We start from the raw sequence: 72,089 nt of genomic DNA on the forward strand, positions 1-72,089 counted from the left end.
GCCTGTGAGCAGAGGCGTGTGGAAAATCTACAGGATCTTTGAGCGATTTCCAAATCTGATGATCTGAGAGTCTCCTTTAACTTGTGAAAGTGATTCTGAGGCCAAAGAAACATCGGGCCTTCAGGAAATCAAAAGTTGAGGTGAGATTATAAACTTGAAGTTTCAGATTGAATTGTGTTCCCCCAAAATGTGTGCCAACTTGGCTAGGCCATAATTCCCACTATTGTGTGGTTGTCTACCTTTTTGTCACCTGATGTGATTTTCCTACATGTTGTAAATCCTGCCTCTGTGATGTCAACGAGGTAGGATTAAAGGCAGTTATGTTAATGAGAGAGAACTCAGTCTACAAAATTAGGTTGTGTCTTAAGTCAATCTCTTTTGAGATACAAAAGAGAGAAGAGAGCAGAGAGGTAGGGGGACCTTATACCACCAAGAAACCAGAAACAGGAGAATAGCATGTCCTTTGGACCCAGGGTGCCTATGCTGAGAAACTCCTTGACCAAAGGGAGATTGATGACAAGGGCCTTGCCCCAGAGCTGAGAGAAAGTCTTTCCCTGGAGCTGGCACCCTGAATTCAGACTTCTAGCCTCCTAGACTGTGAAAGAATAAATTTCTTGTTGTTAAAGCCATCCACTTGTGGTATTTCAGTTATAGCAGCCCTAGATGACTAAGATACTTGTCATCTAAAGAAGCACTAAAGAAGGCGTCACCAGGTAGAGACTCCCAACAGGTTTTCCAGGTTGATCTTCTGAGGAGCACAGTGGTGGAAAGGAAAGAAAAAAAGAAATAAGCGCTCACTGAGTGCTGCTCCTGTGACAAGTAATATTCAGAGACTTACATACTTTATAACATTTAATCCTCCACATAGCTTTTTTAAAATTGAGATTTAATTTATATCACAGTATTCACCCTCTTAAAATGTATAATTCATTGGTTTTAATGTATTTACGACACTGTGCGATCATCACAACTGTTTAATTCTAGAACATTTTTATTATCCAACAAAGGAAGCCCATATCTACTGGTGGTAGCTCCTTATTCCCTGTCCCCCTAGCCCTAGGCAACCACTAATCTACTTTCTGTTTCTATGGATTTGCCTATTTTGGACATTTCACATGCAAAATGTGACATTTTATGTCTGGCATCTTTTACTTTGCATGTTTTTAAGGTTCATTCATGTTGTAGCATGTTATTTGTACTTCATGCCTTTTTATAGCTAAATAATATTCCATTAAATGAAATATTGATCAGTTCAATCAAGTTCTTATTTATACCCATTCCAAAGAAAGGTGATCCACCTGAATGCGTAAATTATCCAATTATATCATCAATATCACACACAAATAAAATTTTGCTGAAGATCATTCAAAAGCATTTGTGGTGGTATACCCACAGGGAACTGCCAGAAATTCAAGCTGCATTCAGAGAAGGCCATGGAACCTGGGATATCATTGCTGATGTCAGATGGTTCTTGGCTGAAAGCAGATAATACCAGAAAGATGTTTAGCTGTGTTTTATTGACTGTGCAAAGGCATTCGACTGTGTGGATCATAACAAATTATGGATAACATTTTGAGGAATGGGAATTCCAGAACATTTAATTGTGCTCAAGAGGAAAGTGTACATAAATCAAGAAGCAGTTGTTGAAACAGAACAAGGGGATACTGCCTGGGTTAAAGTCAGGAAATGTGTGTCAGAGTTGTATCCTTTCACCATACTTATTCTATCTGTATGCTGAACAAATAATCCAAGAAGTATGTGGGAGAAAGTCTCGTCATCCTCATTTCTAAGGAGTTTTTGGCTGTACTTCTTCCAAGACGTCTGTCAATTTGTCATACTGTGGGGGCTTAGGTGTTTCTGTGATGTTGGGAACTATGCCACTGGAATTTCAAATACCAAAAGGGTCACCCATGGTGGATAGGTTTCAGCTGATCTTCCAGACTAAGACAGACTAGGAGGAAGGACCTGGCAGTCTACTTCTGAAAAAAATCAGCCAGTGAAAATCTTGCGAACAGCAGTGAAACATTGTCTAATGTAGTGCCAGAAGATGAGCCCCTCAGGTTTGAAGACGCTCAGAATACAACTGGGCAAGAGCTACCTCCTCAAAGTGGAGTTGACCTTAATGACGTGGTGAAGTGACACTTTCAGGACCTTCACTTGCTGATGTGGCACAACCCAAAATGAGAAGAAACAGCTGCAAACACCCATTAATAATAGGAATGTGAAATATATGAAGTATGAATCTAGGAAAGTTGAAATTCATCAGAAATGAAATGGGATGCACAGACATCAATATCCTAGGCATTAGTGAGCTGAAATGAAGCCATGGTGTTTTCAATCACCTCATATGCATGCGAAAGCTGTAAAACAAATAAAGAAGACCAAAAAAGAATTGATGCCTTTGAATTATGGTGCTGGCAAAGAATATTGACTATATCATGTACTGCCAGAAGAACAAACAAATCTTTCTTGGAAGAAGTACAGCCAGTATGCTCCTTAGAAGCAAGGATGACAGGTCATTGCCTCACATATTTTGGACCCGTTATCAGGAGGGACCAGTCCCTGGAAAATTACATCATGCTTGGTAAAGTAGAGGGTTAGCAAAAAAGAGAAAGACCCTCAACGAGATGGATTGACAACAGTCACAGCAACAATGGACTCAAGCTTAACAACAATTGTGAGGATGGTGCAGGACTGGGCAGTGTTTTGTTCTGTTGTACATAGGGTCACTATGAGTCAGAACCAACTTGATGGCAGCTAACAACAACAATATATATATGTATGTATGTCTGTGTGTGTGTGTTATACATATATATAAATATCTGGAAACACTGGAGGCATAGTGGTTAACAGCTACGGCTGCTAACCAAAAAGGTCAGCAGGTCGAATCCACCAGGCACTCCTTAGAAACTCTCTAGGGCAGTTCTACTCTATCCTATAGGGTCACTATGACTTGGAATGAACTCGACAGCAACGGGTTTTTGGTTTCATATAAATATACTTATATGGTCGCTATGAGTCGGAATCGACTCGACAGCACTGATTTGGTGTGTGTGTGTGTGTATATATATATATATTCTGGATATTGGACCCTTGTCAGATATTTGATTTGAAAATATTTCCTCCCATTCTGTGTGTTGTCTTTTCACTTTCTTGAAGCATAAAGCATTTTAGGTTTTATGAAGTTCAATATATATCTATTTTTTTTTTTTTTGGTGGTTGTTGCTTGTGTTTTTAAAGTCATGTCTAAGAAGTCATTGCCTAATCCAGATCCTAAAGACTTACATCTATATCTATTTTTTCTTCTAAGAATTTAGTAGTTTAAGCCCTTACATTTAGGCCCTTGAACGTTTTTGAGTTAATTTTTGTATATGGTGTGAGGTAGGGTCTAACTTCATTTTTTTGGATGTGGATATTCAGTTGTGTTGGCATCGTTTCTTATAAACACTATTCTTTATCTGTTGAATTGTCTTGGCACCCTTGCAAAAAATCAGTTGACCATAATGTATGGGCTTATTTCTGGACTTTCAATTCTATTTAGTTTATCTATAGGTCTATCCTCATACCAGTAACACACACTCTTGATTCCAACAGCTTTGTAGTTGTGAGAACTACAAACTTGGTTCCTTTCTCAAGTTTGTTTTGACTATTCTGGCTCCTTTACATTTTCATATAAATTTTAGGATTAGCTTATCAACTTCTACAAAAAATGGCATCTAGGATTTCAATAGGGATTGTGTTAGATTCCTAGAACCAGTAAATCTTCCAGTCTTTGCTTCCTGCTTATGCAGTGCCTTGATATTAGCCAGAAATGTGTCCTGAGCATGCATCCAACCCTGAGCATGCACACAGCCCTAGGCATGCTTGTGGCCTTCTGGATTCTGCATAGCTTTGTGTATTGTTGATAATCCCACTCAGTGATATGAAAACTGAGTACAAAGATGTTAAGTGACTTGTCTAAGATTTCTGTCAAGCAATGAAGAACATGAGATTCAAACCCAAAGCCATGATCTTTCTCTTCTAAGAAGCAAACCCCTTGCAACAGCCATAGGTACGATCCTGGCTTGAACTCAGCCTGATAGCCCTCCACACCAAGGTTGGGCTTGAAGGATGAGCTGGACAAGTGTCTGCAGGTAGAGCTGTAAGTCAAAGCTGATTCTAAGGAATCTTTCAAGAATGGAAGAAGGAGGGATTGTCCCATGTGTGATAAGCAGGACACAACATGTGTATTCTCATATCTGGAGGAGGGTTACCTTCAGGACCATCCCAGGTAACTGTAGCCTTTTTACCTGAAACTAATTCCAACTCATAGCAAGACTATAGGACAGAGTAGAACTGCCCCATATGGTATCCAAGAAGTGGCTGGTAGATTCAAACTGCCGACATTTTTGGCTAGCAGCCTGAGCTCTTAACCACTGTGCCACCAGGGTTTCCTAGGTATACAAAATTCCCCATGCAGGAGATGGGAGGGTAGAGGGGGTTAGAAGCTGGCAAAATGGCCATGAAAAGAGAGAGCAGAGGGAGGGAGCAGGCTGTCTCATTGGGCGGAGAGTAATTGGGAGTATGTAGTAACATGTATATAAGTTTTTATGTGAGATACTGATTTGATTTGTAAACTTTCACTTAAAGCACAATAAAAATCATTTAAAAAAAAATTCCGCATGCATCTGTCAGTTTGTCGTACTGTGGAGGCTTGTGTGTTGCTGTGATGCTGGAAGCTATGCCACCAGTATTCAGATACCATCAGGGTCACCCATGGGGGACAAGTTTCAGCTAAGCTTTCAGGCTAAGACTAGGAAGAAGGACCTGGCTGTCTACTTCCAAAAAGAATTAACCAGTGAAAACCTTATGAATTGCAGTGGAACACTGATACAGTGCCAGAAGATGAGCCCGGCAGGTCGGAAGGCATTCAAAAGACGACTGGGGAAGAGTGTCTCCTCAAAGTAAAGTCTACCTTAACAACGTGGATGACATCAAGCTTCTGGGACCTTCATCTGCTGATGTGGCACAACTCAAAATGAGAAGAAACAGCTGCAAACATCCGTTAATAATCAGAACATGAAATGTACCAAATATGAATCTAGGAAAATAGGAAATTGTCAAAAATGAAATGGAACGCATAAACATCACTATCCTAGGCATTAGTGAGCTGAAATGCATAGTGCTGGCCATTTTTTTTTTATTATAATTTTTATTGTGCTTTAAGTGAAAGTTTACAAATAAGTCAGTCTCTCACACAAAAATCCATATACACCTTGCTACACACTCCCAATTACTCTCCCCCTAATGAGACAGCACATTTTTTTCCTCATTATTCTAATAAATTAGAATAATGAGACAGCACGCTCTCTCCCTCCACTCTCTCTTTTCGTGTCCATTTCGCCAACTTCTAACCCCCTCCACCCTCTCATCTACCCTCCAGGCAGGAGATGCCAACATAGTCTCAAGTGTCCACCTGATCCAAGAAGCTCACTCCTCACCAGCATCCCTCTCCAACCCATTGTCCAGTACAATCCATGTCTGAAGAGTTGGCTTCGGGAATGGTTCCTGTCCTGAGCCAACAGAAGGCCTGGGAGCCATGACCACCGGGGTCCTTCTAGTCTCAGTCAGACCATTAAAAGAATTTGGTGTCTGCATCCCACTGCTCTCCTGATCCCTCAGGGATTCTCTGTTGTGTTCCCTGTCAGGGCAGTCATCGGTTGTAGCCGGGCACCATCTAGTTCTTCTGGTCTCAGGATAATGTAGTCTCTGGTTCATGTGCCCCTTTCTGTCTCTGGGGCTTGTAATCACCTTGTGTCCTTGGTGTTCTTCATTCTCCTTTGATCCAGATGGGTTGAGACCAATCGATGCATCTTAGATGGCTGCTTGCTAGTGTTTAAGACCCCAGACACCACTCTTCAAAGTGGGATGCAGAATGTTTTCTTGATAGATTTTATTATGCCTATTGACTTAGATGTTCCCTGAAACCATGGTCCCCAGACCCCTGCCCCTGCTACGCTGGCTTTTGAAGCATTCAGTTTATTCGGGAAACTTCTTTGCTTTTGGTTTAGTCCAATTGTGCTGACCTCCCCTGTGTTGTGTGCTGTCTTTCCCTTCACCTAAAGTAGTTCTTATCTACTATCTAATTAGTGAATGTCCCTCTCCCACCTTCCCTCCCTCCCCGCTCTTGTAACCACAAAAGAATGTTTTCTTCTCAGTTCAAACTATTCCTCAAGTTCTTATAATAGTGGTCTTATACAATATTTGTCCTTTTACAACTGATTAATTTCACTCAGCATAACGCTTTCCAGGTTCCTCCATGTTATGAAACGTTTCACAGATTCCTCACTGTTCTTTATCAATGCGTCGTATTCCATTGTGTGAATGTACCATAATTTGTTTATCCATTCATCTGTTGATGGGCACCTTGGTTGCTTCCATCTTTTTGCTATTGCGAACAGTGCTGCAATAAACATGGGTGTGCATATATCTGTTCGTGTAAAGGTTCTTCTTTCTCTAGGATATATTCCAAGGAGTGGGATTGCTGGATCGTGTGGTAGTTCTATTTCTAGCTTTTTAAGGAAACACCAAATCAATTTCCAAAGTGGTTGTACCATTTGACATTCCCACCAGCAGTGTAGAAGTGTTCCAATCTCTCCACAGCCTCTCCAGCATTTATTATTTTGTGTTTTTTTTTGGATTAATGCCAGCCTTGTTGGAGTGAGATGAAATCTCATTGTAGTTTTGATCTGCATTTCTCTAACGGCTAATGATCGTGAACATTTCCTCATATATCTGTTAGCTACCTGAATGTCTTCTTTAGTGAAGTGTCTATTCATATCTTTTGCCCATTTTTTAATTGAGTTGTCTTTTTGCAGTTGAGTTTTTGCAGTATCATGCAGATTTTAAAGATCAGGTGCTGATCAGAAATGTCATAGCTAAGAACTTTTTCCCAGTCTGTAGGTAGTCTTTTTACTCTTGGTGAAGTCTTTGGATGAGCATAGGTGTTTGATTTTTAGGAGCTCCCAGTTATCTAGTTTTTCTTCTACATTCTTTATAATGTTTTGTATGCTGTTTATGCCATGTATTAGGGCTCCTAACGTTGTCCCTATTTTTTCTTCCATGATCTTTATTGTTTTAGATTTTATATTAAGGTCTTTGATCCATTTTGAGTTGGTTTTTGTGCATGGCGTGAGGTATGGGTCTTGCTTCATTTTTTTGCATATGGATATCCAGTTATGCCAGTGCTGGCCATTTTGACTTAGACAATCATATGGTCTACTATGCCAGGAATGACAAACTGAAGAGTAATGACTTTGGTTCATTGTCGAAAAGAATGTTTCAAGATCTATCCTGAAGTATAATGCTGTCAATGATAGGATAATATCCATACACCTACAAAGGAAGACCAGTTAATACGACTATTATTCAAATTTACACACCAATCACTAAGGCCAAAGATGAAAAAGTTGAAGATTTTTACCAGCTTCTGCAGTCTGAAATTGATCGAACATTCAATCAGAATGCATTGATAGTTACTGGTGAATGAAATGCAAAAGTTGGAAACAAAGAATATCAGTAGTTGGAAAATATGGCTTGGTGACAGAAACGATGCCAGAGATTGCATGATAGAATTTTGCAAGACCAACGAATTCTTCATTGCAAATACCTTTTTTCACTAACATAAATGGCAACTACCATATGATCAAGAATCCATGATAATGAAGAAAGAAGTCCAAGCGTCATTGAAGGCATTGGCGAAAAACAAGGCTCCAAGAATTGACCGAATATCAATTGAGATGTTTCAACAAACGGATGCAGCACTGGAAGTGCTCACTGGTCTATGCCAAGAAATTTGGAAGGTAGCTACCTGGCCAACAGACTGGAGACATCCATATTTATGCCTATTCCCAAGAAAGGTGATCCAGCCAAATGCAGAACTTATCAAACAATATCATTAACATCACACACAAGCAAAATTTTGCTGAAGATCATTCAAAAGTGGCTACAGCAGTATATCAACAAGGAACTGACAGAAATTCAGGCCAGATTCAGAAGAGGACACAGAACCAAGGTATCACTGCAGATGTCAGATGGATCCTGGCTGAAAGCAGAGAATACCAGAAGGATGTTTACCTGTGTTTTATTGACTATGCAAAGGCATTCGACTGTGTGGATTATAACACATTATGAATAACATTTCAAAGAATGGAAATTTCAGAACACTTAATTGTGCTCATGAGGAACCCGTGCCTAGATCAAGAAGGAGTTGTTCAGACAGAACAAGGGGATAGTGCCTGGTGTAAAGTCAGGAAAGGTGTGTGTTAGGGTTGTATCCTTTTAACGTACCTATTCAATCTGTATGCTGAGCAAATTATCTGAGAACCTGAACCACACAAAGAAGAAGGGGGCGTCAGGATTGGAGGAAGTCTCATTAACATCATGCAGATGACACAACTTTGCCTAGTGAAAGTGAAGAGGACTTGAAGCACTTACTGTTGAAAATCAAAGACCACAGCCTTCAGTATGGATTACACTTCAATATAAAGAAAACAAAAATCATCACAACTGGACAAATAGCAACATGATGATAAACAGAGAAAAGATCGAAGTTCTCAAGGATTTCATTTTACTTGGATCCACAATCAACACCCATGGAAGCAGCAGTCAAGAAATAAAAGATACATTGCATTGGGCAAATCTGCTGCAAAGGATCTCTTTAAAACATTAAAAAGCAAAGATGTCACCTTGAAGACTAAGGTGAGCCTGATCCAAGGCATGGTATTTTCAGTCTTATCATACGCATGGGAAAGCTGGACAAAGAGTAAGGAAGACCAAAGAAGAATTGATGCCTTTGAATGGTGTTGTTGGCGAAGAATATTGAATATACCACGGACTGCCAAGGGGTTTGGGTGACAAAAGAAAGAACAAATCTGTCTTCGAAGAAGTACAACCAGAATGTTCCTTAAAGGCAAGGATGGGAGACTGCATCTTACATACTTTGGACATGTTGTCAGGAGGTATCAGTCCCGGGAAAAGGACATCATGCTTGGTAAAGTACAGGGTCAGTGGAAAAGGAAAAGAGGAAGATCTTCAAAGAGATGAACTGACACAATGGCTGCAACAATGGGCTCAAGCATAACAATGATTGTGAGCATGGCACAGGACCAGGCCCTGTTTTGTTCTGTTGTGCATAGGGTCGCTATGAGTCGGAGCCAACTCAACAGCACCTTACAACAACAGGTGTACAATATAAGTATTACAATTAGTCCCATTGCACAGATGAGAATACTGATGCTCAGAAAAATTAAAGCTTTTGCTAAAGGTCACTCAGCATATGAGTTGCTAAGCAAATGATCCCACAGTCTATGATCTTAACTCCTCAGATCAACTAACTGCTTTTCTTAAATTCCTTCTATGGATTCCTTGACTGAAGATCACCTTCAGTGACAGGAAACTCATCACCTTCCAAGGCTACTCATTCTTCTCAGGTTCCCCCAGCACAGCAAAACCAGTGTAGTCTTCAGAGTCCAATGGACATGGGTTTAGTTCTTGACTCCACCCAAGTCTCTGAGCTGTGTGACTTCACTCAAGTCTCTTTCCCTTTCTAAACCCTGGTTTCCTCGTCTGAAAAATGAAGAAAAGAATGTCTGCTTGATAAGATTGTTGTAGGATTGATGACACGAAGCAATTCAACATACTTGGTAGGAGTTCAGTAAATGGTAGCTAATATCAAAGTTCTTCTGCATAAGGATTTGGAGTCTGTGTCTCTGAAGTTTTCACCCATTGCTCCTAATTCTTCTCCTTCAGCATACTTTCCCAATACATACTTTGATATCATTACATGCAGCAATTACATTACCTCTGGTCTTCTTTTCTTTAGACTAAACTGTTCCAGCTCCTTAAAAAAACCTCAAACATATGGTTTTGACCCCTTTTACCATCCTATTATTTTCCCCTCTAAAAATTATCCTCTTATAGCATATGAAGGGTTTCAGGCTGTTCTGACCTGCAGAGAGAGAAAAGTGAGTCTCTTACCTCCTCATTCCAGAGCTTATACTTCTTGTAATGCAGCCCAAGGCCACATTCATTTTTCTGTTAGTTACGCCACATTGTGAGGCTAGCTTGGGCCTCACTTTTGTGCCTGGATTTGGTAGAGCCCAAGGTCAATATCTTTGCTATCCCTATTGAAATGCATCTTGTTGGAGTCCACACAATCTCTCAGTCTGTTGAGGCCCTGATTCTCATATCCATCTCAAAGCCTATAAATTGGCAAATATAATGAGAATAAATTTGATTACATCATCTAAGTTCTCCCCACCCCTTCACACCCTTCCACTCACTCATCCCAGATAAATGAGAACCTGAGGCTATTTCAACAAGAAACAAGACTGGCACCTGGGAGATGCTGACTTTGAGACCACAAACATTTATGGAACACTCACTATGTGATAGGCACTTGCAACGTCCGATGTCTTACGTGACTCTCACAACAGCCTTCTATGGAGCGTATCATAAACCTCTGACTCTAGAGCCCTTATTTGTTCCCTGTAGGGTGCTGTCCATGTTTTCTCTATTGTTGCTGGTATCTATGGCTACTTCCCAAACTTCAAAGTGCACAGGGTTCACCTGGAGGGTTTGTTAAAAATGAAAATCCATCCCCATTCCCCAAATTCTGATTCAGTGGGTCTGGGGTATGGCTTGAACATCTTTAAGAAGCACTAGGGGACTCTGGGAAACCCTGGTGGCATAGTGGTTAAAAGAGCTATGGCTGCTAACCAGAAGGTCAACAGTTCGAATCCACCAGGCACTCCTTGGAAACCATATCGGGCAGTTCTACTTTGTCCTATAGGGTTGCTGTCAGTTGGAATCGACTCGAGGGCAATGGGTTTTTTTGTTTTATTTTTAGGAGTCTCTGAGATTAGTGGTTCACTTAATCAACAGCTTGCCTTTGCCACCCTAGCTACTGAGTTCCAAAGGCCAGCTCTCAAGTACCACCCTATAGATCGGGACTACTTTGGCTCCCCTCCGTGCCAGGCCAGCACAGATAACAACAGTGCACAGTGAGCCTCTCCTGGAGGCAAGAGGGCACATCAGTCAAAGCCTCACTTGGCTACCTACTACTTCTAGGAGTTTCCATTGGATTTTCAGCCCAGAGTCTAATCACTGCCTCATTCAGCAACCTTTGAATTTCCATTTCAGAGCTGGCCAGAGGAAATGGGAAAGCCCAGTGGTGGATGTTGCAATGGCAGATTACTTAACACAGTTGGAGCACCCCCTACATCCTGAAATCCCTGCAATTGAAAGGAAACATTCCTGGGCTGCCTGCCATGCCTTGTTCTGAACCACAAGAGAGGAAACTCAGAAACTCCACACCCCACCAGGGACTCCACAGCCTACCAGGGCCAACAGTGACTGCTTCTCCAATGTTAGCATCTGAAGACATAGAAAGTAAATTACTTGCTTTACTGATCTCTGTAGCTTTCCTTATCTTCACCAGCTATCATGTAAGCCTTCAGGATATCCCTTTTAGTCAAAAAGTAAAAAGAGAAAACTGCCTCTTCCTTCCCTTCTGGATATGAGTAATCGTTGAATTTTGCTCATGGTTAATAGGGTTTCTGCAAAAAAAAGGATCTGAGATTTAATACGAAGTTCATGGGCCCTAGGACTGCTTGTTCTGGATGTTCTAAATGATTCAGAGAAACCAGACTCAAACAAGCATCTATGTGACTTTGAGCAAATTACTCAACCTCTCAGGGATCCGGTTCCTTTATCAGTGAAATTACGGTAACAATACTAATTTGTCTCATGGTTGCTAAGAGAACTGAACGGAAATGTACATGCAATACAATCAGCAAAGTGACTGGCATGTAATGGGCGCTTTATGCATGCTGTCAGCGTTCTCCACACTCTTGCTTCTGTAAGTGTAGTCCCCAAGAAGTATTGTTTTTACCTGAGAGCTCCTTAGAAATGCAGGATCCGAGGCCCTATCCCAGACCTATTCAATCAGAATCTGCATTTTAACAAGCTCCTTTTGTTAAAATGCAGGGGGTAAACTGGGATACATATTAAAGTTTGCAAAGCAATGATTAGTTCACTAGCCAGCGGGTTGGGAGTCTGGGAATGGGTACAACAACAGCTTTCTAGCTGATCTTTTTATCTCTTTACCCTGCTCACCAGCCCCACCAAACCATGCCAAATGCACATCCCATCTTCCTGCAGAATGATCTTACTTACAGAACTTTGGCCTCATCACTCTTCCATGCATTGATGGTTTCCTGTTGTCTAATGAATAAAGAGAGTCCCTGGGTGGCACAGATGGTTAAGGGCTGGACTACTAGCAGAAAGGTTGGCAATTTGAACTCTACTCAGAGTCACCTGAGAAAACGGGCCCACTGATCTGCTTCTGAAAGGTCACAGCCATGGAAACCCTATGGAACAGTTCCACTTTCCACACATGGGGTTGCCAAGAGTCGGAATCAACTTGGTGGCAACTAACAACCGCAGCAATGAATAAAGGACTAACTCCTTGGAATGTTATTCAAAGCTCTTCACAATCTTGCTCAAGCTTACTCTTTCATTCTTTTTCTACCCACAATCTACGCCTACAGATACTATGCTCTAGCCACAATGACTAATGTCTATAATTTCTCAAAGACAGTCTTCACTTTCAGGCCTGAGCTCCTAATTCCAGGAATGATCCTTACCCCACCAGACACTGTCTTCTCATCACCTTTTACAAGCTGCTTTCAAAACTCGATTTAGGCACCAAGGCTCAGCTCCACTGCTATTGGCAGAATATTTACAGATCAAGGGCTAGGTGTGGATGGCTCATGATGGACACACATCTCAGAGCCAAAGGCTTGGGCTCTTCCCTGGATTGCTAAAAACTAGCTGAATCACCTTGGGCAAGTCATCTAACTTTTTGGAACCTTGGAACTCCTATCAACGCCATCTGGGTAAAGGTGATAATAAAGGCGCCAATCTCAGAGAATTTTTATGGGAATTACTTAAATTTTTTTTTTTTTTTTACTGCATATAAAGTGCCCATCCCAGTGGCTAGCACATAGTAAATGTTCAATAAAACTTAGCCAAACCCACTGTAGTGAAAACACATAAAGGGAGGTGCCTGTGTCTGTTTTGTTCATCACCGTAAACCCAGTACCTGGCCCAATTTTTTTTTTTTTAATTAATTTTGTTGTTGTTGTTGAGAATGTACACAGCAAAAATACAGCAACTCAACAGTTTCTAAATGTACAATTCAGTGACATTGATTACATTCTTTGAGTTGTGCAACCATTATCATCCTCTTTTTTCAGTTGTTTCTCCCCTATTCACATAAACTCACTGCCCTCTAAGGGTCCTATCTAATCTTTTGAGTTGCTATTGTCAATTTGACCCCATATAGACAGTTCTTAAAAGATCATAATGCTCCAAATTTCTAGAAACACACTACCCACCTAAACTAACACAAACTGAGGGAGGAAAACTAAACATAACAAAAGAAGAGATTAAAGAGGTAATAAAAACTTCCAACAAAAATAAGCCCTGGCCCAGATGGCTTCACATGAGAATCCTACCAAACATTCAGAGAAGAGCTAACACCAATACTACTCAAGCTATTTGAGAGTATAGAAAATGATGAAATATTCCTGAACTCATTCTATGAAGCCAGCATAGCCCTGATACCAAAGCCAGGCAAAGAAAACTACAGACCAATATCCCTCATGAATATAGAGGCAAAAATTCTCAACAAAATTCTAGCCAATAGAATTCAACAGCATATCAAAAAAAAAAAAAAAAAATCCTGATCAAGTGGAGCTCATACCAGGTATGCAGGGATGGTTCAACATTAGGAAATCAATTTACGTAACTCACCACATAAATAAAACAAAAGAGTCACATGATCTTATCAATCAATGCGAAAAGGCATTTGACAAAGTCCAACACCCATTCCTGATAAAAACTCTCAGCAAAATAGAAGGGAAATTTCTCGACATAATAAAGGACATTTATACAAAGCCAACAGCCAACATCATTCTAAATGGAGAGAGACTAAAAGCATTCCTCCTGAGAATAGGAACCAGACAAGGATGGCCTTTATTACCACTCTTATTCAACATGCTGGAGGTGCTAGCCACAGCAATTAGGCTAGAAAAAGAAATAAAGGGCATCCAAATTGGTAAGGAAGAAGTAAAAGTACCCCATTTGCAGGTGATATGAACTTCTACACAGAAAACCCCAAAGAATCCACAAGAAAACTACTGAAACTAATAGATTTCAGCAAAGTATCAGGATACAAAATAAAAATACAAACATCGGTTGGATTCCTCTACACCAACAAAGAGAACTTGGAAGAGGAAATCACCAAATCAATACCATTTACAATAGCCCCCAAGACGATAAATTACTTAGAAATAAATCTAAATGGAGATGTAAAAAAACACATACAAAGAAGACTACCAGACACTACAGCAAGAAAACAAAAGAGACCTACATAAGTGGAAAAACATAGCTTGCTCATGGATAAGAAGACTCAACATTGTGAAAATATCAATTTTACCCAAATCCGTCTACAGATACAGTGCAATCCCGATCCAAATTCCAACAAGATTTTTTAATGCAATGAAGAAACAAATCAATACATCATATGAGAAGGGAAGAGGCCCCAGATAAGTAAAGCATTACTAAAAAAGAATAAAGTGAGGGGCCTCACACTACCTGATTTAGAACCTATTATACAACCATGGTAGTCAAAATGGCCTGGTGCTGGTATAACAACAGATACATAAACCAGGAACAGAATTGAGAATGCAGACATAACTCCATCCATCTTACAAGCAGCTGATATTTGACAAAGAGCCAAAGCCCATTAAATGAGAAAAAACAGTCTCTTTAGCAAATGGTGCTGGCATGGCATAGCTAGATGTCCATCTGTAAAAAAATGAGACAAGATCCATACCTTACACCATATACAAAAACTAACTCAAAGACCTAAATATAAAATCTAAAATGATAAAGATCATAGAGAAAAAAAAAAATAGGGACAAGGCTAGGGGTCCTAAGGCATGGCATAAACAGTATACAAACCATAACTAACAAGGCACAAACACCAGAAGAGAAACTAGATAACTGGGACCTTCTAAAAATTAAACACTTATGCTCATCAAAAGACTTCACCAAAAGAGTAAAAAGAGAACCTACAGACTGGGAAAAATTTTTGGCTACGACACATCTGACAAGGGTCTAATCTTTAAAATCTACAAATACTTCAACACCTCAATAGTAAAAAGACTAATAATGCAATTAAAACACGGGCAAAGATATGAACAAACACTTCACCAAAGAAGGCACTCAGGTGGCCAATAAACACATGCGAAAGTGCTCTTGATCATTAGCCATTTGAGAAATGCAAACCAAAACCACAATGAGATACCATCTCACCCTGATGATACTGGCACTAATTCAAAAACCAGAAAATAACAACTATTGGAGAGGTTGTGGGAGATCAGAACTCTTATGCACTGCTGGTTGGAACGGAAAATTGTACAACCACTTTGAAAAATGATATGGCACTTCCTTAAAAAGCTATAAAACAAATACCATATGATCCAGCAATCTTACTCCTGGGAATACACCCTGGAGAAATAAGAGCCGTCACATGAATAGTCATATACACACCCGTGTTCATTGCAGTATTATTCACTATAGCCAAAAGATGGAAACAAACTATCAACAGATGAATGGATAAACATATTATGATGTATACACACATTGGAATACTACCCAACGGTAAAGAACAACCATGAGTCTGCAAAACATCTTACCTCACAACATGGATAAATCTGGAGGGTACTACGCTGAGTGAAATAAGTTAGTCACAAAAGGATAAATATTGTATGAGACAACAATTACAAGAACTCAAGAAAAGATTTACACACAGTAAAAAAAATTCTTTGATGGTTACAAGGGTGGGGAGGTGGGGGAGGGGAAATCACTAACTAGATAGTAAATAAGTATCAACTTTGGTGAAGGAAAAGACAACACACAATGTAGAGGAAGTCAGCACAACTGGACCAAAGCAAAAGAATGGAAATTTCCTAGACACATCCAAATAATTTGAGGGACAGACTAGCTGGGTCTGGGAGCTGGGGACCATAGCCTCAGGGGACATCTACATCACAAAGAACACAAACAAAAGGTTCTACATCCCACTTTGGTGAGTAGAATCTGGGGTCTTAAAATCTTGTGAGTGGCCGTCTAAGATACAACTATTGGCATCATCCAGTCTAGATCAAAGGAGAATGAAGAAAACTAAAGACACAAGGAAAATATTAACCCAAAGGACTAAAGGACCACATGAACCAGAGACTCCACCAGCCTAAGCCCAGAAGAACTAGACGGTGCTGGGCTACCACCACTGACTGCTCTTACAGGTATCACACCAGGGAGTCCTGGACAGAAAGGGAGAAAATGTAGAACAGAATTCAGATTCATGAAAAAAGGCCAGACTTACTGGTCTGACTGAGACCAGAGGAACCCCTGAGATGATGGCCCCCAGACACTCTGCTAACTCCGAACTGAAACCACTCCTGAAGCCCACTTTTCAGACAAAGATTGGACAGGCCTATAAAGCAAAAATAACACACTTGAGAAGCGTACTTCTTAGTTCTATCAAATATACAAGACCAGATGACAACCCCTGTTCAAAAGCAAGACAAGAAGGCAGGGAGGGACAGAAAGTGGACAAATGGACACAAGGAACCTGAGGTAAAAAGGCGAAGCATGCTGTCACATGGTGGGGCTTGCAGCCAATGTCATAAAACAATGCGTATAAATTTTAGAAAAGATGAAGGAGATTGCGTGATACAATTTTGCAAGACCAAAGACTTCTTCATTGCAAATACCTTCTTTCACCAACATAAACAGTGATTATACACGTGGACCTCGACAGATGGAATACACAGGAGTCAAATTGACTACATCTGTGGAAAGAGACCATGGAAAAGCTCAGTATCATCGGTCAGAAAAAGGCCAGGGGCCAACTGTGGAAAAAAAACATCAATTGCTCATATGCAAGTTCAAATTGCAGCTGAAGAAAATTATAACAAGTCCAAAGAGCCAAAATACAGCCTTGAGCATATCCCACCTGAATTTAGAGGCCATCTCAAGAATAGATTTGATGTGTTGAACACTAATGACTGAAGACCAGATGAGTTGTGGAATGACATCAAGAACATCGTATGAGAAGAAAGCAAGAGCTCATTAAAAAGACGTGAAAGACCGAAACAACCAAAATGGATGTCAGAAGAGACTCTGAAACTTTCTATTGAACATAGAGTAGCTAAAGCAAAAGTAAGAAATGATGAAGTAAAATTGCTGAACAGAAGATTTCAAAGGGTGGCTTGAGAAAACTAAGTATTATAATGACACGTGCAAAGGCCTGGAGATAGAAAACCAAAAGGGAGGAACACACTTGGCATTTCTCAAGCTGAAAGAACTGAAGAAAATATCCAAGCCTCGAGTTGCAATATTGAAGGACTCTACGAGGAAAATATTGAAAGACGCAGGAAGCATCAAAAGACAATGAAAGGAATACACAGAGTCATTATACCAAAAAGAATTGGCCGATGTACAACCATTTCAGGAGGTGGCATATGATCAGGAACCAACGGTACTAAAGGAAGAGGTTCAAGCTGCACTGAAGGCATTGGCAAAAAACAAGGTTTCAGGAGGTGACGGAATACCAGTTGAGATGTTTCAACAAACAGAAGTAGCACTGGAAGCGCTCACTCGTCTTGCCAAAAAATTTGGAAGAGAGTTACCTGGCCAATTGACTGGAAGAGATCCATATTCATGCCCATTTTAAAGAAAAGTGATGCAATCAAATGCGGAAATTATCGAACAATGTCATCAATATCACGTGCAAGCAAAATTTTGCTGAAGATCGTTCAAAAATGGCTATAGCAGTATATTGACAGGGAACTGCCAGAAATTCAAGCCAGATTCAGAAGAGAACATGGAACCAGGGATATCATTGTTGATGTCAGATGGATCCTGGCAGAAAGCAGAGAATACCAGAAAGATGTTTACCTGTGTTTTATTGACAATGCAAAGGCATTTGACTGTGTGGATCATAATCAATTATGGATAACATTGCAAAGAATGGGAATTTCACAACACAGAATTGTGCTCATGAGAAATCTGTACATAGATCAAGAGGTAGTCCTTTGAAAAGAACAAGGGGATAGTGTGTGGTTTAAAGTCAGGAAAGGTGTGAGTCAGGGTTGTATCCTTTTACCATATTTATTCAACCTGTATGCTGAGGAAATTACCTGAGAAGCTAGACTATAAGAAGAAGAGCAGGGCATCAGGATTGGAGGAAGACTCATGAACAACCTGTGATATGCAGAGGGCACAATCTTGCTTGCTGAAAGTGAAGACTTGAAGCACTTATTGATGACGATCAAAGACCACAGCCTTCAGTAGGAATTACACCTCAACAAAAAGAAAACAGAAATCCTCACAACTGAACCAATAAGCAACATCATGGTAAACAGTGAAAAGATTGAAGTTATCAAGAATTTCATTTTACTTGTATCCACAATCAGCACCCATGGAAGAGGCAGTCAAGAAATCAAACGATAAATTACATTGGGCATATCTGCTGCACAAGACCTCTTTAAAGTGTTGAAAAGCAAAGATGTCATCTTGAAGACTAAGGTGGGCCTGACCCAAGCCATGGTATTTCCAAATGCCTCATATGCATGCCAAAGCTGGATGGTGAATGAAGGAAGACTGAAGAAGAATTGATGCATTTGAATTGTGGTGCTGGTGAAGAATATTGAATATACCGTAGACTGCCAAAAAACCAAACAAATCTGTCTTCAAAGAAATACAACCAGAATGCTTCTTAGAAGCAAGAATACATATCACGGACTTTGGACATGTTATCAGGAGGGATCCGTCCCTGGAGAAGGGCATCATGCTTGGTAAAATAGAGGGTCAGCAAAAACAAGGAAGACCCTCAACAAGAAGGACTGACACAGCAGCCGCAAAAATGTACTGAAGCATGATAACGACTGTGAGGATGGTGCAGGTCGGTGCAGTGTTTCGTTCTGGTGTACGTAGGGTCGCTATGAATCAGAACCAACTTGATGGCACCTAACGACAACAGAAATTCTTGGATGAGAAATTAACTTGAGCTGTAGACTTTACCTGAAGCACAATATAATTAAAAAAAAAAAAAAAGGAGTATAAATCTCAAGGCAGACATTTTTTTCTAGTTAAGCTAAACTGTTGTTTGGTTTTAAGAAGACGTCAGGGGATATTTTTGGTTTAAGGCTTAAAGATTATCTCAGGGCGATAGTTTAAGGGGTTCATCAGCTTCCAAGGCTCCAGAAAGTCTGGAGTCTGTGAGAATTTGAAATTCTATTCTGCATTTCCCCTCTTTTGATTAGGATTCTTCTGTAGAATCTTTGATCAAAATGCTCAGTAATGGTAGCCAGGCACCATCCAGTTCTTCTGGTCTCATGGCAAACGAGGCAGGTTGTTCATGGAGGCAATTAGCCACACATTCCATTTCTTCCTCTATTCCTGAATCTCCTTCTTCCTCTGTTGCTGTAGGTGAATAGAGACCAATTATTGTACCTTGCATGGCCACTTGCAAACTTTTAAGACCCCAGGTACTATGCAAGTAACTAGGAGGTAGAACAGAAGCACTAAACACGTTATTACCTGGCTAGTTTTTCATACATGTATATGCTCACTAAATACTTGCTAAGTAAATGAGTGACTAAAAAGTATTATGTAAACTGTAACCCCAAACCAAACCCATTGCCATACAGTGGATTCCGACTCATAGTGACTTTATAGGACAGGGTAGAACTGCCCTTCTAAGCAGTGGCTGGTGGATTAGAACTGCCAACCTTTTGGTTTGCAGCCAGGCTCATAACTATAATACCAGCAGCGCTCCATGTAAACTGTAAAGCTTTGTACAAATAAAAGGTTGCCCTTTTACTTGTTTGTTTGTGTTTTGTTTCATTTATCAAAATCAGGAATCTAGACTTATAGTCAAGAACTCTTACGACTGTAAAATAACTTGAAAAAGAGAGAGACAGACATAGAGAGAGAACTCATGACTATATTTTACTGACCTATTGTTACTTTCCAGACCCATGGGGATAGGCTATGACTTCCTTACACACAATTAAAAGCATTTGTAGAGAAACGTGTACACACACACACACACATATATATATGTATACCAAGTCTTTTCTTTCTTTTTTGGTTTGTTGTTGCTGTTTTCCTTCTCGTCATTTCAACATCTTTTCCAATCTGTTCTCAATCCTCTGTCACGGTAACAACCTGCACACCATAACTATTTAGAGCCACAGTCTTTTCTACAGTGTCTGGGATCACCGATTAGGCTGTGAAAGCTCCAAAACTCTGTCCATATCCAACTTCTGGGGGCCCATTCTGTCCTTGCTCATCCTCCAACCTCAAAAACGCGAAGAAAAGACATCTTCTAAGGAACAGTAAAAGAGGTCCCAACAGGATATGGACCCAGAACCTGAATGCAGGGTACAAGAGAGGGGTAGCTCCAGAAATGGGCTTTTAATTAGGAGGACAAAGAAAACAGAAGAGGCTTGTTAGGTCATGAACTTACACCCTCCCTTTATGATTACCATCGTCTATTCTTTTCCATCCACACTGGCCCACACTCTGCCTTCACTGAGCCTCTTTCAAATGCAGGGACTCTGGCTAAAGAGGTTGGAGGTGGCCTCAACAGCAGGGTATCCCAAACCTTAATGTGCGTATGAATCACCTGCATACCTTGTCAAGCAGTGGACTCTGACACAGTAGATCTGGGGTGGAGCCTGAAATTCTGCATTTCCAATAAACTCCCTGGTGACGCTAATGTTTCTGGTCTGTGGACCACAATTTGAGTGTTGTTATTATTGTTAGCTGCCTTTGAATCAGCCCAGTCTCATGGCGAACCCACGCACGACTGAACAAAATGACACCCCGTCCTGCGCCATCCCTATGACTGGTTGGGGATCAGACCGTTGTCACGTATAGAATTTTCATTAGCTGATTTTAGAAGCAGATCTCCAGGCTTTTCTTCCCACTTCTTATCTGGAAGCTCTGCTGAAATCTGTACTGCATCGTTGCAACTTTCAAGCCTCCACTGACAGATGGGTGGTAGCATGCATGAGGGGCACTGGCTGAGAATCAAACCTGAGTCTCCCACGTGGAAGGTGAGAATTCTGCCGCTGAACCATTCCTGGATCTTGGATTTCACCATTCTTCTGGAACCATAGAACCCAGTCCTCTACTAAATCCTTTTAACAAACACTTGTTGAGTACCTACTGTATGGCAGGCAGTGTGATAAGCACTTCAGACAGTTTATTTGATGTAAAGTATGCAAATCCCCATGATCTGGATAAGGAACCCAAGTCCAAGAGGGAGGGACAGAGCCTTATCAATGGCTGATCTGTCTGCTCCTTCAGTAAGGAATTGTCAGCTTGACCTGAAGCTGTGAAAGATAAGGCTGCAGACAAGCACCACCCTCCTGAAAACTTAGGGGAGGACACTAGTGGGCATTTCCCTTTTGCATTTTCCATTTCTACCAGCACAAGCCATTCTCCATGATGTGGAAGTGGGTTAGCACCCCCGTGCTATTACCCAAGAAACCCCAGTGGTACAGTGGTTAAGCGGCTGGCTGCTAACTGAAAGGTTGGCGGTTCAAACATACCAGCCACTCCATGGGAGAAAGATGTGGCCGTCTGCTTCTGTAAAGATTACAGCCTTGAAAACTCTATGGGGCAGTTCTACTCAGTCCTACATGGTTGCTATGAGTTGGAATTGACTCGATACCAATGAGTTTCGCTATTACCCACACAGGTTCCTATGAATCCGTATTTCTCAAAAATGGGCTTCAAGCCATCTCTGTCAGTTACACAGAGTGCTTGCTATAAATGCAAATCCCTGATTGTCTTCCCAGATTATGGCCAAGAACTTTTCACCAAGTTCCCTTTTCCTCCTGGGCCCATGGCTGGGCTACATTTGCCAGGCCCTTGCATGGGCCTTCTGACTACTTCTTGCCAATGGGAGGTGTATGGAAGTAGCATGAGTCACCTCTGGGCTGCAGCAGTTAAGAAAGGGCAGGTGTCCATCTCCGCATTCTCATCCCATCCCTCATTTGTGGATGGACACAGAGAGCCCAGTAAAGGACTCTATGGCCATAGGGAATGGCAGAGCCACTAGATCACAGAGCTTTGGTCTCCAAAAGACTGAGCAAACAGAGCACCCCACCTCACCAACCCATGTTGGATAGTAGCGTTAAAAACAAATCTTGATCTCCTTAAGCCACTGAAATCGTGCAATTTTTTGGTGCAAAGTCAGCCTTCCCTGACTAATACACAGATTAAACAAATCTTGGTAGGTGGAGCTCACAAATCTGCATTTTTAGTAAAGCCTTCAAGGAGCCCTGGTGGTGCACTCAGCTGCTAACTGAAAGGTTGGCAATTTGAACCCACCCAGTGGTTCTGCAGAAGAAAAGACCTGGTGATCTGCCTTTGTAAAGATTACAGCAAGAAAACCTTGTGGAGCCATTCTGCTGTGTCATAGGGGGTCACTATGAGTTCAAATCAACTCCTCGGCACCCAACAATAACAATGACGATAAAGCATTCAGGTAATTCTGAGAAACCAGAACTGTGTTTGGGCGGCCCAAAGAGTCGTGTAAAAGACAAATGGCAGTGATTTCTTTTCCATTCTGTGTTCATTTTCCAAAGTGCCCACCCTTTTCCACGTTCCTTCTGTGGCATGGATAAGGGAAGTCTAAGCACATCCTTTATAGACCTTCTGGTGATGCTGTCTTCTGTTGTAGACGGAAAATTTAGTTTCTGGAATGTGAGCTCAATCTCAGAGCACTTGAATAATCTGGTTAAAAATGAAAACCACGATGCCTGGATACACACAAGATAGTTTATCAAAATGGGAAAGCTGAAAGATGATTAATCATTACTTTCATATCTGTTATCTTTTATATCCCATCAGAACCAGGGAGTAACCCCTGGGGCAGTGTGGGGGGGGTTCAGGTCAAGTAAAAGCAAGTGGCAACGTGCCCATTTTAGGGAGTGGGAAAGTATGTGTGGGTCTGAAGTTTTATCAACTGCCACCAAATGCTTGAAAGCAGGTACCTGCCAGTCCAAAGAACTGGTCTCCAAGTGTCTCTGGTGTCTTTGCTCACTGTGAGATTCTAGCAGTACAACAGCATGGTAGCTCTCCTCAGCCCCAATGCACACACCTGTATAAACATACACATACTTATATACATACACACACACACACTTGCTCTTAAAACTCACCAAGGGTAGTTTCCTTCTCTCTGTTCTTGGCTGACGGGGTTACTAACTGAGTTGGGGACTGGAGGGGGGTTATTATTGAAAAGAAGTTAGTTTCCCTCATCTTTTTCATGGTGCCTGTAAGGGGCTCCACCTCTATTAACCATTCATTGTTTCTCTTAGCTAAGGTTGAATGGTCACTACAATGAGTCTGCCTTTCTCCAGAACTGTTTTAGAAACTTTGGCTGGTTCTGGCAGGGAGAGGACAAGGGTAGAGAAGTGATGGTTCATGTCCGGCCCTGATATTATAGTATCAAATAACTGGAACATGCCATGGGTTACAGTTTAGATGGGCTGTAAACGAAAGGAATTGGCCTTCTGCCCACTGTGAAGCCAAAGGAGGCTACATCCAAAGCCCTATTTCAACTCAAGAAGGACAACCCTTTCTCCCACCCACACAATCACCCATACTCTCAATTTACTGTTTCTGGAGAGTCAAGGGTGTCATGGTACCCTGAAGTCTTCCTGGTTCAAAAGAGCCAAATCCCAAGGTAACAACCCCTCTTTCATAGCAAAGGTGGTATCAAGTTTCTGAAAATTCAAAACTGGCGTTTTCATCCATTGGAAAATCTGTGTTCTGTGTGCTGGAGAAACAGTCATTGGACCATGTGTAGTGTTGAGGTATAATAGGCTGTTTGGGGGTCTGTTGCCCTCAACAGACACCTGAGCCCCTTAACAGCAGGAACTTTATTTTATTCATCACTGTAATACCAAGAGCATAATAAGGCCCTCAGTGAAAATACTGCTGAGTGAATGAATGGATGTCAAGTGCTCAATTTTTTCCACACAGTTCACGAGTCCCGACACAATCACAAAGGACTATCTCCAAGTTGCAAAGAGATAACATAACTAAACTACATGGGTACAGAGTGCCTAAACCTCCAACTTTTAGCTAAAAGCATGAATCATCGGTATAAAAAGAAGTTATTTCCCATAGAACCAGTGACTGGTTTGAGTTTAAATCTACCCTTGTGACCTGATTATTTTCAACAGCCTGAACCATGTGGAATTAAGTAAACCAACCAGACCTAGAAACTCAGAAGAAATGGAGAAGTGAATAAACAGATGTGTGCCTTGAGTTAAAGGCTGCTGAGATCTTGGAAATTGCATTACAAAATCAAAAAAGAAACAAACGTCTAGGGTTTTGATCGAAACCACATGTCTGAGGCTGGATGATGCTAATCAAAGCACAAGACAGAACACCATAAACTTAGTTCCCCAGCCTTGATCCCCAATGATGCTTAAATCCTTTCACTGTTCATGTCTTAGCCTCCAATACCGAATACGTTGCGAGACTGATTATCAGTGCTTTGTGGATTATCGATGCTTTCTGGCTTAAAGGCAATAGCTTTGTGGCTATTATTGAAATGGAATTGACAGTTGGGCTGTATAGAAAGTTTGGATTACAGGATCACAGTTTTTTTTTTTTTTGGAAGGAAGTGTGGTAGGATGAAGAGAACATGGGCTTTATATCCAAGCAGTCTCAGGATCTAACCTCAGACCCGTCACTTGTTAGTCCCATTGCCTCAGGCAAGCTATTTAACCTCTTCGAGTTTCAGCTTCCTCATCTATAAAATAGGAACAAGAGTTATACACCTAATATAGATATTGGAGCCCCACTGGCATAGTGGTTAAAAGAGCTGGGCTGCTAACCAAAAGGTTGACAGTTCAAATCCACCAGCCTCTCCTTGGAAACCCTATGGGGCAGCTCTACTCTGTCCTGTAGGGTCACTATGAGTCAGAATTGACTGGATAGCACCTAACAACAACATTATAGATACTGGAGTCCCTGGGTGGAACAAACGGTTAAGCGCTTGACTACTAACCAAAAGGTTGGTGGTTTGAACCCACCCAGAGGCACCTCAGAAGAAAGGCCCAACAATTGGCTTTTGAAATATTCATTAAAAAACCCTTTGCGGTTGAGTCAATTCCAACTCGTACCTATAGGACAGGGTAGAACTGCCCCATAGGATTACCAAAGCTGTAATGTTTACGGAAGCGAACCACCACATCTTTCTCCCACAGAGCGGCTGGTGGGCTAGAACCAGCAACCTTTCCATTAGCAGCTGAGCGCTTTAACCACTGCGCCAACAGGGCTCCTATTCTGAAAGGTCTTAGCCTTGAAAAGTCTGTGGAGCACAGTTCTATTCTGCGACACGTGGGGCCCCCATGAGTTGGAATTGATTCCACAGCAACTTTTTCTTTTAAATAGATTTTATAAGGATTAAATGAAATTTCCTACCTATACGTAATTCCTTCCATTAGTATGACTCATAAGTAAGTAAACTCAAGTTTCCTTCTCTTCTCTGCATCCAACACGCCCCACATCTCATTTCTTCTTTTTTCTCTTTGTCCCTTATATAATTTTTTCACTTCCTTTCCAGAGTCTATCACAGTCTAGATGCTGTATCTTGTAGACACTCATTAAATGAACATTGAATTGAAATGCACCCAATTAAATACAATGAAATCAAATACCTTTTTTGGTTAATTCCCTTTTATTGAAACTTTGGATCTGCTCTTTTGTGGTCCAGTTCATACAGTGTTTAGAAGCCCTGCTCAGCACCAGGCTCTCTGGGAAGCGTTGAGACTAGAGATGTCTACATCCCAGTTCTTACCTGGGAGATGACAGTTTGGGGAAAGGGCTTAGGGGAGGAGAGCAATATCCAAGCAGATCTTTTCCGTGTTTTCTATGCCATGACCTTTTTTCTTCTGAAATGGGCATACTCCCCTGGCATGCACCATCTATCTTTCTGTACTGACCACTGCAAATGGACAGGCCTCTCCCCTTCAGAACACACTTAAAACTTAGCGCTTCCCTAGTACTACATTTCACATCCTGTCCCAGGCGATTTCATTGTTGTTGTTGTTGTTGTCAGGTGCCGTAGAGTCGGTTCCAACTCATAGCAACCCCATGCACAATGGGACGAAACACTGCCCAATCCTGCACCATCCTCACAATTGTTGTTATGCTTGAGCCCATTGTTGCAGCCACTGTGTCAAACCACCTCATTGAGGGTCTTCCTCTTTTTCACTGACCCTCTACTTTACCAAGCATGATGTCCTTCTCCAGGGACTAATCCCTCCAGGCAACATGTCCAAAGTATGTGAGATGCAGTCTCACCATCCTTGCTTCCAAAGAGCATTCTGGTTGTACTTCTTCCAAGACAATTTTGTTCATTCTTTTGGCAGTCCATGTTATATTCAATATTCTTTGCCAACACCACAGTTCAGAGGCGTCAGTTCTTCTTCAGTCTTCCTTATTCATTGTCTAGTTTTCACATGCTTATGAGGCGACTGAAAACACCATGGCTTGGGAAAGTTGCACCTTAGTCCTCAAGGTGACATCTTTGCTTTTTTAACTAGATGATACTGGAATTTGTCTTATTCTTTCCCTTGTTCTCTCCTCCCCTCCCATCACACACACTCACACACACAAACATAAAGGTGACAATTTCCCTAAGACAGATCTTTGGGTCATGTGAACCAATATTCTACCACTGGACTTGACTCTCACCATCTGTGCAGCTTCGACCGAAAAAAAGTGAACCTTTATGAATAAGCTTCAGTTCTATGGTCTGCAAAATGGATTCAATGATGCCTACTTCACAGAGGTATTAGGAGGACTAAAAAGAAAAATAAATTACACATGTTTTTTTCCTCCCTTATTTATCTTGCATCTCCTAGCCAAGGAACCAAACCAAGCTCATTGCCATCGAGTCGATTCCAATTCACGCTGACCCTATAGGACAGGGTAGCACCGTCCCATAGGATTTCAAAGGCTGTAATCTTTACAGAAGCAGATTATCACATCTTTCTCCCATGGAGCAGCTGGTGGGTTCCAATAGCCCACTTTTCAGTTAGCAGCCAAGCACTTAACCACTGTGCCACCAGGGCTCCGCAAAAATATCGTTAGACTACATGAATAAAATAAAAAGTGTTACCCCAAGTAACTTTCCTTTGGGATCCTGGAGAGTTTCTCAGGCTTATCTTCTAATTCACCAATTTGGTTTTCTGCAGTATCCATTCTGTTATTTCCTGCCTCCAGTGTGTTCTTATTTTAAGGAATGGTGCATTTCATCGCAAAACAACTCTTCCTAATTCCAGATTGGTCACTTTTAATGACTACCTACTCTAGTTTCACAAATATAATGTCCTCTAAAATCTCAGAGAGAAAATGAAATAGAGATTTTCAAAATTTTCTCCTCTTTCTTGCAGAAATTCTATTTTCATTAGGAGAAGACATTCTGTGTAAGTTTTCAACTAGGTTTCCCTCTTCTGAATCACTGAATCTCTTCATAGAGCCTAAGACGGGGCTCCCCCGGGAAAGATCATGGGGACAAGTGTGACAGGACTTTGTTCCCCAGGCCAGTTCTCACAAAACTGTTCTTGGCTCGGTTCTCTGGAGGAAGAGATCAAGAAAAGCCAAGAGATAAAATGATGGAAGCCAGGGCCATACTTCCCACCTACTTATCACTGCCAGGCCAACTTCTACAGCAACAGCCACCCACAGAGCAAGGCATGCGCTCCCACAGCCCAGATGACTGACAGGACGGCAACAGCAACAACAACAACAGCTAACATTTGTGGATCCCTGTTCTAATGGCCTTATATGTATTACCTTACTTAATCCTCGCAACAACCCTACAAAGTAGGGATTATTATTATTCTCATTTTACAGATGTTGAAACAGAGGTACTAAAGGCTAAGTAACTTCACCAAGGTTACACAAAATCATAAGTAACACAGCTGGGAACGGGGTCCTAGCAGCCACACTTTGAATAGCTTCATTACGCTGTCTCTCAGACAGGGAAAAATGGGCACATACACACACTCACGCACAGTACAGCTGGTTTTTTGTTGGCATCAGGTTGGAAAGATGGATCACAACCAGCATCCCCATGCTAGAGCTGGCCACGTCTTCCCCTCGGCACTTATCACCGCACCTTCCAGCTTTACAGGGGAGGGGTCAGGTGCCAGGACAGAGCTACAAACAAAGCACCGTGCCCTAAGGCTCCTGCCCTTCCCAACCCGGACCTTGGGAAATGGGAAACCCTGCATAGAAAGAACTTCTCCCACCAGTGGAGGCATGGGCGTGCAGGGCCAGGCTTCAGCCCAGAGGGTTCCCATGCTCTGCAGTGGAGCTAAAAATCAGGCTTTAATGCACAATGTGCAGTGTTGTTCTAAGACTCAGACAAGATGATGCATTTAAAGGGCCTAGCACAGGGTCTGGATGGAAGTAGGTGCTCAATAAATACAAGCACCAGTGGCGATGGCTGTGGTCTGGCTGCTACTGCCGTAACTAACCGAAAGTAGAGCTGAATACGGAGTTGGAGGTATGTGGCCAGACGCTTCTTGAGCATCATGGGCTAGTTTTGGGGAGACATTCATTTTGCTCAGGTGCAAAGGCCCAATCTAAAGGTGACCTTGCAATCAGGCAGAGGCAGAGGTGGGATCCCAGGGCAGGGGCTGGAATGTCCCTGGGTGTTCCTTACCTGCTGCCCTCTACTCACCAATTACAGAGGAAGTTAATGGCCAAGCGTCTACCCACCAAACCCTGATGCCCCATGCATGCCCTTCTCACGTTCGTCTGCAGCTCCTATTTCCAAACAGCCTGATTCCCTTCATGTTTGGAGCCTCCAAGTGAAAGCCTGGAATTTCCTCCCAGACCCTGAGAACAGGAATTTCCCAGTCATGTTGATTGTTCCCAAATAAGCATGATAACCCCCAATAACAGGTCTGTATAATTATTTAAAAAATAAATAATAGCTCTGAGCCCAGAAGGCAAGTCACTCCTCAGGCATCTTTCTAGGTCAAATTCTGGGGCTGTCCAGTGGCCAGAGGTGAGCTCGACCAGCCAAGCCCTCTTCCTTCCAGCCTTGATATATCCAGGGTGTGAATCACTTGGAAAATCCCAGGGAATTCTCCCCACCCTGAGAGAGTAGAGATGCTCATTGCAGGCACTGCGTGGATGCTGGATGCATGTCAGCAGAAGAAGGAGGCCAAAGTGACTTCAGTGTCTGAGTACCACCTTCAGAGTTTTAGTTTCCATGTCCCTAAAAGGGTAGAATTGGTGACTTTACAGAAATATGGTGAGGATGACTGAGACGGTGTGCACAGACCAGGGAGCTGGGTGGATGCTCGTTGACTATGAACTAGAACCTTCTCAAAGGCAGCAGCCTGTCCTCATTCACACTCCCTCCATTCACAGAGAGCAGATCAGGTCATGTGGGCACTAGGCCGGAGAATAGGATTTGGAGTCAGAAGCTCCAGGTTCACATCCTGGCTCCACCTCTTCCCAGCTGTGCAATCTTCATCAATGATTAGCCTCTTTGAGCCTCTACTTACTCATCTGTTGACTGGGAATGATTATTACACCAGGAAGTTTAAAGGAGCTAATCCAGCCCTTGCCTCTGCACCTGGCAAATGGCCATATCAGTGGGGGCTGGCTTGTGCCCCTGCCCTACCCCAGACACTGGCTGCTTGCAACATCCTTCCATCAGCCCACCATCAGCATATCTCAGATCAGCATGTGGTGTTCCAGAAGCTTCCCTTCTGTTTTTTGAAATGGGCAGCAACTAGAAGGGCCCTGTCCTTATTAGAGGAAGTCTTCCAGGCCCCAGGCCTTTCCCCAGGCTCACGAGAGGACTTCTGCCCAGCCATCCAGAGGGCCTCTGACAAGCCTTCCCTTTTCCCAAGTCCTTCTAGGGAACGGAAGTCAAGTCCCCCTTCCTAAGTCCCCCAGCATCTGCCCAGCGCTGTAGAATAGGAAGTGAGCCAAATCTTTCTTGGGACTTCCCCAACACCCATTACACAACCTTAGCACTCCCCCAACATCCTGCCCTCAGTCCACTTTCCCCATAACTCTGCCTGGGATACTTACCCTTAGCTTCTGGCTCTACTTTTGCAAAACATGTCTGTCCTCAGTGGGACTTACTGCCAGGGCATCAGCTCTCCTTACCCCTGTGGTGTGTCAGCAGGTAGAATTCACTCTGCTAACTATCCCATGGTGCTAAGTGGGCAAGGCATGATACCTTCCTCACCCGCTGCTCTCCTACACCAGACGTGAAACAGCAATGAATCACTAGCAGAGAAAGGCATTTCCTTTTCAATTATCCTTTAATTCTTTGCATTCCACCAGTGGGAAAATCTCAGTACTTGCCAATCTCTCTCTATTTTTTTTAAAGAGGAAGTTCAGAGCTCAGTCCATTAAACAGAGAGCTGCGTCAAGCTGGAATTGTAAAACAATGTTTGTTTTTATTGTATTTATGACAAGCAATGCCTGTTCCTAACTTACAAAAAAACCAAACCAAAACAAAACCTGTTGCCTTCCAGTAAATTCCTACTCATGACCCATATGTTACAGAGTAGAACTGCTCCATAGGGTTTTTTGGCTGTGATCTTTACTGAAGCAGATTGCCAGGTCTTTATTCCGTGGAGCCACTGGGTGAATTCCAACCACCAACCTTCAGATTACTAGCCAAGTACAAACTGTTTGCACCACCTAGGGATCTTTCTAGTTTAACTTTCTAATTTGCAGCAGTTATAAAATGTTTCCTTTGAAAATAAATTTATCTCAAAAAAATGAGTCTTTTTTTAAAGAAAACAAGTATGTAAGAGAATGGTGTTATGAAGATTTGTCAAAAATCTCAAAAGTGGAATGCCCAAATTGGGAAAGTGCTTTAACTGGAAGACATGCCATTACAGTGAGGATTCTGGCTCCTTTGGGTCTTGATGTCCCCTCAAATCTCAGCTCCAAGAGTGTCATGTACCCATAGGATTAACTTCTTTTTTCTCTGTCCATTCATTCATTCTGCAAGTAGATATGTTTAAGAAAAAAAAAAGACTAAGGGATCAAAAATTGCTGGTCAGGGAGCCCCATCCAGCACCAAGCTGGAGCTCTGGGGGGTGAGTTGGTGAGACTTGCCAGGCAAAATCTCTGCAGTTACTGGTTGGCTGCTGAGGTCTGGACTCAATAGTCAGGTGAGTGAGGCCTGGGCTACCTGGAGGTAGATGCAGTCTGTGGGGGGCATCAGCCTTGGGATATGGTGACCAGTGGCTTCTGCTGCAAATGTGACCTGCCTGAGTCAGGATGATGGCACCTAGAATGGTCTGCACCCAGGTCAGGAATTGTCAGATATAGAAGCCAGCAGCCTTAGATTCTAATTTCAGTTAATTGTATGATTTTGCACAAGTTGCCTCACTCCTCACTGCCCTCCCCATACCCCAGTTTTCTCATTTGTAGGGCTGGGTCAACTCTCTTAGCTCATGGGACTAGTGGGAGAACCAAAAGTGAGCCTCACTGAGGTAGGAACCATGCCTGCTAAGTGAGTAATGTGTACACAGTATCTGTCCCATGGTAGCTACTGAATTAATGAATTAATATATCAAGTGCCCAGCAGAACTGTCTTACCTACTGTAGGTTCTTAAGAATGGTAGGTCTGATGATAACTGTCATTCCCTCTAATCTGAGCACCAGCACTTTTCTGCAAGGAGGATGAAGCCATGGCTTGTAACGGCAGAGAAAGAGGAAACTAGCTGAGAGGTTTAGTGGTTCTCTGTGGAGTCCAAGAAAGTTTGAAGTTAGAAGATGCTTGAATCCCAGTATCAGCAAGGCATCTGGGTGGGGAACAGCCTTCCATTTCTCTCAGTGCCACCTTTGTCAGTTTACCCCTAAGTGGGGAGACCAGAAAGACTATGGTCTGGAACCCTGACCATGCAGCAGAGAGAAAGAAACTCTGGCTACTAAAAGGGAAATGTCAAATGGCTTATTATTTATTCCTTGAAACCCAGCTAAAGCCTGATTTTACAGGGAAAGGCTACTGCACATGGACTTTTCCAGTCACAATGACTAACAGCTGATCCTACATTTTGTAACATCTGTGGCCTTTGAAGGGGCCCCTTTGTTCTTCAGGAAGCCAGACACATTCCTTCCTGTTGAGCCCTGTTCACCTGTGAGGATGGACCAGATTGGCTGCATTTTGCACCCTGCTTTGAACTCAAGAGAAATTCCTTTTGGAATTTCTCCCATGTTCACTCAACAGAATGTTTTTAAGCACCTTTTCGTGCCAGGCATTATCTATGTGGTAGGCTTCCAGAAAGCCACAGGGAAATGAGGAGAGACTAGCAAGAACAACAACTTCAGTAGAGTAGATTAATGCTTCCTTGGGATGAACACCGATGCTGTAGAAATGTAGCCAAAGGATATCTCTTCCAGTCTTGGCTTCCAGGAGGAGAAGACCTCTAAGCTGAGTTTTGCAGGATGAGTAGAAGTTGGCCTGGTAAAGGAGCCAGGTTAGATCCTCCAGGAAAATGAAGCAGTTTATGCAAAGGCCCAGAGTATGCTTTTGATGAAGGTAGAAGGGTAGGGGGCCCTGAAAAATAGCTTGGCCTTTCTGCAGCCAGGGTGCTTGGGGACAGAGAGGAGAGTTGAAGCTGGAGAGGAAGGCAGGGTTCAAGCTGTGATAGAGGCATGTCAACATGGGCATGGTGAAGAATTTGGAGCTTATCCTGAGGACAGAGGGGAGTCATTGAAGGGTTCAGATTGGCATTTCAGGCTCACTTGGCAGCAAGGGGAGGATGGAATTAGAGGGGTGAGATTGTAGACAAGGAGCCCAGCTGGCAGCCTTTTGGTATCCAGAGAAAGGGCTTTAAGAATCCAAAGGAGAGTAATCCCAATTAGGAAGGCTGGTGAGGAGGGGCTAGACTTGGAACGTAAGGTGGGTGGAAGAGTCCAGATGACTTACAGTTTTCTATTCAATCTGCTAAATCGAAACTCAGCTCCTTGAAGGCATGAACCATGCTTTAGTAATCCCAGTATCCCAAACACCTAGCACAATGCATTGCACAGAATAGATCATTGATAAAGCTTTGTAAAAGGATGGGTGGGAGAAGAATGAATGAATGAATGAATACAATCATCTGCAAAGTGTCAGTGCTGTCTAACCAACACTGTCACTTCTTGTCTAATCTTTACTGAAGGGAAGTGGAGGCCCTGAATGATGTGAGGCTGACAGAAGACTGCTCAGAATAGAAAGCCCCCTCCTTCTCCCAAGGGAGGTCCTTGCTGGGATCAGTAAAGAGAGAGAGCTTTGGGCAGGAAGTTGGGGCCTCTGCCTGGCCTTAGCCATCTGCTTGGAGAGCTTACTGGGGCACAGTTGGGGTTTTCTCCCATGGGGCAGGGGGCCTGGGCATGAGTTGCAGGGCAGAGGGGTGATAGAAGGTGTCCTGAATCTGTGGTCCAGTTCAGCCAGTTAATCCACGCATGGCCTAAACCTCAATTTCATCTTTTGAAAAATGACTGTGACTTCCCAACTTTGCTGTAATGATCTGTAGAGGGGAGGCTGTTGAAGGTTTAAAGAGGTAAATCTGTCACCATGCTTTGTACAACACAATGCTTTGTAGATAATTTTAATTATTGTGAGTTTTTGTATGAGAGTGATACAGTTGGAGGGGGGAAGCCCCAAATTAGAAACCTCAGATCTGTGATTTTCTAACTATGTGTCCCTGGCCAAGGTGTTTAACCTCTCTGAGCCTTAGTTCCTCAATTATAAAATAAGAAAATAGAGTACCCACTACAGCAAGCTGTTGTAGGGACCAAAATAATGAGAGAATATTTGCAAATGAGCTCGATCAGCTGTTAAGTGCAACATTTGTTTTAGGAATTGTAATTGTTGTTTTAATAATTATAATGAACAATAGATTATTATTCTTTGGGGACAGAGCATCTGGTGGCCTTACCAAGTTCTCCACCTTGTAAGCTCAGGCAGGTGCTCCCACACCTTTGGGACAGGCACTTGAACGACCAATGGTTAACATGCCCATGCTTCAGTTTCCCTCTTTAGAGTTTTTAATAGCTGAAATCATGTCTATGAAAGACTTTGCACCAGCATGTGGCCTAGCCAGGCAATTTCTTTAAGAGTGAAAGTTAAGACATAAGAGTAATTGCAAGAAATCTATCCAGAATCCATGCCCAGAGATTCTGCAAATCACTTACCATAGGCCCCTGATGCTCCAAGTACTTTGTGGTAAAGGAAAGATCCTGCCCCAACAAGGAATCAGAGACCTGAGTTCCAGGCCATGTTCTGGTCTCTAACGGGTTATGTGACCTTGAACAAGCCGCTGCTGTCTTCATGCTTCAGGATTCTAAGTCTGCAAAACAAAGCTTGGGTCCCATGATTTCTTTGGTGCCTTCCCATTCTCAACCTAGGAATGCAATGCTCATGGCAGCCAATCCTCTTACCTGGTGGGTGCACCCACTGACAGAAAGATGGTCTCTCAGCTTACAGCACGTGACTTTACAACTCTGTTAGGCTTGCAGATAAGGCCGCAAGCAAAGGATCAAGGGCCAGAGTGACAGTTGACTGTTGATTTCTCCAAGAGCTGATCTAAGAACTTAAGCACTTCCAGCAGGGTGGGAGACCTGTTCGTTTTGCAAGGTACAAATAATAGGGGTGAGGAAGAGGAGACTTCCTGATTTTCTCTTTCCTAGAAGCCCTAGAAAATAATATTCTCTGGAAAAGTCTGTGTCGTCCCCAAAATTGGGATGTCTGACATAAACGAAACTGCCAGTTTGGCTGATGACAAATCCCAAGGAGATGAAAATAAAACAAAAGAAAGAAAAACAGAGAACTGGGAAAATAACTGCAAGAAAAAATGCGCAACGGAAACTGGAGACCAAAAAGGGAACCAGAGTCTTGATGTTTGACCCAGAGCAGCAAAGATAAGAAGAATTATATTGCAAAACTCATCCGAGAAACCGGAATGAGGAGGATGAGGTTTTGGCTGAGATGTGCGGACTTTTGCGCACCACACTGGGTTTCAAATCTGGGTGTCCAGATCTGCTTCCTCACTAAGAAGCCTGGAAAAGCAGTGTTGTAGAGTTTAATTGGGATGGTCTTAGATTCAGAAGACTGGCATTCTAATCCTTGCTCTGCCACCTTCTTGCACTACGACCTTGGGCAAGTCATTTGGCTTCTCTGTAAACTGACACATTAGTCCCTGTCCTGCCCATCTTATAGGATTGTTACGGGGATGAAGTGAAATGATGCCAAATGCTTTGTCCATGGGCGTAAAGCCTAAAATCTGATCCAATGGGGAAACTCCAGAATTGGAATATTTCCTTCCCTTGAAGCTGCCTCAGAAATAAGCGAATCATGAAACAATCAAATCTCTGAATTATAAAGAACTTCAAAGATTTATCCTTTCCCTTCTGTCAATAGCCAGCCACTCAGCCAAGGTCATGCAGTGACTCAGTGGGAGAGGCGAGTCTAATTGGTGGATGCCAAGTGTGCCTTAGATTCAGTCAAAACACAGTGGCTATTTTCAGTTGTTGGCCCTTTTACTTAGCTGAGATCTAACCATCCCCAAACTCTCAATTCATTCATTCAGCAAACATGTGTCTAGTACAGAGTTCATGCCCCAAAAGAGGATAGGCACTTAATTATTGCTTGTTATATTAATAAATAAATGAGTGGTGGTTGAATGAATGAATGAACGCAAAGCCCTCCCCTAGGTGCTGGGATAGATTTAAAGGTGAATATGAATAGGCAGATCCTGCCTAGCTTAACTTGTAGCGTGGTGGAGACAGACACATAAATAACCTTTAACATCCAAGGTGTAGTCAAGTGCTGTAGTGAAGGAAAGTGTAATATGTTAAGGGAACACAAAAGTTGTGTGTCTAAGGGAGTCTAGAAAGACTTCTTGGAGAAAGCCCAGCTCCCTTTTCAGGAAAAGGAAACAATGTGTGCAAGGGCCATGTTTTGGGGAAAATGAGGAAATTGGTACACAACATAGGGCATCAAAATGAGTGATTGGTAAGATGTGGCATAAAAGGTATGCTGGGCCCAGGTTGGGCTTCTTCACGGCCACACTAAGGAGTTGGGTTCCCTTAAGTAGATATGGAGAACTATTGATACATTTTAAGCAAATTGGATTGGTGGTTTTGGATAGATAAATCTGCCATCGGTGCAAAGGATGGACTAGATTATAGAGCTTCTCTTGGCAGGAAATGACATCAAACTGTTGTAATAGTCAGGGTTCTCCAGAGAAAGAGAACCAATAGGATATAGAGATAGACAAGCAGATAGGTAGACAGACAGACGGACGGGCGGGCGGGTGGACGGACGGACAGGTAGATAGGCAGGCAGGCAGGCAGGCAGATAGATAGGTAAAACAAGCTAGAGTTAGGTAGGTAGACAGACAGATAGATTAGATAGATAGAATGAGCTAGAGGTAGGTAGGTAGGTAGGTAGGTAGACAGATAGGTAGAGCAAGCTACAGCTGGGTAGGTAGATAGGCAGGCAGGCAGATAGAAACAGAGCAAAAAAGGCAATAAAAATAACATAGAAAGAGGAGACAGAGATAATGCCAGGAGAGAACATAGCTCTAAACACGAAAGTGGGGAAAGCTTCTGAAAGAGGAAATAGTAAACAGTGTTAAACTGGCAATGATTTCAAGTTGGATCAGAGCTATGAAGAACTCTTTATTACGCGATGCAGGTGCCACTGATGACATCCACTACAAGAATGTCGGTTCAGTTATGGATGTGGAAGGTAAATGGCAATAGGTTAAGGAATTAATTGTAGGTAAGAAAGTAGAGACCAAAAGTAGAGAGGAATTATTCAATAATTTTTCCCATGAACAGAAAGAGTAAGAAGGGAGTAGCTTGAAGGAAGATTGTTTAACAATGAAGAAGAATTGAGCATGTTGACTGCAAGAAGGGAAGGGTGGGAAGAGGGAGATAGAAAAGACACAGAACTGATGGAGAGAGCCAGGTTCTGGAGAAGGCTGCAGGAAATGGGACCAAGGGTACAGACTGAGCAGTGACCCTCAACAAGAGGGACTGGCTCTTTAGAGGTGGAAGGGAAGAGATGTAATAACGTGTGAAGATGGAATTACGTTTCATATGGGCATGAGGGTGGGCATTGAGGGGATTCATATCTCATAGTCTCTGCTTTTACTGGGAATTATGCTGTCTCCTGAGAGTGCTGAAGACCAACACTGGAGTAAGAGATGGAAGGCGAAAGGTGAAGGTCTGGGGTGCCACTGTGGAGTATGGCAGAAAGAAATAACTGGAGATTGCAAACAGCACATAGAGGTTTTGCTGGATCCAGGAACTTTGCGTCTGTAGAAAGAAATAACTGGAGATTGCAAACAGCACATAGAGGTTTTGCCGGATCCAGGAACTTTGCGTCTGTATAAACTCTAGTCATCAAGGATAGTGAGGTCTTCCAGCAGAGCCAGACATCCTGGGAGTGGTTAGGAATACAAGGGAGGATCAGATGATGTAGGCTTGGGCACTGGAAGGTTAAAAAAAACAGTTGCCCTCGAGTTAATTCTGACTCATGGCAACCCCATGTGAGTCAGAGTAGAACTGAGCTCCATAGGGTTTTCGACGGCTGATTTTTCAGAACTAGATTGCTAGACCTTTCTTCCAAACCACCTCAAGATGGACTCGAACCTCCAACATTTCAGTTAGCAGCCAAGTGCTTTAACTGTTTGCCCCATCCAGGGACTCCTGCTGGCAGGTGGGGAGACAGAATTACAGAGATGAGAGGATTTGGGCAGGAGTGTGACCAACATCGGGCTGGGCTGGGAAGGCAAAGAAACCAGGTGGGGGTAGAGGGCCCTGGAGGAGCTGACCCAGTCAATACGGAGGAGCTGAAGGGGAAGGAAGTGGAAGGCTGTGGTCGAAGAAATGAATTTCAAAGTTGCATATATGAAATGGAGAAGTTCGTGGACATGACAAAGTCCAAAGAGTGGCCATGAGCAAGGGCTTAGATGGAGTGGTGATGAATTCATTTGAAGAGAAACCCAGAGGAAGTAAAAGAACTTCCCTATTGGTTAATTTACACTGCTAATCTTTTCCTTCTCTTAGACTTCCACCTCCTTACCAAGTCTGCCATTTATAGAGGGAACACAGAGCATCATGAGAGGTGAAGGTTAGGATGAAGGGAAAGGAAAATAACCGAGAGAATGAAAAGATCGGGTTCCAAAGAAGAAACACTTCAATATTAGCCTAGCGGAGAGTAAAGAAGACTGGCTTAGAGTGAGAATATCTGGATCTAAATCCCAGCGGTAGCACAATGGTTCCATGGTTGGCTGCTAATTGAAAGGTTCCTGGTTCGAACCCACCAGCTCTTCCGCAGGAGAAAAGGTCTGAAGATCTGCTCCCATAAAGATTACAGCCTAGGAAACTGTATGGGGCAGTCCTACTCTGTCCTATAGGGTCACAATGGGTTGGAATCAACTTGATGGCACATAACGACAACAACCTCTGCTTCCAAGCTCCTTTGTTCTTGGGCAAGTCAAGTTCTAAACTTCAAATTTTACCCCCTGTAAGATGGGGATAATAATACCACTCTCACCTACTGTTGTTAGATTCACATGATATTAATTGCTTGTAAAGCACACATAAGGAATTATAATTGTGGCCCACAATTTTAAAATCTGCCCCTCACTAACTCCACAGAAGTTCTGGAAGGCATCCAGTAAATACTGAAAATTAATGTTTATTATCATCATGAAATCAGAATTGTTTAGTGACTAGGCTTATGCCATAATTTTAGAATAAAATACATCCCAATTATATTGAAAGCAAGGAGAAGAAAGTGGGCAGGTGGTGTGTTGGAGCAGTGAACTATCCACAGTAAAGGAACGTGTGTGTGTGAATGATATAGTCCTTTTTGCCATGTTGTTATTGTTACGTGCCCTCCACTTGGCTCTGATTCATAGCTACCCCATGCACCACAGAACTAAACACTGCCCAGTCCTGCGTCATTCTTATAGTCGTTGCTATGTTTGAGCTTAACGTTGCAGCCACTGTGTCAATCCATCTCGTTAACTGTCTGCTACCAAGCATGACTAGCATAACTGTCTGCTGCCAAGCATGACTGTCTGCTTCCAAACATGACTTCTCCAGGGACTAGTCCCTCCTGATAACATGTCCAAGGTATGTGAGATGAAGTCTCACCATCCTTGCTTCTAAGGAACATTCTGGCTGTACTTTTTCCAAGACAGATTTGTGCTTTCTTCTGGCAGTCCATGGAATATTCAATATTCTTCACCAACACTGTAATTGAAATGCATCGATTCTTCTTTGATCTTCTTTATTCACATTGTCCAGCTTTCTCATGCATATTAGGCCATTGAAAATATCACGGCTTATGTCAGAGGCAGTTTAGTCCTCAAAGTGACATCTTTGCTTTTTAACACTTTTAAACTTTTAAACACTTTTGCAGCAGATTTGCCCAATGCAATACGTCCTTTGATTTCTTGACTGCTGCTTCCATGTTTCCATGTTGGTTGTGGATCCAAGTAAAATGAAACCCTTGGCAATTTCAATCTTTTCTTCATTTATCATGATGTTGCTTATTGGTCCAGTAGTGAGGATTTTTGTTTTCTTTCTGTTGATGTGTAATCCATGCCGAAGGCTATAGTCTTTGTTCTTCCTCAGTAAGTGCTTCAAGTCCTCTTCACTTGCAGAAAGCAAGGTTGTATGATCTGCACATCTCAGGTTGTTAATGAGTCTTCCTCCAGTCCTGATGCCCTGTTCTTCTTTGTCCAGTTTCTCAGATTATTTTGCTCAGCATACAGATTGAATAAGTGTGGTGAAAGGATACAATCCTGATGCACACCTTTTCTGACTTTAAACCACGCAGTATCCCCTTGTTCTGTTCGGGTGACTGCCTCTTGGTCTATGTGCAGGTTCCACATGAGCACAAATAAGTGTTCTGGAATTCCCATTCTTTTCAATGTTATCCATAATTTGTTATGATCCACGCAGTCAAATGCCTTTGCATAGTCAGTAAAACACATGTAAATATATTTCTGATATTCTCTGCTTTCAGCCAAGATCCATCTGACATTAGCAATAATATGTCCTCTTCTACATACGGCTTGAACTTTTGGCAATTCCCTGTCAATGTACTGCTGCATCCATTTTTTAATGACCTTCAGCAAAATTTTACTTGCAATATTAACGATGTTTTTCAATAATTTTCACATTCTGTTGGATCATCTTTCTTTGGAATGGGCACAAATATGGATCTTTTCCAGTCATTTGGCCAGGTAGCTGCCTTCCAAATTTCTTGGCATAGACGAGTGAGCACCTCCAGCATTGCATCTGTTTGTTGAAACATCTCAATTAGTATTCCATCAATTCTTGGAGCCTTGTGTTTTTGCCAACGCCTTCAGTGCAGCTTGGACTTCTTCCTTCAGTACCATTGGTTCTTGATCATACTGCTACCTCCTGAAATAGTTGAACATCAAACAATTCTTTCTGGTACAATGATTACTGTATTCCTTCCATCTTCTTTTGATGCTTCCTGCATCATTCAATTTTTTGCCCATAGAATCCTTCAATATTGCAACTCAAGGCTTGATTTTTTTCTTCAGTTCTTTCATCTTGAGAGGTGCCCAGCATGTCTTCCCTTTTAGTTTTCTAACTCCAGATCTTTGCACATTTCATTATAATACTTTACTTTGTCTTCTCAAGCCACCCTCTGAAATATTCTGTCCAGCTCTTTTACTTCATTATTTCTTCTGTTTGCTTTAGCTAGTTCAGTAGCAAGTTTCAGAGTCTGTTCTGACATCCACTTCAGTCTTTTTTTCTTTCCTGTCTCTTTAATGACCTTTTGCTGTCTTCATGTGGGATGTCCTTGATGTCATCCCACAACTTGTCTGGTGTTTGGTCATTAGTGTTCAATGTGTTAAATCTATTTTTGAGATGGTCTCCAAATTCAGGTGGGATATGTTTAAGGTTATGCTTTGGCTCTTGTGGACTCATTCTCCGGCTTCAACTTGAACTTTCTGGTGAGCAACTGATGGTCTGCTCTGCTGTTGGCCCCTGGCCTTGTTATGACTGCTGATATTGATCTTCTCCCTCACCTCATTCCACAGATGTAGTCAGTTTGACTCCTGTGTATTCCATCAAGCAAGGTCCACATGTATAGTTGCCGTTTATGTTGTTGAAAAAAGATATTTCAAAAAAAAAAAAAAGGTCATTGGTCTAGTGAAATTCTATCATCCAATCTCCAACATCATTTCTAGTACCAAGGCCATATTTGCCAACTACTGTTCCTTCTTCTTTATTTCCAACTTTCACATTCTAATCACCAGTAATTATCAATGCATTTTTTTTTTGGTTTATTATTATTAGTTTTTTTTTTTATTGTACTTTAGGCTGAAGGTTTACAGAACAAACTAGCTTCTCATTAAACAGTTAGTACACATATTGTTGTATAACATTGGTTAACAACCCCAAGACGTGTCAACACTCTCCCTTCTTGACCTTGGGTTCCCTACTATCAGCTTTCCTGTCCCCTCCTGCCTTCTAGTCTTTGCCCCTGGGCTGGTGTGGCTCTTTAGTCTCATTTTGTATAATGAGCCTGTCTAATCTTTGGATGAAGGGTGAACCTCAGGAGTGACTCCATTACTGAGCTAAAAGGGTGTCCAGGGCCATACTCTCAGGGTTTCTCCAGTATCTATCAGGCCAGTAAATATGGCCTTTTTTTGTGAGTTAGAATTTTGTTCTACATTTTTCTCCAGCTCTGTCTGGGACCCTCTATTGTGATTCCTGTCAGAGCATTCAGTGGTGGTAGTCAGGCACCATCTAGTTGTACTGGATTTAGTCTGGTGGAAGCCATCAGTGCATTTTGATTGCATGTTTGATAAGTTTTAAATTTCAGAAGTTGGTAAAAATTTTCAGTTTCTTTATCTTTGGCATTAGTGGTTGGTGCGTAAATTTGAATAATAGTCATATTAACTAGTCTTCCTTGTAGACATATGGATATTAACCTATCACTGACAGTGTTGTACTTCAGGATAGATCTTGAAATGTTCTTTCTGACAATGATGGTGATGCTATTCCTCTTCAATTTGTCATTCCTGGCATAGTAGACCATATGATTGTCTGATTCAAAATGGCCAATACCACTCCATTTCAGCTCACTAATCCCTAGGATATCAATCCTTAAGCATTCCATTTTTTATAACTTTCAATTTTCCTAGATCCATACTTTGTGCATTCTACATTCTAATTATTAATGGATGTTTGCAGCTGTTTCTTCTGATTTTGAGTTGTGCTACATCAGCAAATGAAGGTCCCGAAAGTTTTCCTCCATCCATGTCATTAAGGTTGACTTTACTTTGAGGGAACTGCTCTTCCACAGTTGTATTTTGAGTGCCTTCCAACCTGAGGGGCTCATCTTCTGGCACTATATCAGACAATGTTCTGTTGCTATTCATAAGGTTTTTACTGGCCAATCTTTTTAGAAGTAAATCTCCAGGTCCCTCTTCCTAGTCTGTCTTAGTCTAGAAGCTCAGCTGAAACCTGTCCACCATGTGTGGCCCCACTGGTGTTTGAAATGCTGGTGGCATAATTTCCAGCATCACAGCAACATGCAAGCCACCACAGTGCAACAAACTGACAGACGAGCGGTCTGTCATATCAGGGTACAAATGGTTTGTATCTCTTTTATTTTGTTCAATGAGTCACTAGAACTCCAATTTGTCCATATTAGGAGGAAATCTAGTAGTTCACTCCTAAATTCTCTCCACTCAACTTCTTTACAGTGCCTAAGTATGTTGGGAAGCTATCCAGATATGTCCTGCTGTTCAATTTCAAGCAAAGTGAGGACTGGACAATCTGACCCACCCATCAGTGGCTGGGGGGTCTTGGCTGCTGTTGCTCTGACACTGCCCCTAGAGGTAACTGTGGATAGCAGGCCCCATACCATTCAATTATTCCTGTCCCTTGCTCTAATGGTGTCCCCTCCAGCCACAGGCATGGCAGCACCCCTCTCCTGGGCTCCCAAGTCTGTAGTGTCTTCAGTTCACACCCACGGATTTGGCCATTACTCTCCAAGCATGACTACTGAATCAATATGGCAAGGCCAGGAAGTCTTGCAGTCTCGGTTCTTACTGTGTTGAAACCAGCCCTCACCCACTGATTTCTCAATCATAGCATTGAACTCGGGCCACCAATCCAGGGGGAACCTCCTCAGTTTCTCAGAGAGTGTCTAATCATTCTAGACTCAAAAGAACAGGACCTCAGTTCTTCTCCTCTTAGGAGGCCTCTTGTCCTTCAACAAATGTGTCCATTTCCTCTCTTGCCTCCAGCTCTGCATTGCAACGGGTGTTAGGAGGGGTTATTTCTCTTTTTTGGCCACCAAAGATCCTTTTTCATCTTTCCTCCAGGACAATGAATGCCTGCTTGTCATGACTACCTACCTGTACTGCCTCAGTAAGCTTCTTCAAACAAAAAAAGGTGTTTCCCCTACACAAAAAAATAGCTGGCAGATTTTTTGCTAGGAAATGTTAAGATCTGTGTCTCCAGACACTTACACACAACACACGCTCACACACACAGAGCTTGTCTGCATTAATTTAGGAGTAGGAAGACCTGCATCTCAGCACCAACACTAACGCTGTCTATAATCCTGGGCAACTTCATTTTCCCCATTTTAAATTAAGCAGAGCAGGTATTTTCAAACCTAGGATTTCTATGGCACCTTCCAGCTCTGATTTTTTCCATAATTCATTCATCATCAAATATTTATTGAGCACCTACTGCTAGGCACAGGAGTCCCTGGGTGATGGAAACAGTTAACACACTTGGCTCTTAACTGAAAAGTTGGAGATTTGAGTCTACCCAGAGGCACCTTGGAAGATCTAATTCTGAAAAAATAGATCACCTGGTGATTTCGCTCTGAAAAAGCAGCCATTGAAAACCCTATGGAACATATTCTACACTGACATGTATGGAGTTGCCATGAGTTGGGGTCGACTCCATGGCACCTGGTACTGGTAGTGGTAGGTGCTAATGCTAGGGATGCAGGAGTAAATGAGACAGACACAAGTTCTGCCCTCACAGGTGTCTAACACCTGTATGCCTGTTGTTCCCATCCCATTACAAACAGCACCAAGAACAATATGCATGTGAATTTTCCTCTCACTACCCTGGCTGTATTTTTGAGCAATAAGTAAGTGGCAGAGTTGAATTTTTTAGCAGTGCTCTGTTTTTAAGCCCTTGCATTTAAGTCAGAAGAGATGTGTGTGCTTTGCAAAATCGTTTCCCCACCTCTGCTCTCACTAGACAAACACCTTCTGCATTGTCTCTCAGGCTCTCTTTCCAAACTTTAATTTACGGTAAAGGCAGGAGAATCTTTTGAATGGGGCAATGATTTGCAACCTGGGGCTCCCCTGGGTAGTCAACTGAAACTATTAACAAAGGAGATTTATTTGGCAGCTGATGTTTCCCTTTCCTCAGCACGCAACATTGTGCAATGGGGAGGGAGAAACAGATCATTCTCAAAGAAGAAGCCATGTGGCCCCTGACAGTCACTCCCTCTGTTAGTGGCTCCCCGGTCCCACTGTCCCCCCATCCCTGCCACTATCTTTTCCCCAATAGGAGAAGTAAGGAACTCAGGAGACCAAAAGTCTTGTTCCTCTACTAATTTGCTTGTCTGATATTACGCCATCCTACCGTTCAAATATCTGAGGGGAGAGGTTTGAGACTTTTGTATGGTTAATAATTGATTCAGACAGTATTTATTGAAAATCTACTATATGAAAGGCATCACAGCGGATGCTGGGATCTAGCATGAGCAAAGGCCTTGAGATGGATGAAGTATGGAAATTTCTAGAAGCAGAAGGAGAGGCTGGGGGTAATATGAAGGAATGAAGCAAACGAAGGCCTGGCTGTGCAGATCTTATAGGCCTCCTACAGAATGTGAACTTCTGGGTAGAGCTGACTGCCGTATAAGGAGCTGAGGCCTGAATTTGATCCTGGTGCTACCGTCTTGGATCCTTGTTTTTTTGTCAGCCCCCCAAGGCCCCCTCTGTCCACAGACAGAAGGGAGAACAGGGATGAAAAAAGCTTAGGGAATCTAAACCTCAACTGTGAGCATATAATAAAGATGCCTAATAAATTTGTATAACAGGAAATAAGAGTGGAGGCTTGAGTTTGGCATCAGGAGTATACGAATATGCTGCCTGGGGCTGGTTGCATGCCCCAAGACTATGGTTCACCCACCCTTAGAGTGACACAGCTCTTTATACATTGCTTACAAAGCACCTTTGGTTAATTCATGCAAGCCTCATGACAATGTTAGAAACAGCTGTGTTACTAATCACCTTTTGCAGAAGAGGCCCAGAGAAGTCAAAAGACTTCCTCAAGGCCACACAGCCAGATAGCGGAAGAGCCAGCCCTAGTGTTGAACTATTCCAGGTTGTCTCATCTTTCTCCCCCTTCTTCTTGTACTCTTTCCCTCTCGCCATCTTTCTTTTTCTCTTTTCTGCCTATGCCTTATTTCTATTAGCATTCTCCAGCCCAGCCAGTGCTTTCCTTACTTCATATATCCTACACTTAATCTTGTTAGCTGCCATCCAATCAAATTCAACTCATAGCAGCCTGTGTGACAAAGTAGAACTGCCCCATAGGTAGGGTTCGCTAGGCTGTAATCTCTAAGAGAGCAGATTGCCAGGCCTCTTTCTCCTGGGAGCCACTGGGTACATTCAAGCCACTAGCATTTCAGTTAGTGCCAAGCACTGAACTGGTGTTGTGCCACCAGGGCTCCTTCCTTTCAACCCATACCCCATCAAATCGCCAGAGACTCGGTGCTCGTCCAATAGTTTTAAGAGATTCTCAAAAAGTAATTCATGCTCCAGTTTACTATTTCCCATATATCACCTCATTTTTCTCCATAAGTAGTCATTCCTTCAACAAATGTGTACCAAGCACTTTAGCTTAGAGGTCCCCAACCAGAAACTTGCAATCTGTGTCAGGGGACTTAGAGAGAGAGAGATACACATAGATTGTGATTCAGCAGGCTTGGGGTAGGGAGGGCCCAGATCTATTTCTGGAAGGTCCAATGGTACTCAACTATTGGGGGACCATGGACGCCTTGGCTAATTTGATGAAAGCTCCAAGTCCTCTGTCTAGAAAAATGTACATCACATAAATGTGAAAGCAACTCCAGGTGGTTCTAGAAGCCTACCCAAGAGCCACAGAATAGAGCCCTATGGATACAAAATGAGTTGCTCACTGACCAGCAATTTCCGCTCTGAGCTCTTTTAAGGTTGTCCTAACAGAGCTGTGGGGCAGTGATGGCTCAGTGACAGAAGTTCCCGCCTTTCATGTGGGAGACCTGGGTTCGATTCCCAGTCAATGCACCTCAGACACTGCGACCACCTGTCTGTCAGTAGAGGTTTGTGAGTTGCTATGATCCTGAAAAGGTATTAGGGGAGCTTCCAGACTAAGATGGACTAGGGAGAAAGGCCTGGTGATCTACTTCCAAAAATCAGAAAATGAAAACGGTATGGAGCGCGACGGTTCTATTTGGAACTGACCATGGGGATGGAGCATGATCTGACAGGGTTTCATTCTCTTCCATTGTGCGTGGGGTCACCATGAGTAAGGGGCTGACTCGGCTGCAGTGAACAATAGAGCTGCAGACCAGCATCACCAACATCACCTGAGAGCTGCTTAGAAATGCAGGGCTTCAGGCCCCACCCCAGACCTACTGTATCAGAATCTATGATGCATAAGTCATTCAAGTTTGCAGTTCCTATAAGTTTGCTCCAAAATGTGCCCCCTCCCCACAACTCAATAAAGCCCAATTCATAAGTTCATCATACATGTACCACCAAGAAGCCTTCCCTGAGCCTCTTAGCTGGGGCTCTCGTCACTCTACATCCTTCTGGTTAGTACGTTTACTTCTGTATATTACTTGAGTTTCCCTGGGATGACCTCGCACAGGTGTTCATAAAGGATGCAATAAAAAGCTGTCAAAACAATGTTTCTGCCTCCATTCCACCTCCTCTTCATGGTCTCTATTTCTCAAAGATGTCTTCCCCAGTTCAGCACGTCCACAGGGATACCTCAAACGCAGCACTGGTCCTCTTGACCACCTTATCACACTGCTCTGGTCCCAAATCAAGAAGTGGCCTTCGCACATCTGCTGCCACCTCCACCCTCTTGTGCTGCCCTCCATTAGAGCCTTCAAGCAATGCTTTAGAGTGTCTCACAGTGATAATAGCTTACTTGGTTCGGCAGTCCCCTCACCTGAGAGCTCAGGTACTGTTCCATGAGGGCTGGTCCAAAGGCTAGTCTAATGACAAGCCCCCTACTGGGCTCAGATACCACCCTGCATGGTCTTCTCTCTTTCCACAGGCTATTTTCACCACCTCCCCTAGAAATATCCTTGGTTCTTTCACGCAAATAGACCTGGGACAGGTCCACCCCACCAGACCAGAGGAAACATCTACATGCTGGAATCATGGGGTGAGCACTACTCAGTTTTATTCATAAACCAAGGCCTGTTTCCCATGAATATTCATTTTATCAGCTGTTCTAGGAAGCAAACATGGTGCCTGGTTCACTTCTTCCTTCCCTCATAGTCCCCGTACATGGTGATCTGCACCGAACAGATACTAAATGTATGAATATTAGGATAAGGAAAAAGTGTACTATATGCGAAATGGTATATCACTGAGAGCCGAGAAATAAACAAACCTGCACAAACTCTGCCACTGGTTTTCTATGTCACCTCAGATCTGTCACTGTCTCTTTCTTGGCCTCAGTCTCCCCATCAGTGAAATGGGTAGCTGATCTCAAAGGTCCCATTGATTTCTGACATTCTGTGAAAGGATAAAGCATGGATTTCCAGTCCTTTAAAGGGAAGTGATTGCAGAGTTGGGGGCCTGGGAAAATGGAACCTGGATCGCCTGGAGCCAATCACTGGCTTGGAAGAGAGTAGAAGGGAGAAGCTGGAGGATAGGCCTGGAAGAGGTGTCTAGAAAAGACCTGGCAGGTGCAAAGTCTGCTGTATGTCTCACTCAAAGGCACAAGCAGGAGGGGCCCTGCTACCAAATGGAGAGGGAAGACGAGAGAACTGCAGGAGCTGCCAAAGGGCAAGTAACTCAGGAGTGAGAGTAGGCTGGGAGGAGAAGCTGGGACCTGGCTTCTGATCTTTCGAGGAAGTTCACTCTCACTTCCTCTTTCCTTCACCCCTGATATTGAGTAGGAGTCTGTAGCCATGACAAATGCCCATGCTGAGGATCGTGGTGCTGGGGTCAGCCCACTGGGTGGAAGGAAGAGAGGGTTATTCACCACGATGAACTTTTTTCTACCAACTCACCTCATCTGCGAGTTGGTGGAGAAGGGGTCCCGGGGGACTGGGGATTCTGGGGAGCACCAAAATCTTGACCCTCATCCCCCCTCCCTGGGCCTCTCCCTTGTAGCCCCCAGACAGGCGCTCAGTACAGGCCTTGTGCTGAGTGTTCCCAGCACAGCCCCACATGAGGCTTCTGGCTCCAAGCCCAGCATCTGGAATGTAGGCTCCCGCCAAATTCATTCTCCTTCTCATGATCTGGGAACTTCCAAAACTGCCTCAGAGTGGGAATTTCCACTCTTTCCTCCCACCCTGTGTCTGACTCGCTAGCTGGGAGAGCAGCTCTCCTTGACAGGGCAGAGTGGGAGGGAGACCATACCACCTTGTAGAGGACTTTCTTTTCTGATTCATATCCTCTCACCTTTGATGTGTTTAGTGTCTGACACTTGCAGTGGCCAAGCCATTTTCTAAAAATGATGCTCTCTCTCTGCTGGCATAGTGGCTATGGCTGCTAACCAAAGGGTTGGCAGTTCAAATCCACCAGGCGCTCCTTGGAAACTCTATGGGGCAGTTCTACTCTGTACTATAGGGTCGCTATGAGTCGGAATTGACTCGATGGCGATAGGTGCTCTGAGGTAGAGACACGTGTTCAAACCCTCAGAAAAGGTGGGAAGTTTTTCCATGTGACCATGGGTCAGTTCATCTCCCTGTCAGGAATATGGTTTCCTCGTATAATAAAGAGGAATTTGCAATACACGATCTCAGTAGGTTCTTTGGTTCAAGGATTCCAGGATTCTGAGTGATGATAACATGATGGAACCAAAAGAGAGTTTAAAGGTCTTGGCACTGTTAAGCTGGAGAAAACCCAAGGAATGACTAGATGGCCAATCTTTGGGAATTGTCTTTGCCTGGAACTGGAGAGGGGGAACAATAGAACTAAAACCTGGAGGATTCCACAGTGAAATGGGACTCACTTCTCCAAGTGCATAGAAAAGGGCACACGAGTAGATTAGAGAGAGTTTTCTAATCATATGAGAGAGAGCTTCTTGAAGGTCAATGTGAGATAGTCTAGGAAGAAATGACTTCAAGAAGTTGCACAGTCCCCATTCCTGGAAAGTTTTTATTCATTCAGTACGAATGGATTGTGCCATGTGCAAAGCAGTGAACCAAACACAGAAGGGTTTTGTATTAATAGAATAAATGAGAAAAAAATATCATATCAATAAAACCAAAAACCAAACCAAACCCGGTGCCATCGAGTCAATTCCGACTCATAGCAACCCTATAGGACAGAGTCAAACTGCCCCATAGAGTTTCCAAGGAGCACCTGGTGGATTCAAACTGCTGACCCTTTGGTTAGCAGCCATAGTACTTAACCACTATGCCACCAGAGTTTCCATCGTATCACTAGATAAAGAGAAAACATCCAGCAAAATTCAACATTCATCTACAATAAAATCTCTCAGCAAACTGGAAATGAAGGGGCACTTCTTTAACATAATAAAGAATGTCTTTATCCCTATTTTGCTCTTAAACAGAAAGTCCCTGGGTGGTGCAAATTGTTAAGGGCTCGACAACCAGCTGAGAAGTTGGCAGTTTGAACCCAGCCAGAGGGGCCTTGGAGGACAGGCTTGGAGAACTGTTTCCGAAAGGTCACAGTCTTGAAAGCCCTAGGGAGCAGTTCTACTCCATACGCATGGGGTCACCACAAGTTGGCATTGACTCAACAGCAACTAACAACAACAACATTAAATAGTGAAATATTAAATTGCTAAATTCAGGCAGAATAAAATTAAGACCCTGAGAGAGATACAAGCAAAGTGGTGTACATGTTGGTTTGTTCTCTCTCCATAGTACTTTTCATAATCCTACCCAAGAGTCTGCAACAGCCTCTCCATAGATTCTCTGCTCTTGGGGTTTCTAGAAAACCAATATCCACCATGAAACATTAAGTCAGGTGCCTGGGATCAGGGATTCTGGAGTCAGAGTGTCTTGGGTAAATTATCAGACCTACGTGCTGTACCTGTGAGATTCTGGACAAGTTATTTAATATCAGTTTCAACCTAAGGAAAATTGGGTGACACTTGATAATGTCAGCTAATACTTTCCTGGAGCGTTATTGACCACCTACTATAAACCAGACACAGTCATGTGTTTAATATAAATCCATTGCTCATTACAAATATAATGATTGTCAAGTGTTTTATTCCAAGAAGGTCCAGGTATTTCATAGACATTGGCTCAGTGACCCTTTAAGAAAGAAAAGTCACCAGGTTCTTCCATTCCCATTTGGACAAGTGTAAATCAAGACCCAGCAGGATAAGGCAGCACAACGTGCGAGAAGATTCACTGGGCTGAGAGTCAAGAGACCTGGATTCTAGGCTCACCTCAGCCACTAATGTGCCTCAAGGAATCTGTTAATATATTTATAAAAGAAAAGAGTTAACTGCAGTGAATTCTAAGGTGTTCTAGTTCTTATTACTACAATTCTGTGGTTTTGAAGAAATCTAAGGCAGAGCTGCGTAATGAAACCAGCCATTTTAATCTCCAAAATACCATTCCTGTGCTCAGTCATCCTCCTTGGGGATCAAGAACAAAACCGGGAAAGAAGCTTCCATTGCAGGGGTCACACTTCGTGCATACTGCTGCCTGCTGTGTTAACCACAGTTTCCAGACTCAGGATGACTTAACCCCCAGGAGTGTTTATCGACTCCCCTTTAGGGGTCTGCTAGTTTGGAGGATGCTTAGGAGAGAAAGAGGACCCAGATGTATGACCAGGCAGCTAGTTGGGGGAATTGTGCAAGTTTTATCCCAGAAGCATATCATAGTGGTGACCAGCACAGACTTTGGTGCTAAACTGCTTGGATTCTGTTCAACCACTTACTGGAAGGCCTTTGGCAGGTTACTTAGCCCCTCTGTGCCTCAGTTGCCTCATCTATAAAATGGGAATAAACAATGCCTATCACATAGGGCTGGGGAATTTAAGCACTTATTAATTGTAAAGTGCTTAGAATATTCTTGGCACAGAGTAAGCACCGTAAGAGTATTACATGAAAATGTCTTTTGCCTTACTATATGACCTATATGGCTTTTTCCAAGTCTTATGCCCAATGACTCTTAAGATTCAGCTCTATGACTACAACATCCTATAGTTCTGCCTCAATTGTGCCACCATCCTTGCATTTTAGAAAACGCACGGATTTCAGATGCCCTTTGGGACCCTATCTAAGGCCCCTTCCCGGCTTGCAGGCCTTTTGGACTATTGCCAGACAGCAGACCCGAGGACAAGCCCTGAGATCCTTTCATCTCCCTTTTAACTTCTGTGTCCTTGCGTCCTTCCTTTTATGCAGAGTTTTCACTTCAGAGAAAGTAGAATCCCTAAGAAAAGCCCCCCGGGATCCTATCTGTGGTCAGCCTGGGCATAAGTTCACCCCGTCCTCCCCTACTTCTTTCAGTCTCCACAGCAGATAGGAAAAATACCCATGACTTCCTTCTCCTACTTCTCGGAAACCTCCCTGGTGTGCTACACTTACTTGCTCAGCAGATTTCCGATTCCACGTTGTGATTCACTGAGGATGATGCTGCTCTAAGCCAGGCCCTCTCTCCATGCTCCACCCTCTTGGCCTTCAATAAAAGGCAGGCAGAGCAGCCAGAGGAACAGAGAGGCTGAGAACAATCCAACTGTTCCCAAAACTGACGCTGAATTCACCTCCTCAGCCTCCAACATGAAGGTCTCCGTAGCACTCGTCTGCCTACTCGTCGCAGCAGCTACCTTCATCTGCCAGGTGTTTTCTCAGCCAGGTAAGGCCACCCCTCTTTCCCTTTGAAGCACATCACCCCATTCTGGGTTACCATGGGCCATCAGAGCACAAGGGGTACCCAGAGTCTCACTTTAACATCTGCTTTTTCAGGATAGGGAAACTCAGAGGAGGTCAGGAAGTGAGGTTGATCACACAGCTGCTCATACACAGAGCCTATCTAGAATTCCAGCTGTGGAGTCTATATCTAGTTCTAGAAGCAGATCCTTCGTGCAGTTACTGCCCCAGCACCTTCCCAGAAGGGCAGAGGGGAGAAGAAGAAACCCAGGATCTGGACTGAGCTTCACTCAATACAGCTTCCAGAGAGTGGCTTTGCAGAGGCAATGGGTATCAGGGAAACTCACCACCAGGTGTAGGATTGCTCAGAGCCTAGAGGGGGACACATAGCTGGGGCCCCTGGGCTCATCTTCTCTGGCCCTGATAATTTGGATTATTAGCCCTTCCTATCAAAACTTTCAAGAGTTGTCTAGTTTTAATAGCCTTTGTATCTCTTCCCATTATTCTTTAGCAACATTGTATACCCATTTTATAGCACAGAAAACAGAGTCAATGTGTCAAAGATAACATTCTAATACTGGGGTGTTGGCAGAGTATTGAAATTTAATGGGCTCTACCTCTACTCTTTTTTTTTTTTTTTTTTTTTTACCTCTACTCTGGTACCTCTGGGTGGCACAGATGGCTAAGCGCTCAATTGCTAGCCAAAAAATTGGCAGTTTAAACCCACCCAGAGGTGGCTTGAAAGAAAGGCCTGGCAATCTGCTTCTGAAAGGCCACAGCCTTGAAAACCCTATGAAGTACAATTCTACTCTGCACACATGGGGTCTCCATGAGTTGTAATTGACTGGAAAGTAATCGACAGTAAAAACAATCTCTACTCTTGCTTTTCCTTTACCTTCTCTTCACTACTCTTTTCTGCTCTCGGGTCAGAATAATGTAGCCCATCCTAAAATGCGTTTTCCTTGTGGCTTTATTTCCAGATGCAGTTAATTCCCCAGTCACCTGTTGCTACACATTCGTCGATAAGAAGATTGTTGTTCAGAGGCTGGCGAGCTATAGAAAAGTCACCAACGCCAAGTGTCCCAAAGAAGCTGTGATGTGAGTTGGCCCAAAGTTCCTCCTCAGGGAGCAAGGGACAATCCTCAAAAACTTAGAGTCAGAGTGTTACACCATCTAATCCAATGTCCAAAGATTCCCAAGGGAAAAACTGAGGCCAAGAAGGGAAAAATGACTCCCAGTCAACGTCACTCCCCAGCTGATGTGTTTATTCAGACCATCCCATTTTCTTTAGCTCGAAGTCAGGATTGTTTCACCTGGGACACCCATTGCAGCAACTTCTCCAGGTCCCCTCCTCCTCTAGTTCCCATGGCAACCCCTTGGGGTAGGATGGGCTGCCCTTTTAGGCTGAAATCACAAAAGAACTGCATCTAACCCTGGCCTCTCTCCTCCACAGATTCAAGACCAAACTGGCCAAGGAGCTCTGTGCTGACCCCAAGCAGAAGTGGGTCCGGGATTCCACTGCATACCTGGACAAGAAAACTCAGATGTCAAAGCCCAAAACCCATAATTCCGCAGCTCACTCCACAACCCAAGAATCCACAATTTATTCCACAACACGAGAATCTACAACTTACCCTACAACCGGAGAATCTGCAGCTAATTTATTTTCCTCTAGCTTTTCCTAGATGCCCTCTGTTATTATTTTATTATAACCCCATAGAATATGAACTTTGTTTATTGATATGAAATATGATGCCTTAAGTAATTCTTATCTTATTTAAATTATTGGTATTTTAACTTTATCTTCTTTACATTGTTTTCCCTCCGTGAACCCTGATTCCATTCCCGGAGTGTTGTGAGGGTCCTTGCAAGGATCATTTGCACAAAGACTTTTTGTTTTAAATTCCAAGGCATTGTAAAAATATTATTGTGGAAATGAATGTTATTGTATAAGTATCAAAACAAATATATATTTTTGTACAAAACCTGATTTTTAGTGTTTTCTTTAAGGAAATTAAAAAGCTGGGAGTGAAAAGTGGATGATGAGGGGAGAGCACAGTTTCAGAAGATGGGGCTCATGCTTTGGAAGACTGAGAATGTGAATTGGCCCTTGTCTTTTCCACTGGGGTGGGCTCATGTAAGTGTGTGGGAGAGCTAGGCAGGACCCAATTATCCATCCTACCCCCATGGCTGCAGTCCTCAACATCAGCTGCCCAGATCCCAGTAACCTTAGTTACTTGTTCAGCAACAGCTCCACCCCTGTTCCTTTTCTCACGCCTCCAGCCCCCGCCCACAATCTCTTCCATAATCTATTGCCTCTGCCTTCTAACGCAATTACCTTCCTGCAGTCTCTCCCCAGCCAATGAATCTTCCAACCTGGACTAACGCAGACACTGCAAGCATTGGGAAAGCAGGGAGAGGTTTAATGACCATTAATCGGATTGTAGATTAAGGTTTCATAAAGAGAATGAGACTTAAACATGTCCTTGAATAGGTGTGAGTTTTTTCTGTTAAAATTACAGAACCATTATTAAAAATATGAACCAAGGGGAGCCTAGTTTCCCACTTGTTATGGATTGAATTGTGTCCCCCCAAAATATGTGTCAACTTGGCTAGGCCATGATTCCCAGTATTGAGTGGTTGTCCACCATTTTGTGATCTGATATGATTATCCTATATGTTGTAAATCCTAACCTCTATGATGTTAATGAGGCAAGATTAGAGGCAGTAATGTTAATGAGGCAGGACTCAATCTACAGGATTAGTTTGTATCTTTTTTTAATTTATTTTATTGTGCTTTAGGTGAAAGTTTACAGAGCAAATTAGTTTCTCATTAAAGATTTAGTATGCATATTGTTTTGTGACTGCCAACCCTGCGATGTGTCAACACTTCCCTTCTCAACCTTGGGTTTCCGATTTCCATTCCTCCAGCTTTCCTGTCCCCTCCTGCCTTCTCATCCTTGCCCCTAGGCTGGTGTGCCCAATTAGTCTCAGGACCGGGCAGTGTTTCGTTCTGTTGTGTATAGGGTTGCTCTGAATTAGAAATGACTCGACAGCACCTAACAACAGCACATAGTTGAACTACTTATATTATTGTTTGTTTTATAGGCCAGTCTAATCTTTGGCCAAAGGGTAAACATCAGGTGTGACCTCAGTACTGAGTTAAAAGGATGTCCAGGTCCCATACTCTTGGGGTTTCTCCAGTCTTTGTTGGACCAGTAAATCTGGTCTTTTTTGTGTGCGTTTGAATTTTGTTCTACGCTTTTCTCCAGCTCAGCCTGGGACCTTCTACTGTGGTCCCTGTCAGAGCAGTCGGTGTAGCTAGGCACCACCTAGTTGTGCTAGACTCACTCTGGTGGGAGCTGTGGTAGTTGTAGGCCATTAGTCTTTTGGACAAATCTTTTCCTTATGTCTTTGGTTTTATTCATTCTCCCTTGCTCTAGACAGAGTGGGACCAGTAGACATATCTTAGATGGCTACTCACAGGCTTTTGAGATCCAGACACTACTCACCTGTCATGTATTGAATTGTGCCCCCCAATTCAACTTGGTTAGGCCGTGATTCCCAGTATTGTGTGGTTGTCCTCCATTTTGTGATTGTAATTTTATGTTAAGATGATTAGGGTGGGATTGTAACACTACCCTTACTCAGGTCATTTCCCTGAGCCAATGTAAAGGGAGTTCCCCTGGGGTGTGGCCTGCACCACTTTTTCTCTCCCAAGAGATAAAAGAAAAGGGAAGCAAGTAGAGAGTTGGGGACCCCATACCACCAAGAAAGCAGCACCAGGAGCAGAGCGTATCCTTTGGACTCAGGGTCCCTGCACCTGAGAAGCTCCTCGACCAGGGGAAGACTGGGACAAAGACCTTCCTCCAGAACTGACAGAGAGAGAAAGCCTTGCCCTGGAGCTGACACCCTGAATCTGGACTTGTAACCTACCAGACCGAGAGAAAATAAATTTCTCTTTGTTAAAGTGACCCACCTGTGGTATTTCTGTTAAAGCAGGACTAGATAGCCAAGACAGAATTTGGTACCAAGACAGTGGGGTGCTGCTCTAACAGATACCTAAAATGTGGAAGCTGTTTTGAAACTGAATGGATGGAGTTGCGACAGCAGCAGAGGACCAGTGCAACGCAGAACCTGCTGTGGCAGAGAAGCGGCACCAGCAGAGAACCAGAAGCAGCAGTACCAGGAGACCAGCGCAAGGTGGTGCTGGAGCCAACCCACACATGGAACTAGAGAGTTAAGTGCCTGTAGGCCTGACGCTTCCTAGCAGAGTGGGGTGCTTCCAGGTGCTTATCGGTGGAGCTAGGCTTGCTGACCCATGGAGCCAGAGAGCTGAATGCCTATGTGCAGGAGGCTTCCTGACGGAGTGGGGTGCCTCCAGGCACTTATCGGTGGAGCTACGGAGCTTTGGAACACTTGCCCCAGCAGGGCAGATGCGGGCGTGAGGCCTGAGGAGCCGAGAGGCCAAGAAAGAATGAAGCAGAAGCTGAAGAGACAAGGAACACAAGGAGCTCACAAGCTGCCTCAGTCTCAAAAAGTATGGCCATGAGGTCGGGGGTTTCAAAGGGTGGAGCCATGGCCTCTGGTGTTTCTAAGGGTGGAGTTGCCACTCAGATGGTTGAGGAGATTGGTGCACCTAAAGCCGAGGGAGCAGAGTTGCCTTCCCAGTGAGCCTGGAAGGCGGAATTGAAGCCCAGGACCAAGGGGTCTCCACTTAGACTTCGGAGAGTGTGGCCAATACCTACAGTCTAGAGGGCAGGGTCATTGTGTAGATTGTCTCAGAGAACAGGGGATTATTTTCAAAGCTTTGAGAACTAATGTAATGTGTTCTGCTGACTTGCTTGGCGCCTCTTATGCCTTCTTTTTCTCTCAGTTTCTCCCACTTGTAATGGAAATGTCTAGCTTATGCCTGTTCTGCCATTGTACTCTTGGAAGCAGATAACTTATATTTCAGATTTCACAGATGAAGAGGAATTTTTGGATTTTGAACTTGATTTTCCTATGAACGGATGGGCTGAGTATGTTTTGCATGTTGCAAGGATGTGATTTTGGGGGGGCCAAAGGGTGGAATGTCATGGATTGAATTGTGTCCTCCAAAAATATTTGTTAATTTGGTTTGGCCATGATTCCCAGTATTGTGTGGTTGTCTTCCATTGTGTGATTGTAATTTTATGTTAAGATGATTAGGGTGGGATTGTAACACTACCCTTACTCAGGTCATTTCCCTGAGCCAATGTAAAGGGAGTTCCCCTGGGGTGTGGCCTGCACCACCTTTTCTCTCTCAAGAGATAAAAGAAAAGGGAAGCAAGTGGAGATTTGGGGACCTCATGCCACCAAGAAAGCAGCACCAGGAGCAGAGCGTATCTTTTGGACTCAGGGTCCCTGCACCTGAGAAGCTCCTCGACCAGGGGACGATTGGGACGAAGACCTTCCTCCAGAACTGACAAAGAGAGAAAGCCTACCCCTGGAGCTGACGCCCTGAATTTGGACTTGTAACCTACTAGACTATGAGAAAATAAATTTCTCTTTGTTAAAGTCATCCCCTTGTGGTATTTCTGTTAAGGCAGCACAAGATGACCAAGGCATCATCAAAGTAGGTTGTAGGAAATTTTCTTTATAAATGATGTTGTGCAAATTGAGCTAGATGTCCCCAAAGACCAGTTACCTGCCTCAGCCCTCAGCCCAGCAACTCAGTCCCTCAGGGAGTTTGGATATGTCTATAAAGTTTCTTTGTTTTGCTTTGGTCAAGTTGTGTTCACTTCCTCATAGGTTGTATCTTGAGTCAATCTCTTTTGAGAGAGAATTGAACAAAGAGAAGTGGGATCTCATTACCACCAAGAAAGAATAGCCAGAAGTGGAGTGCATCCTTTGGACCCAGGGTTACTGCACTGAGAAGCTCCTAGACCAAGGGAAGATTGATGACAAGGACCTTTCCCCAGAACCGACAGAGAGAGAAAGCCTTCCCCTAGAGCTGCACCCTGAATTTGGACTTCTAGCCTCCTAGACTGTGAGACAATAAATTTCTCTTTGTTAAAGCCATCCATTGTAGTATTTCTGCTATAGCAGCACTAGAGAACTAAACACACACGCAAACACACACACACACACACACACACACATTGCCATCACATCAGTTCCAACTCATAACAACCCTATAGGACAGAGTAGAACTGCCCCATATGGTTTCCAAGGAGTGGCTGGTGGATTTGTACTGCCAACCTTTTGGTTAGCAGCCAATCTCTTATTAGAAAACTTTCCTTTCTACCATCTGGAGCGGGGGAAAAAGAGAGGGGATTCTGCTTCCATATTTCTGAGCCAGTCCAGGGCCACTGATTCAGACTGAGCACCCTCCATCAAAGCCCCAAGTAGCACTCACAAAGTGCCCTGATAAATCAATCAGCAGCTGATTTATTGGCAGCTATAATTTATGGGTGGACCTTACTCACCTTCAGACCAGGTCCAACACCTCCCAGCCTCTCCTCCACCCCTCCAGTCCCCGGTCCTGATCATCAATCAGGAGTGAAATCTCAAATGCCAGTGGAGGCCAAGAGGCCAAAGGGAAGTGGGTATAAACGTGATATCACCACAGAGCTTACTGAGCAGCAGGCCCTCAGGGCCTGGGCAGATTTGAGGCAGAGGGTTTGGGAGGAGGGAAGTGGGGTTGGGGGTGGGTTATGTGCTCAAGCTCCAAAATAACCTGCTCACGTTTCCTTTTCAAGCCACATCTATTCATTTTCAGGAAACTTGAACCCATTTTTCTCCAGCCAGGCGTGGGATTTCTTGCTCCTCACATCATGAAATTACATTAATTGATTTGTAATTGAGTGGTGAACCAGCCTTGCACACCTGGAATAAATCCCACTTGATTGTGGCATATAATTCTTTTTATACATTGTTGGAATCAACTTGCTAGTATTTCCTTGAAGATTTTTGTATCTATGTTCATGAGCTCTTGCTCACTTATTTTTTTAAGTAACATCCATCCTTATTTGGAGGCTATAAAATTTACTTCAACAAGGCTTCCTCTGTCTCTCTCTTTTTTTTTTTATTTCAAACAAATTTTAGACTTATAGAAAAATTGCAATACTAGTAAAGAGAGTTTCCATGTATTCTTCACTCAGCTACCCCAAATCTCAGCACCCTACTTTTTTTTATGTCTTATAAAAACTGCTGTGTTTCTGTCCCATATGTCTTCTTCATTATGGGATCCAGGCTGACAGGGCAACCTTCCACCTGAGTCTTGCCATTCTCATGGTAAAAGAGGAAAGAAAAAAAAAGCAATAGTGAACCATAACATAGCAATTAACTTCTGCTCATACATGGTATATGTAACTGCTGCCCACATCTAATTAGCTAAAGCAAGTCATGTGGCCAAGTTCCGTATCAATGGGCATGAAGTGTACTCCTCCTGTGGAACAGGTGGCTATAAAAGGAATTGTAGTGGTGGACCCAGGGGAGTCAGTGAATCTATTGAACAAATTACACAATCTCCACAGTACCAGTAGCTGTTGGTCCTGACCACAACAATTAAACAATAGCCATATTAATTGACTCTACTTTAGGAAACTGCTTTTTTGGAAGAGAAAAAGAGAAGTCAGAGCGACCACTTCCTTGAAAGACAGCTGAACAGCTGGGTGCGATGCTAGGGGATGTAAACTGCAAAAGTTTCCCTTAAACTCTCCACTTTGGTATTTTTGAAGGTTACACAAAAGCCAACGGCCTGGAGAGGAAATTGCAAATTGAAAATGACTTGCTGGCTTTAATTGCTGAACTTCCCACAGAGCTAGAGTAGCACTGAGAGACTTCTCGCAGTGCAACCAAAACCCCATTGAGAGCCAAAACATTTCTCACTTTGAGTTCTTGGAAGACTCCCAGTAACTCACCTAGCCTATGTTTCTGGGACACTCATCTCCTTCTCTCATGTACAGTACAGTACCAATACAGAATGCAAACCCAAACCAAGGCCCCATAATTCTCTTAAAGTTATCACTCTGGGTTGCCCATAAGTCAAAAAACTAGCATCAACTCAAGTCTCCTCAAGCTCAAAACAAACTCTGCTAAATGCCCCCACACATCTGCCAGTTTGTCATACTGTGATGACTTGCACGTTGCTGTGATGCTAGAGGCTATGCCACCAGCATTTCAGATACCAGCGGGGTTGCCCATGAAGGACAGATTTCAGCAGAGCTTCCAGGCTAAGGTAGATAAGAAAGAAGGAACTGATGCTCTACTTCTGAAAATAATTAGCCAGTGAAACTCTTATGAATAGCATCAGAACATTGTCTGACATAGTGCTGGAAGATGAGCCCCTCAGGTTGGAAGGCACTCAAAAGATGACTAGGGAGGAGCTGCCTCCTTAAAGTAGAGTAGATCTTAATGACATGGAAGGGAGTCAAGCTTTCGAGACCTTCACTTGCTGATGTGGTACAACTCAAAATGAGAAGAAACAGCTACAAACATCCATTAAAAATCAGAACATGGAGTGTACAAAGTATGAATCTGGGAAAATCAGAAGTTACCAAAAATGAAATGGAACACATAAAGATCAATATCCTAGGCGTTAGTGAGCTGAAATGGATGGTAATGGCCATTTTGAGTCAGACAATCATGTGGTCTATTACGCCAGGAATAACAACTTGAAGAGGAATGGCATTGCATTCATCATCAAAAAGAACATTTCAAGATCTGTCCTGAAGTATAACACTGTCAGTGATAGGATAATATCCATACGCCTACAAGGAAGACCAGTTGCCAGTTAGTAAGACTATTGTTCAAATTTACGTACCAACAACTAATGCCAAAGATGAAGAAACTGAAGATTTTTGCCAACTTCTACAGTCTGAAATTGATTTGACATGCAATCAAGATGCACTGATAATTACTGGTGATAGGAATGAGAAAATTGGAAACAAAGAAGAAGGACTGGCGGTTGGAAAATATGGCCTGGGTGATAGAAACGATGCTGGAGATCACATGATAGAATTTTGCAAGACCAACGACTTCTTCATTGCAGATACCTTTTTTCACCAACATAAATGGCAACTATACACATGGACCTCACCAGATGGCATACACAGGAATCAAATCAACTGGAAAGAGACTATGGAAAAGCTCAATATCATCAGTCAAAATGATGCCAGAGGCTGATTTTAGAACACACCATCAGTTGCTCATATGCAAATTCAAGTTGAAGCTGAAGAAAATTAGAATAAATCCACATTAGCCAAAGCACGAAGTTGACTATATCCCACCTGAATTTAGAGACCATTTCAAGAATAAATGTGACCCATGGAACACTAATGAACAAAGACCAGAAAAGTTGTGGGATGATGTCAAGGACATCATACATGAAAAAAACAAGAGGTCAATGAAAAGGCAGGAAAGAAAGGAAAGACAGAATATGGACATCAGAAGAGATTCTGAAGCTTTCTGTTGAAAGTAGAATAGCTAAAGCAAAAGGAAGACATGATAAAATAAGAGATCTGAACGGATTTCAAAGGGTGGCTCGAGAAGACAAAGTGTTACAATGAAATGTGCAAAGGTCAGAATTGGAAAACCAAAAGGGAACAACATGCTTGGCACTTCTCAAGCTAAAGGACTGAAGGAAATAGTCAAGCCTCAAGTTGCGATATTGAAGAATTCTACAGGGAACCTGTTGAATGATGCAGGAAGCATCAAAAGAAGATGGAAGGAATATACAAAGCCACTGTATCAAAAAGAATTGGTCTGCAGTCAACCATTTTAGCGAGCACCATATGATCAAGAATCGATGGTAATGAAGGAAGAAGTCCAAACTGCACTGAAGGCATTAGCGAAAAACAAGGTCCCAGGAACTGACGGAATACCAATTTAGCTGTTTCAACAAACGGATGCAGCGCTGGAAGTACTCACTCAGCTATACCAAAAAATTTGGAAGACAGATACCTGGCTAATCGACTGGGAGAGATCTATATTTGTGCCCATTCAAAAGACAGGTGATTCAACAGAAAGTGGAAATTATTGAACAATATCATTAATATCACACACAAGTAAAATTTTGCTGAAGATCATTGGAAAGCAGTTGCAGCAGTTCGTCAACAGGGAGATGCCAGAAGTTCAAGCCGGATTCAGAAAAGGACGTGTTGTTATTGGTGTGAGGTGCTGTCAAGTTGGTTCAGACTCAACAATTCTATGTACAACAAAAGGAAACACAGCCTGGTCCTGCGCTGTCCTCACAGTTGTTATGCTTGAGCCCATTGTTGCAGCCAGTGTGTCAACCCACTTAGTTGAGGATCTTCCTCTTTTTCACTAATCCTCTAGTTTACCAAGCATGATGTCCTCCTCCAGGGACTGATCCTTCCTGATAACATGTCCAAAACATGTGAGACATAGTCTTTTGTGTTTGCGTGTGCGCTTTGGGTGAAAGTTTATAGCTCAAGTTAATTTCTCACACAAAAATTTATACACATATTGTTACATGACATTAGTTGCAATCCCTGTAATGTGACAGCACACTCCCCCTTTCCACCCCAGGTTTCTTGAGTCCATTCAACCAGTTCCTGTCCCTTCCTGCCTTCTCATCCTGCCTCCAGACAGGAGACCCCCGTTTGATCTTGTGTTATTTTGCTTAAACTAAGAAGCACTCCTCATGAGTATGATTTTATGTTTTATTCCAGCCTAATCTTTTTTTTAATCTTTGTCTAAAGAGTGGGTTTCGGGAATGGCTTTAGCTCTGAGTTAACAGAGTCCAGGGGCCGTGCCTTCAGGGTTTCCTCCAGTCTCGGTCAGATGATGAAGTCTAGACTTTTTATGTGAATTTGAGTTCTACGCCACACTTTTCTCCCACTCCCTCAGGGACTCTCTGTTGTGTTCTCTGTCAGGGCAGTCATTGGTGGTAGCCGGGCACCATCTAGTTCTTTTGGGGAGACATAGTCTTGCCCACCTTGCTTCTGGGAACGTTCTAGCTGTACGTCTTCCAAGACAGATGTGTTCATTCTTTTGGCAGTCCATGGTATATTCGGTATTGTTCGCCAACACCACAATTCAAAGGCATCGATTCTTCCCTCTTCCGTTTTCATAGTCCAGGTTTCACATGCACATGAGGCAATTAAAAATACCATGGCTTCGGCCAGGTGCACCTTAGTCTTTAAAGTGACATCTTTGCTTTTTGACACTTTAAAGAGATCTTTTGCAATGGATTTTCCCAGTGCAATGCGTCTTTTGATTTTTTTTTTGGTTTCGCCACATCTTTTTTTTTTTTTATTGTGCTTTAGGTGAAAGTTTACAAATCAACTCAGTCTTTCATACAAAAAGCCATACACACCCCTGTGCACTCCCAGCTGCTCTCTCCTTAATGAGACAGCACATTCCTCCTTTCCATCCTGTGTTCCCTGTGTCCATTCAACCAACTCCTGTCCCCCTCTTCCTTCTCATCTCACCTCCAGACAGGAGTCACCCACATAGTCTCATGTGTCTACTTAGCCACAAAGTTCACTCCTCTCCAGCATCATTGCCTATCTTATAGTCCAGGCGAATTCCTGTCTGTACAGTTGGTTTTGGGAATGGTTCCAATCTTGGGCTATCAAAGGGTCTGGGCACCATGACGGTCAGGATCCCTCCGATCTCAATCAGACCGTTAAGCCTGGCCTTCTTACGAGAATTTAAGATCTGCATTCCCGTATTCTCCTGCTCCATCAGTGATTCTCTGTTGTGTTCCCTGTCAGGGCAGTGCTCAGGATAGTAGCTGGGCACCATCTAGTTCTTCAGGTCTCAGGCTGATGGAGTCTCTGGTTTATGTTGCCGTTTCTGTCTCTTGGGTTCATACTTACCTTGTGTCTTTGGTGTTCTTCATTCTCCGTTGCTCCAGGTGGGTTAAGATCAATTTATGCATCTTAGATGGCCACTTGCTAGCGTTTAAGACCCCAGACTCCTGTCACCAAAGTGGAATGCAGACCGTTTTCTTAATACATTTTGTTATGCCAACTGACCTAGATGTTTCCTGAAACCGTGGTCCCCAGACCCCCGTCCGTGCTACTCTGACCTTTGAAGCTTTTGGTTATATTGAGAAATTTTCTTTCCTTTTGGTTTAGTCCAGTTGCACTGACTATCCCTGCGGTATGCATTTCCCTTGCCTTCAACTAAAAAAATTTTTGTCTACTGTCTAGTTAGTGAATATCCCTCTCCCTCCCTCCCTCCCCATCGTCATAACCATCAAAGAACATTTTCTTCTGTGTTTAAACTTCATCTGGAGTTCTTATAAATAGTGGTCTCACACAATATTTGTCCTTTTGCAGTTGACTAAATTCACTCAACATAATGCCTTCCAGATTCCTCCATGTTATGAAATGTTTCACAGATACATCGTTGTTCTTAATCGTTGTGTAGTATTCCATTACTTGAATATACCAAAATTTTTACCCATTCATCCATTGATGGGCACCTTGATTGCTTCCAACTTTTTGCTATTGTAAACAGTGGTGCAGTGAACATGGGTATGCATATATCTGTTCGTGTGAAGGCTTTTATTTCTTTAGGGTATATTCCAAGGAGTGGAATTGCTGGGTTTTTTTTTTGTGTGTGTGTGGTAGTTCTATAGGGTCACTATGAGTTGGAATCGACTCGACGGCAACGGGTTTCAACAGGTATGGTAGTTCTATTTCTAGCTTTTAAGGAAGTGCTGCAAATTGATTTCCAAAGTGGATGTACCATTTTACATTCCCACCAGCAGTGTATAAGTGTTCCAGTCTCTCCGCAACCTCTCCAACATTTATTATTTTGTGTTTTGTGGATTAATACCAACCTTGTTGGAGTGAGATGGAATCTCATTATAGTTTTGATTTGCATTTCTCTAATAGCTAATGATTTTAATTGGTTTTTTTTAATAGCTAATGATAGTGAGAATTTCCTCATGTATCTGTTAGCAGCCTAAATGCCTTCTTCAGTAAAGTGCCAGTTCATATCCTTTGCCCACTTTTTAATTGGGTTATTTGTCTTTTTGTTGTAGAGTTTTTGCAGTATCATGTAGATTTTAGAGATCAGCTGCTGATCAGAAATATCATAGCTAAAAACTTTTTCCCAGTCTGTAGGTAATCTGTTTACTCTTGGTGAAGTCTTTGGATGAGCATAGATGTTTGACTTTTAGGAGCTCCCAGTTACCTAATTTCTCTTCTGGTGTTTGTACAATGTTAGTAATGTTTTATATACTGTTTATGCCATGTATTAGGGCTCCTAGCATTGTCCCTAATTTTTCTTCCATGATCTTTATCATTTTAGATTTTATATTTAGGTCTTTGATCCATTTTGAGTTGGTGTTTGTACATGGTGTGAGATATGGGTCTTGTTTCATTTTTTTGCAGATGGATATCCAGTTATGCCAGCACCATTTGTTAAAAAGACTGTCTTTTCCCCATTTAACTGACTTTGAGCCTTTGTCAAATGTCAGCTGCTCCTATATGGATGGATTTATGTCCGGATTCTCAATTCTGTTCCATTGGTCTATGTATTTGTTGTTGTACCAGTACCAGACTGTTTTATATACTACTGTGGTGGTATAATAGGCTCTAAAATTAGGTAGAGTGAAGGCTCTCATTTTGTTCTTTTTTTTCAGTAATGCTTTTACTTATCGGGGCCTCTTTCCCTTCCATATGCAGCTGGTGATTTGCTTCTCCATCTCATTAAAAAATGTCACTGATATTTGGATCGGGATTGCATTGTATCTATAGATCACTTTGGGTAGAATGGACATTTTTACAATGTTGAGTCTTCCTATCTATGAGCACGGTATGTTTTTTCACTTATCTAGGTCTCTTTTGGTTTCTTTTTGCAGTAGTATCTTGTGGTTTTCTTTGTATAGGTCTTTTATGCCTCTGGTTAGATTTATTCCTAAGTACTTTATCTTCTTAGGGGCTACTGTAAATGGTATTGATTGGGTAATTTCCTCTTCAACGTTATCTTTGCTGGTGTAGAGGAATCCAACTGATTTTTGTATGTTTATCTTGTATCCTGATACTCTGCTGAACTCTTCTATTAGTTTCAGTAGTTTTCTGGAGGATTCCCTAGGGTTTTCTGTGTAGAAGATCATGTCATCTGCAAATAGAGATACTTTTACTTCTTCCTCGCCAATCTGGATGCCTTTTTTTTCTTTATCTAGCCTAATTGCTCTGGCTAGGACTTCCAGCACAATGTTGAATAAGAGTGGGGATAAAGGGCATCCTTGTCTGGTTCCTGATCTCAATGGGAATGTTTTCAGGCTCTCTACATTTAGGGTGATGTTTGTTGGCCTTTGGCTTTGTATAAATGCCCTTTATTATGTTGAGACATTTTCCTTCTATTCCTATTTTGCTGAGAGTTTTTATCATGAATGAGTGTTGAACTTTGTCAAATGCGTTTTCTGCATCAATTGATAAAATCATGTGATTCTCGCCTTTTGTTTTGTTTATGTGGTGGATTACATTAATTGTTTTTCTAATGTTGAACCATCCCTGCATACCTGGTATGAATCCCACTTGGTCATGGTGAATTATTTTTTTGATATGTTGTTGAATTCTATTGGCTAGAATTTTGTTGAGGATTTTTGCATCTATGTTCATGAGGGATATTGGCCTATAATTTTCTTTTTTTTTGTGGTGTCTTTGCCTGGTTTTGGTATCAGGAATATGCTGGCTTCATAGAATGAGTTTGGGAATATTCCATCCTTTTCTATGCTCTGAAATACCCTTAGTAGCAGTGGTGTTAACTCTTCTCTGAAGGTTAGGTAGAATTCTCCAGTGAAGCCGTAGGGGCCAAGGCTTTTCTTTGTTGGGAGTTTTTAAATTACTTTTTCAATCTCTTGTTTTGTTATGGGTTTATTTAGCTGTTCTGTCTCTGTTTTTGTTTAGGTAGGTAATGTCTTTCTAGAAATTTGTCCATTTCCTCTAGGTTTTCGAATTTGTTGGGTACAATTTTTCATAGTACTCTGTTATGATTCTTTTAATTTCAGTTGGGTCTGTTGTGATATTGCCCATCTCATTTCTTATTCGGTTTATTTCCTCCATCTCCTGTTTTTCTTTTGTAAGTCTGGCCAATGGTTTATGGATTTTGTTAATCTTTTCAAGGAACCAGCTTTTGGTCTTGTTAAATCTTTCAATTGTTTTTCTATTCTCCATTTCATGTAATTCTGCTCTAATTTTTATTATTTGTTTTCTTCAGGTGCCTGAGGGTTTCTTTTGTTGCTCTCTTTCTATTTGTTAAAGTTTTAGTGATAATTCTTGGATTTTTACCCTTTCTTCTTTTTGTTTGTGTGCATTTATTGACATAAATTGACCTCTGAGCACTGCTTTAGCTCTGTCACAAAGGTTCTGATAGGAAGTGTTATCATTCTCATTGGAATTAATGAATTTCTTTATTCCATCCTTCATTTGTTCTATAATCCAATCTTTTTTGAGCAAAGTGTTGTTCAGTTTCCATGTGTTTGATTTATTTTCCCTGATTTTTCTGTTATTGATTTCTAGTTTTATGGCTTTATGATCAAAGAAGATGCTTTGTCATATTTTGATGGTTTGGATTCTGTTAAGTCTCACTTTATGGCCCAACATGTGGTCTATTCTAGAGAATGTTCCACATGCAGTGGAAGGGAAAGTATACTTGGATGCTGTTGGGTGGAGAGTTCTGTATATGCCTATGAGGTCAAGTTGGTTGATTGTGGCATTTAGCTCTTCTGTGTCTTTATTGAGCTTCTTTCTGGATGTCCTGTCCTTCACTAAAAGTGCTGTGTTCAAGTCTCCTACTATTATTGTGGAGCTGTCTATCTCACTTTTCAATGCTGTAAGAGTTCGTTTTATGTATCTTGAAGCTCTGTTGTTGAATGCATGAATATTTAATATGGTAATATCCTTCTGGTATACTGTCCCTTTAATCATTATATAGTGTCCTACCATATCCTTTGTGGTAGATTTAAGTTTGAAGTCTCTTTTGTCAGAGATTAGTATAGCCACTCCTGCTTTTTTGATTGTTGTTTGCTTGATATTTTTTTCCATCCTTTGAGTTTTAGTTTGTTTGTGTCTCTAAGGTGTGTCTCTAGTAGGCATCATATAGACGGATCATGGTTTTTTAAATCCATTCTGCAACTCTCTGTCTCCTTATTGGTGCATTTAGTCCATTTACATTCAGCATTATTATAAATAGATATGAGTTTAGTGCTGTCATTTGATGCCTTTTTTTGTGTGCTGTTGACAGTTTCATTTTCCACTTAACTTTTTTATGCTGAGAAGTTTTTCTTTGTAAATTGTGTGTTCCTCTTTTTCATTGTGGTTGAATTTGTTTTTGCTGAGGCTTTATGTTTTTCTTGTTTTTTATTTTGAAGTGTAGCATTGTTAGTCTTCTTTGTGGTTACCTTAATATTTACCCCCATTTTTCTAAGTTTAAACCTAACTTGTATCTCCCTATATTGCCTTGATTTCCTCTCCATATGGAAGATCTATGCCTACTTTATTTAGTCCCTTTTTATTGATTTAATATCATCTTTTACATAATGACATCACTGGTTCCCTGTTTTGAGTGTTTTTTTTTTTTTAGTCTTAATTTATTTTTATGATTTCCGTATCTGAGTTGATATCTGGTTGCTCTGTTCTGTGTTCTAGTGTTGGGTTGATATCTGATATTATTGATTTTCTAACCAGAGAATTCTCTTTAATATTTCTTGCAGTTTCGGTTTGATTTTTGTAAATTCCCTAATTTTCTGTTTATCTGGAAATGTCTTGATTTTGCCTTCCTACTTGAGAGATAGTTTTGCTGGATATGTGATTCTTGGCTGGCAGTTTTTCTCCTTCAATGTTTTACATATGTCATCCCATTGCCTTCTTGCATGCATGGTTTCTGCTGAGTAGTCCAAACTTATTTATTGATTCTCCTTTATAGGTGACATTTTGCTTATCCTTGACTGCTCTTAAAATTTTCTCTTTATCTTTGGTTTTGGCAAGTTTGATTATAATATGTCTTGGTGACTTTCTTTTGGGATCTACCTTGTATGGGGTTCGATGAGCATCTTGGATAAATACCCTTTCAACTTTCATGATGTCAGGAAAGTTTTCTACCAAAAAATCTTCAAAAATTCTTTCTGTATTTTCTGTCATCCCTCCCAGTTCTGGTATTCCAATCACTCACAAGTTATTCTTGATAGAGTCCCACATGATTCTTAGGGTTTCTTCATTTTTTTTTAATTCTTTTACCTGATTTTTCTTCTAATATATTGTTGCCAAGTGTTTTGTCTTCATTCTCACTAATTCTGCATTCTACTTCCGCAATTCCACTCCTCTGACTTTCTATTGAGCTGCCTAATTCTGTAATTTTACTGTTAAACTTCTGAATTTCTGATTGCTCTCTCTCTATGGATTCTTGCAGTTTATTAAGTTTTTCATTGTGTTCTTGAATAATCTTTTTAATTTATTCAACTGCTTTATCTGTGTGTTTCTTGGCTTTTTCTGTGTGTTGCCTGATTTAGTTCCTGATGTCATTCCTGATGTCTTGAAGAGTTCTGTATATTAATCTTTTGTATTCTACATCTGGTAATTCCAGGAATACATCTTCATCTGGGAGAGTCCTTGATTCTTTGTTTTGGGAGTTTGTTGAAGCAATCATGATCTCCTTCTTTATGTGATTTGATATCAACTGTTGTCTCCGAGCCATCTATAAGTTATTGTATAAATTTATTTTATATTTTCTCACTGAGTCCTATCTTCTTGTTTTGTTTAGTTTCAGTATACTCAAATAGGCTACTATAGTGAGCTAACTTGATTAGTGGAGCCTTTGTAGTACTAATGTCCTGTTACCAGATGGCTAGAGCTGTTACCAGGTATATGAGCATAGGAGTCCATTCACTATTCTTGCATAGATTCAGCTCAGGTGTCCTGATAGTTGGTCACCTCGTGTGTGGTGTAGTCTCTCACCTGCTGTCTTGGAGGAGCGGTGATGATGGGTGTATGCACAAGTTTCTGGTAGTGGCAGGGGGTCACACTCTGAGGAAGGCAGGGGGCTGATAACCTTCCCCCAAGTGTCAGTGAGGAAGGAACATCCCTGTTCTCTAGAGCACTCTGTTGAGTGGGCTCTGCAGCTGTACAGTAGGCACCCAGTGCTTATACCTGTAAGGACTGGTAAGTACCACTATCCTTGGACCCTTTTGCAGGTGGCTAGGTGGCATGGATGGAGCCTCCAGTCCTCAGGCCCCTGATGTGGGTAGGTGAAGGCCCTGTTTAATAGGCAGAGTGGCATCAAACACCCAAAATCTGCCTCTGCACTGCACAGCTGAAATAATTACAGTCAGGCCTCAAACAGATTCGCCCTTGCAATATAATAGCTACCTGGATCCATGCAGTGGTGAAAGACAAACTCTGTGGATCACTTGTGCCTGGACTGGAGCCGCATCTGTTCTGAGCTTCCAGGTTAGGGGAGTCAGCAGAGTGTTTTTCCACCGTTTGTTAATTTGTACCTTCTCCAAGGCCAGGAGAATGGCTCAGGAAGCACAGCAGGACTTATCTCAGGCCCAGGGAAATCAACTGTTAATGAAGCTGGCTAGGGCAGAGAGAGGAGAGATAAGATAGGAGAGATTTCTTTCAAAAGAAGGAGCTATTAGATCTGAGCACAGTAAATTAGACAAAATCACTTATCTTGTGCCGAGAGTACTGTTTTATCTCAGATTCCAGAGGCATGTGCAGCCTGTGTGAGCTGGCTGAGTCCCCACCGAGATCACCCCAGGGGATTAGGGCTGTGCCCCATGCTTGTCTTCTTTTGCTGAAGCAGCTATGTCCTAAACTCCACAGCCAGTCCTGCAGCCATCACACCAGGGGGTCAGGGTGCTGACACTTTGGTTGCCTTCTTTCACTGAAGCAGCCACTGTGGACACATCACAGGGTTGGGAGTGTGCCACTCTGCTTGCCTTCTTTCTTTGAAGCTGCCATGTCTCAGTAAACTACCATCAGCCCCACCACAGTCACACCAAGGAACACGCCAAGGAATTGGTGCTGAGGCATTGCCATGCGCTTGGCAACTCCTCACTGCTTTTGCACCGTCTGTCCCTCCCCCGTCACTCAGTCCAATTCCTTAACTTTGCCTTTGATGCTCAGGGTTCCTCTGCTTGTCATATATATAATGATTTATTTGGTTTTTTGGGGGGGGTCTTTGTTGTAAGAGGGGTCAGCAGAAGCATCTGGTTACTTTGTCATCTTGGCCCCACCTCCCAATCTGAAAGATTAAATAAAAACCTTAGGGAGCAGTGAATTTATGTTAATGAAGGAGAAACAACTCAGAAAAAGGGGATGAGAATAGTTCCACAACTCAAAGAATGAAATCAATGTCACTAAATTTTACATGTTGAATTGTACTGTTGAATTGATGTATGTTCTGCTGTGTATATTCTCAACAACAAAATTAATTAATTAATTAAAAATATATTTTTAAAAAAAGTAAAAAGATTGCATATACCCTTTAATTCAGAGATTTCTTCTCTGGAATTTTCTACTGTGCTAGTACACACACACATTAATGAGTATAATTTTATTTTCTAAAAGGAATCATGAAAAATTATTAATAGTAACTATTTTTAGAAGAGGGATAGATGGAGAGGGAAGGGGCGGCTTCTATTTATTTTTGATTCTTTGTGTATTTGAATTATTAAAAAAAAAAGAATGGGTTAACGAACAGGTTACCTCCATGGGCTCATTAACTAAGACTCAATTCTGCTGAAGTCCCTCTGAGAAACCATGTAGAACATGCCTCAGAACGGTTCCACAGCATGCAGGAGGTTGGAGTGTTTATCC

At 42.5% G+C, this 72,089-nt stretch overlaps 1 protein-coding gene across 1 annotated transcript; it reads left to right on the forward strand.

Moving 5' to 3' along the window:
- The first annotated feature begins 52,169 nt into the window (after nt 1-52,169).
- Nucleotides 52,170-54,312, forward strand: LOC126062273 (C-C motif chemokine 2-like). The gene is made up of 3 exons (XM_049859631.1): nt 52,170-52,306; nt 53,301-53,418; nt 53,774-54,312. The coding sequence occupies exons 1-3, from the start codon at nt 52,231-52,233 to the stop codon at nt 54,003-54,005; spliced, it is 426 nt and encodes a 141-aa protein (XP_049715588.1). The 5' UTR covers nt 52,170-52,230; the 3' UTR covers nt 54,006-54,312.
- The last annotated feature ends 17,777 nt before the right edge of the window (nt 54,313-72,089 follow it).

This window comes from Elephas maximus, chromosome 19 (assembly GCF_024166365.1).
Source record: "Elephas maximus indicus isolate mEleMax1 chromosome 19, mEleMax1 primary haplotype, whole genome shotgun sequence".
In the NCBI taxonomy this organism is placed as follows: Eukaryota; Metazoa; Chordata; class Mammalia; order Proboscidea; family Elephantidae; genus Elephas; species Elephas maximus.

Excerpts from the sequence above, each read along its gene's own strand:
- LOC126062273 (XM_049859631.1), top strand. The coding sequence starts at position 52,231 with ATGAAGGTCTCCGTAGCACTCGTCTGCCTACTCGTCGCAGCAGCTACC. Across the intron at positions 52,307-53,300 it reads CCAGGTGTTTTCTCAGCCAG|ATGCAGTTAATTCCCCAGTC; the intron begins GTAAGGCCACCC and ends CTTTATTTCCAG. Across the intron at positions 53,419-53,773 it reads TGTCCCAAAGAAGCTGTGAT|ATTCAAGACCAAACTGGCCA; the intron begins GTGAGTTGGCCC and ends TCTCCTCCACAG.